The sequence below is a fragment of the Cupressus sempervirens genome, chromosome 6, assembly GCF_028749045.1.
Source record: "Cupressus sempervirens isolate cs-2001-9-10 chromosome 6, ASM2874904v1, whole genome shotgun sequence".
In the NCBI taxonomy this organism is placed as follows: domain Eukaryota; kingdom Viridiplantae; phylum Streptophyta; class Pinopsida; order Cupressales; family Cupressaceae; genus Cupressus; species Cupressus sempervirens.
In genome coordinates, this window is record NC_143123.1 from 263719834 (window position 1) to 263791922 (window position 72089).

General features: G+C 34.8%; 1 protein-coding gene across 2 annotated transcripts; it reads left to right on the top strand.

Annotated features, from left to right (window-relative positions):
• The first annotated feature begins 13618 nt into the window (after nucleotides 1–13618).
• On the top strand, nucleotides 13619–51287 carry LOC149552247 (P-loop containing nucleoside triphosphate hydrolases superfamily protein). Of its 2 annotated transcripts, XR_016352881.1 has the most exons (17): nucleotides 13619–15086; nucleotides 15176–15253; nucleotides 15366–15482; nucleotides 17745–17833; nucleotides 20220–20364; nucleotides 20471–20566; nucleotides 46763–46854; nucleotides 47006–47107; nucleotides 47229–47375; nucleotides 47457–47607; nucleotides 47824–47886; nucleotides 47997–48233; nucleotides 48881–48985; nucleotides 49123–49236; nucleotides 49328–50125; nucleotides 50217–50721; nucleotides 50879–51287. XR_016352881.1 is itself a non-coding variant. In XM_089787770.1 (16 exons), the coding sequence occupies exons 1-16, from the start codon at nucleotides 15036–15038 to the stop codon at nucleotides 50646–50648; spliced, it is 2817 nt and encodes a 938-aa protein (XP_089643896.1). In that variant the 5' UTR covers nucleotides 13619–15035; the 3' UTR covers nucleotides 50649–51287. The 2 variants fall into 2 exon arrangements, 1 of the variants encoding a protein (XP_089643896.1); XM_089787770.1 differs by having other exon boundaries at nucleotides 50217–51287.
• Nucleotides 51288–72089: the final 20802 nt, after the last annotated feature.

The following is a 72089-nucleotide window of genomic DNA, read 5'->3' on the forward strand; positions in this document are numbered from 1 at the left end:
AAAGTTCGGAAGTTGGTTTTGGACAGCCTTTTGGTTTTTACACCTTCCTGGTTCAAAAAAAATTTCTTAGGGGTTTAAAATATATCGTTTAAGTATAAGTTGACATATATTTAATTCCTTATACTTAAGATATATTTTAATATATGCGACAAATCATTTGAGATAGGTTTCAGACCTCTCAGAGATAAGTTATGGATTCTAGGAAATTTCAGGGCTTCAGAAATCCAGACTTAGCCAATTTTCAAGGCTTCAGAATTTCAGGCTTAGTCAAATTTTGGGATTCTGTATATTACCCCAGCTTGGTGTTTTGTTGATGAGTGGTCATTTCTTATGCCCTCATCTTGTTGTTGTCGTTGTTGGCTTTGTTTGTGTGTGTCAGTTTGGTAGTGGCGTTCGAAGATTCGTTGGTTGCTGGGATTGTGTTGAAGCCTTCCATTGCGATCGTTGTGATCCCTGTATGATGTTGTCATGTGCATTCATACTTGTTAAAAAAAAATATCTTGGCTTGATTTGAATCCTTGTTTCCAAGGATCTCCGGGCGAGGCATTACATTTACTATGTTGCTAGTTTGATTTGTCCACTTTACTTGGGTTTTGATGTTCTAAGAGTTTGTGTCTCATGGGTTTCTGACTGTGGTAGTGGTGATTTTGGAGTTTGGTTGAGTTGTAATTGTCAGTTTGATTATGGATTCCTCTTGGTCATACTGTAGAGGATATTGCAGGAGCTTGTGTTAATTGGCAGTAGTATAGTTCATGACTACATTTGGGATCCAGGTGGATTGATTGGTTTATTGTTCAGCCATTGCTTGAGGACAAGCAATATTTTGGAGGGGAGGACTTGTCATGTCCCCTTTTCAAATAATTAAAAATAATAATCTTTGCTAAGGCAGGCAGGCCCAAAAAGGCGAAGTTTCAACAAAAGGGGATAATCTTTGGAAGCAAATGGACTAATAAATAAAAATTATTATTAAAATATGTTTTATTAACCCCTCTTGGATGTGAGTTAGGGTTATGCCCTCTTTTAAGGGGTTTGGAGGCATTCTGGGCTCATTCTAGAACTTGATTTTTGCTCATTTCTTTGTTATTCTTCAGAGGCTGCCAAACCTGTGGAGAAGGAGACCCAAGAATGGGAGTTTGCAGGTTTCCAGGGAGACCCAAGAACGAGAGTTTGCAGGTTTCCAAGAAGGCTAAGGATGGGAGTTTGAAGCCATTCCATGTGCATGCCCATGCAGAGTTTGCCTTTGTGCTGAACAGTGCAGATTTGTGGATTTTCGAGTGTATATTTTGTAAGAGTTTGGTGTTTCCAGTTGAGTATTTCATATTAGTTTGGGTTGCTGTTTTATATCAGACTTTTAAATGTTAAAATAGAGCTAAAAATATGTATTTGGATATGATTATACTTCTGTGATAGATTATTAAGTTTTTGTGGTGATTTCGGGCTATTTTGTGCTATTTTCGGGAGCCCGATGAGCATTGTTTTTGTCCTCCGTTTGGGAGCTATTGTGTGCATGTTATAAAGATCTAGAAATTTCATTTTATAGGCTGTTATGCCGCTCAAATTTCTGTAAAAATTTCCACTTTCAGGTTTATTAATAATAGGTGAAGCTGTGAAGCTTTTGGCACTATTTTCGGCATACCCGATTTGGGGTTTATTGAGAAATTGGTAGATATTTGAAAGATTGGTTGTTTGATCTTGAAAATATGATTAGAGGTTGGAAATATCATACAAAACCAGTAAACGAACATTTCATAAACTTCTAATTCCAGGAATCGTTTGACAATTGTAAGGATTAGATCGATCTATATCTGTTACAAATACAAAAAATAATTGTCATATTTCAAAATAAATATTTAATTAAAAACTCAACTTGATTTGAAAAATACATTAAAAATAAATATAACTTAGTTCACCTTTCACCTCCCAAAAGTAACGCTTATTGTATTCAGTATCTCAAGTAGCAAAATGAACTTTGCACCATTCAACAATTTGATTTGCGCTCTCTATCCTATTCCCTGTATGTACATACAATATGCATGTATATATAAAATTTAAAATATATGCTATTAGAGTATTAAACATGTACATTTTAAAAATGCATATATTTACCTACAAGTTCATGTTGTCGAAGCGCACGTTTTATACATGCTCCTGCTCCATCATGCTCCCCTTTTCCGTGTCCACTTTCAAAGAAATTCCATAAAAACCTAACATTGGTTCTAGCATGTTGCATTGCTAACCAATTAAATGCTTTTGCAGATTTGAATTATCCTGTGAACATGAAACATGATAAGTATCTACAATTATCCATGTACATATATCAAATAGAAATAGACATGTCCAAATAAATATAAGTTAAAATAAAGTTAAATAAATGTGTAACTATTTTGTGTATACTAACCTGCACATCCATCAGACCAAATCCAGTGCTCTGAAACATTTATTCCACGATTTCTGAGATCTTCATAGAACATTGCAAAAACAATGAGAAACATAACTCCTGTCATGAACTCTATCATCACTAATATAGAAATGAACCTCTTTGATGATGATGCGTTCATTTTCATCCAATCTTTCTATCTGATCCACCTCAAATTGTGCATGTTTATAGGTCACTTGCACAAATATTGCAACTTGTTCAAAATGATAATATTGGCTTTGGAGCTCTATATGAGGTGCAAATGTATAATTCTTAGAAAAATCTACAATTGAAAGTATACAACCAGGTGGAAAACAATTTTTGGAATCACGAAACTATTTAGCTTGCCATCATGCACCATGACAATGTTGGATATGTGGATATATCAATGGACGAAACTTGGCCATGAACTCACCATAATGCAATTCACTCTCCTTCAATACAATTTTTCTGGATTCATCCCCTCTATTATTTTGGTATGTCTCATATTCATATCTCATCCATGAAACTGGTGTGGATTCATTAATATTCTCAACTTGCATAATTTCAAAAAATTTGTGTAAATTTGCACAATCTTCACACTGATTTTTGATGCATTGCACTTTGAATTCATCTTAATCTTCTAATTTATCACATAATATGGACCTCACAAATTGTGTTGTACTGCTAGGGATGACCAAATTAGGATCAAGTATTGCCATAAATTTTTTAAATGATTGCAAGTGTAGACCAAATTCAACATGATTTCTACAACAACAAGTTTCTTGCATCTTATTTATGCGTACAAAGGAAGGACGTAAACTCTCAAACATTCTCTGACATATTTTGACATTTGAAAATTCTTGTTTGAATGCTTCAAAAAGTTCACTTTGAGTTATATCTATGAAATGTTTTGGATGTTCAATTTTGGCCCCTATTTCTTGATCTTTAATTTGTATAGTATCATGCCTGTTGGAAGAAACACGAGAATGTGTGGTCCAAAATTTAATAACTTGTCTTTTTACTTCTTCAGAAATTCTGTCTTTTTGAGGAACTCTACAAATATTCACCCAGTTATTCTAAATGTTATCATCTAGCATATTTCTCCTCTTGATGTATCTCTGGACAGTTCTTCTAGATATATGTAGTACATCAGAAATTGCACATACCTATTTTCTATGTGTCAATTTTCTACTAGATATAGTAGTCATCAATGCTCTGCGTGCATTACTCAAATCACCTCCTCGAGTTGTATTGTCAATTTTGTTATAAGCATTTTGCAAATTTTCAACTATTGTTTTATTAATATTATGGGCATGGCTTTTCCTATTATCAACACCCAACAACTCTAAAACAGGTCTCATATCTTTTCTCCTAAATAACTTGACAAATAATTGTGCTTGTCCAAATATACTTTTATCCTTGAAATATTCATCCCACATGTTTTGACAATGCTTTCTGATAGTGTTATCATTTATCATATATTTAGATGGAATTTGGTTAAAAAGTAGTTCTTCATCCAAATCCATCAAATTTTTTATGCTTCCTAATTTGTCTCTATCAATAGAATTGCCAATTTCTTCCTCTTCATTACTTTCATTTTCTTCATGAATCTCATCATGTTCAGGAATTTCAGTAGGTTGGTTTTGAGCATGTTTTGTATGGCTTTTCATTTTGTCATCTCTTTTTCTATCATATTTCCTTGATCTTTTCCTTTTACTACCCATTGAATATTTCAATCTATAGAAAAAAAAATAAAAAAATTTAGATTTCACTAAATATCAGCTAATGGTTCAATATATAATACATAAAAATAAAAATAATTAGAAGAGAAAAAAAGCACCTTCAAAATATTCGATCCTTTGCAATATTGATTAAATTCGCAAAACAGTTGTTGAAAATTGCTTCAAAATTAATTATTTTTTGAAAATTTCTTCCAATTTTCGTTGTCCCTGTATATTTAATTTTTTTAAAAAGGAAAAACAATATTTTTTTATATCAAATAGTCACATTAACCACTAGCAGTTTATTCTACCGATAGGTGTTTCGGCCAGAACTGTTTCGGCTGTAACTATTCTAGCCGAAACAGTCTATGTGGCAACCTATGTGGCAGCCAACGAAGCAAAAATTAGAACTTCTGTAAAAATCTCACTTTGAAGGCCAATTTGACCTACTAAATTGAAGTATTTTTTAAAACTAAAAATATACTTTTGTAGTTCTCGGAGTCACGATTATGATTGTATAATTTTTTTAAAGTTTTGATTATGAATAATATGTTATACTTTGAAAATATTACAAGTAGGTATCTTAAGATTCAGGAAGATGTCTATTCAAAAATAAGAAAAAAATAGTAAATCATGTTAAAAAATTAAATTTTTTTTAATGGTGCACTAGAGGAGAGAGTCTTTTTCAAGAATATGTAATTTGTTTTAAAAAATATGTAGATTTGATGGAAAAAGTTTGACAGGAGAAAAAAACTGTCTATTTCTGATAACTTTGACTTTGACCAATTATAACTTCAAAAATATTAGCCAAATTTCAATTTTTCTTTTTCAGTGCACCAGGTATATATGTTAACTCTAACATATTCCAAAATCAAACCAAAATATGAACATTTGCATATATTTGTTTGATGGGAAAAAAACTCTATATTTTTAGTATTTTTAAAAAATTCAAAAATACACTTTAAAAATTCAAAAATAAATAAAATTTTCACTCAATTTTTTTGAACAAAATTATAGACATAAACTTCATCCAATTTTACACATTTCATTAGTTTACATCATCTTCAAATTCTAAGCACAAATGTCACTTTTATTTCGTTAAAGTTGAAGACTTGAAATTCTGATATCACTTCTCCTTTATAAAAGGTGACATAGGTTTGTGCTTTTACCTTGGCCCAACACTTTCTCCTTATGGCTAAAGAAATAAAAGGTTGCATAATATGCAAGGAGGATGTATGTATGCTCCCATGTTGATATTGTGGCGAATGATCATGTAGTGGGTGTTGATGTTGTGGCGAATGCTCATGTTATAAACAGTTGAGATGCATAATGCATTGGAATGTTGGTGTACATTTTTGTTGGATAATAGAAAGGTTGAAGGCTATGTAGATGGATGTAGCCTAGGTTTTGGGGTGAATTGCAATAAATCTGTGTTATCTGTGTTCATTTTGTATTCTTCTTTTATTTTTACATATAACTGTTTATTCTTATATTGTTTTGGATCTGTCGATCCCTAACACCCCCTTCTTATAAAAATGATGTAGGAATATGGTGGCATTGTAAGGAAAAGGAAAAATGGATACCTACTTCTAGTAATAATGAGATATCCTTAAACAAAAATATATGATTTTTTCCTTAGCAAAGAGTGATTACTCTTATTAGACAAGGAAATAAATAATCATGAAAGGATATCTACAAGTGGAAGGGACCCTTGAAAGGAGAACAAAGATAAAATCTTTAGGGTAAAGAGAGGAAGAGAATGATAGTACACCTTTCTGCCCCTTATTGCTAGGTGAAAAAGAGATTCTTGATGAAGGATAAGATACTTTAATCCCCAAAGTAAGGAACTTTTCTTAGGATTAACATATTTTTGAAAATAAGGAAGAGATTATGGCCAATGATACACACTTTGTACATAAAAGATAATCCTCAATCAAAATGAAACAATTATTTATAAGAAATTAATGTTACATGAGAAACAAATGGTAATATACTAAGTATATCTTTAAAAATAAAGGGAGGTAATATACTAAGTATATCCTTAAAAATAAAGGGATGTAATATACTAAGTATATCCTTAAAAATAAAGGGACAAAGAAGATTAATACATGAAAAATTTCCCCTAAAGTGTGAAGGAATGAACAAATATAATACATTGTACATCATAAGTGATAGATCTTTTATAATAGACGTGCACTTTCAATAAAAAATAAGTCTTGAAAAATCTCCTTAGAAAGAAAATATCCTAATATAAAAAACACATTTATGATAGAAAGAACATCATAATATAAGAGAAAAAAGTCAACAAATGGGGAACGAATTTCCAAAAAGAAACAATATTCATTCTCTAGATGGAAGATCATTTTATGATAGACATGCCCTTTGAGCTATGAAATAGATTATTAGTTCCTGCTGCATGGCAGGATACTATAGCATTCGGGTGCATGTTATGTGCAAATTAATATCTACCAATGGTAAAACAGTATTAAGTTCTAGTACACTATTTTCTAATGTTGTGTTTTTCCTCACAATTTTCTATAATATAAATATACAATATTGTCACTTTCTTATTGGCTTGTACTTTGAATAGTAGGGTTTTCACTTTTTTTGATGTAGGAACAAGTAAATATTTTAGTTGTCTTTAATATATATTCAATGCTATGTTGGTTTAATGGTGGACATAGTACAATAATTGTCGCTTTCTTTGCTATAGCTTGGACTTTTGATTTTCACAATGCTTACTTATGATAGGTGCAGTCACTTTTGTCCACTTCCATCATTTTTAATTAATAAAACAATACAATGCTTAAATGTTGGATTTATGATTGTTTTATTAACCAAAGCTCCATCACTTTACCTAGATTTTTTAATACTTCCTTTTTTTCAATCAAATCATTTGCAGGAATGGATGACATTTGATTTGTCTAGTATGTATAATATTTTTTTATTAATTTAAAAAATAAAAGATAAAAAAATTATAATTATTATACTATTTATTTGTTTTGAAAAATATATGTAAGTAGAATAGTAATTTTTATTTTTTAATCAGTAAATTTTGAAATTAATTATTTCAATTACAATGATTTAAAAATAATTTATTTAATTAGTGAAAACAATGCTACTATTTCAATTATAAAGAATCGGGGAAAATAAAAAATTGATTTAATTTATGTAATATTTTTTCAATTTGTAAAATAATTTATTAAATAAAAGATTATATTAATTAGAGAGAAAAAATTCGATTATATATAATTGAAGTTTTATAACAATGTTGTGGTTAAGATTATTTTGACAAACTTTTACTCTTCTATCAATGTGATTAGATTTCCACAATCCATCATAGTTATGTAAATCAGTTTCTAGATTAGATCGTGTGGAGATTTTTACCATCAACATTTTGAATCACACTACGTGATCCATCATCAGGATGAGAGAGCAAGAGATGTCAAACAAAGTCTAATAATATGCAAGACACTTTTTACTTTTTCACTTGTCTAATAATATGCATTATTTTAGGTTCATAAAAGGAGGAATGCTACTATTGAAATAATTATGAGAATATGACAAATATTGAAGGCTACAATATTCATCTGAAATGGATCTGGTCATTTGATTCTCTGAAAGATGTGTTGTTCTAATGTCTTCTATGTGCTTTTTTGCTTAATGCGGAAAATATTCTTTAACATTTTTAAAAACCCAATATCACTTACAAATTGCAATGGGCAAAAAATTATTGGGTTTCTATAAATTTTATTTTTTTCACTCTTTTTGCTATTTACAACCTCTATAGTAAATTAATAAGTATGTTGTTTAATAAAATTGCAAACTTAATATAAGTCAATTATTAACTTATGTTAGTTAAAGTTGACAACAAATGAACTAAACTTAAAGACATTTAATCAAATAATTTTTTTCAATCCTAACCATATGCACTAACAGATTTTTTTTATTATAAAAATAACATAACACATGTAGCAAGAAGTTAAAAACAATTTTGGCAGGAACTAGACGCTTTGCGTCCTTGTTGAAAAAAGATAAAAGTACCTTCCATGAAACAAAAAAATCTCATGGTAATAAATATGTATGACCATTAAATAGTACAAAATAATAAAGAGATAATGAAGAGAGAGATGGGCATATATCACAATATGAAAACTTAGTGGATAAAGCAATTATATAAAAATACATTTCCATACAAAAAAGATCCTATAAAGAAGTATATCAATCATATTAGAGAGAAATATGAAACAAGAGAATCCATGCATTGAAAGACATCATGGTATAAATTATGTAATAGACAAAGAGATAATGGGTCCTTTGAAAGAGAAGATAGATGCACGATATATAAACCTTGTTGCTCAAACAAGGAAACAAGGAAAATAAATCTATTATGTTACTTGGAATGTACATTATGCAAAGTAAAGAGATCCAAGATACTAAATTTACATAACATAGAGATGCATAATCAGAGAAATAGATGATAGGGTGTGTCTTTGATATCAAGAAAAAACTCTATTGTTAAAGAAAGAAGAGACCTATCTACGATATCTTGAAAAATTTGTCTAAATTCAATAAAATTAGCATGGAAGTATTTATTTATATGATGAAAAAGATATAGGAATTCACTACTAATAGTTGTTTGCTTATTTTGAAAATATCTACAAGGAGAAAAATTTGTCTAAATTCAATAAAATTAGCATGGAAGCATTTATTTATATGATGAAAAAGATATAGGAATTCACTACTAATAGGTGTTTGCTTATTTTGAAAATATCTACAAGGAAAAAAATTAGTCAATGAAATGAATTATGGGATTGGAGAAAAAATTGAAGAGCACACTTAGAAAAAGGGATAACCTCAATTCTTAACAAGATTGAAATGAAAGAGGTCCTATATTTGAATTTAGGTGTCCAATAAGTGTCATATGAGGCCCTTCTATAGGAAAAACTAAAGTGGGTGCTAAATAGTCTTTAAATTATGCACTAAAAATAGGTGCTTACAATCTATAATGATATGGTATCAATGAAAGCTTATGACATGAGCATCCCCTTATAGGAGTTTTATCAACAAGAGAATATGTAGGAGACTTGATAATTAGGTATCAACAAATGGAAAATCCTCTAGCCCCAAAAAATGTTCTAGACCAACACTAGTCAATATATTATTGTCCTTCTCCATTAACATCTTATTCATCCTTTCTGTAATTTCATTTTGTTGTGGAAAGGAAAATATTGTCTTTTGCTTATGATTGCTACAATCTTTACATAGTGTACTAAATCGTTAGAGAAAAATTTAGTCACCATTATTATTCCTAAAATATACCTAATTGATTAAAAAAAAATTAATTCACTTTCGACTATACAACACAACTATTGCTTTAAATTCTTTAAAATAACTAAAAACATGAAATTTACTCTTTATAAAAAAAATCATGTCCTTCTACTAAAGTCATCAATAAGAAAAATACAATATATGGATTTTCTAATGGAAGCAATAACTAGAGGACCAAACATATTAGAATGAATAAGATCTAAAACACCATAAGATCCATGGGAATTCGATTAAAATTTAATATGGCTTTGGTTTCCACAAATGCAATGCAAACATAAATTAAAATCAAGATTAGAATCATCCAAACCTTTAATGAGGTTTAAAAAAATTTTCAAGGCACTTAAACTCTTATTTCCAATGTGGTCAAGCATTTTATGCCATAACATATTTTCATGTGTGGTTAACTTCGATTTGAAATTAAAAAAAAACTTAGGTACCCATAATCTATGACCATCTGGTAAAGGTGAAACCATCATATTTTCCAATAAAGTAGTATAAATTTGATTTTCACAAAAGTGTTATTGCACTCAATAGTGCATGCATCTAACTTCTAAAATGTGCCAATTTTGATACCTTTGGCAATCACCATAATACCTCCCAACATTTTTTTATCCTGCATTAGAAAGACTACCTACCTTGCTGAATCTATTAATCCATTCACGTAGAACACATTTTTTTAAGGCAAGGGCAATGCAACACACAATTAATGCATCTTATTCTATCTTTAGGAAACCTAATTTTAACTTTACCATGACCAACAATACTTAAATGTGAATTATCATGTAACTACACCTTACCTCCATAAAAAAATTCATATTCAAAAAACAAATCTTTATTAGAGCTCATATGATAATATGCTCCCGCAATAATTAACCACACATTATCGCATGAATGAGTGGCCAAAGTTATAATTAACACATCACCATATTCCTTCTTAGACTTATAATCATAATCAAATTTTTTCTTTTTCTTTTTCTTTTCTTCTTTTCACTCTTTAAAATACATACAAGCTTACCACAATTCTAACAGATAACTTTGGGCTTTCTAGGAGATAAAGATCTCCCCGTGGATTTGGATTTATTATGCTTCTCATTTTTCTTGCCCTAATCCTTTGGTCTTCCATGAACAAAAAGGGCTTCATTGACATTGATAAATGCCTCCCCCCTCATCAATTATGAAAATAAACAATCTGCCATATTTTCAATCTTTAAATAACAAAATTATCATTGATGACTATAACAAGAGAATCCCATGAATTAGGTGAAGAGAAAATCAAGATTTGACATTTCTCCTCCTTGTCTTGATACCAATAATACCAATTGAGTCATTGACATATTAAATGCTTCCAAGTGGTTTGTAATTTGTCCACTCTCCCTCATTCTTGAGGAATATAGTTTCTTCCCCAAGAAAACCTTATTTACTAAATATTTAACTTGATACGCCTTGACAAACTTCTTCCATAGATTCTTTGTAGATGACTATTTCATGAAAATTGATGAAAACATAGTCTCCAAGGTACAATCAAATTAAACACTTATTGTTACGATCTATAACAATTTATTTAAAAACCTAATTTTGATCTATAGGGCTCTTGATGTTCTCATCAACAACATCCCACACAACTCAATCTTCTAATAGATCCTTAATCTATAGCTTCCACATTCCAAGATTATTTCAAAAAATATTTTCCACTGTAATTCTCCTTAAAGAACTTGTCATCTGTAAATTCTTGCAACAAGATCATGTAGTATCTTCTACATAAGCTCCCACTCAAATATAGATTAGTTTTTAAAAAAACCAACAACCCATAACTAAAAAAAAAGATGGCTAGTCTTTGATACTACTTACAAATAAAATTAAAATAAAAAAACAACTTCTTAAACTAACCACAAAGACACGACAATGCACAAACTTTTTTAAATCTTTTAAAAAGTTACAAAAAGTTACCAAAAATAAGCATAAATAACACCTCATACCACAAGAGAGTGATTAAATGATGAAAACCCTTTTGAGATAAAGGATTCACACTCCACAAGATATCCAATATATTATTCAAAGATGAATTACAATATACTTGGACTTGGAAAACTTATTTTAGGAGCATCACCAACCAAAAATCTTGAGGTAAACGAATGCCTCTAAGACTCTTACACCCAACCTCCTCTCACACAATTAATATGTAAGAGTCAAACAATATTACAAGACCATAAAATAAAAACCACTGATAAAGTGACAAACATCTTATCTCTAATTAGACATGCCCGATGATGTGTCATAACACACACTAACACATCTAACTCCCTTTAACAATGTATTCAACAAGCTTTTACATTTTCTATTTCAAAAGACCTTACTTCGAGAGGCCATAACTTTTGTATTTGGTGTTCGATTGATGAATGGTTTAAGTGTTGTTAAGCTTGCATAATGCTCTATTATTATATAATTGGATATGTTGCTTACATTTAGTTCATTGAGAGCCTCTAAAGTCTTCAATATTGAACTCATAAAATTTCTCTGACAACTTAAAAAATAAAAATCTTAATCTCTTCAAAGATAGATATGATCTTGCAATGAAAATTTATCGGTACACTTATCCAACCCATCCAAGGCTTTGTTCGAAAAATTTGTACTTAATTTAAATAGTAACTGCATTTTCATAACACATATGAGGTACACATTTTACTGACACGAATGAGGTAGACATTTAAATCTAAAATCAATCTTTAATATTAAACCCTACTCATAGATTTAGGATTACTAGATTAGGGTAAAATAATTAAATTTGCAATTCAACATTAAGCCTAGAAGGTTGCCTGTAAACATCAATTTATATCAACATTTTGAAAATTATTTGCAATACTTTATTAGTTGTGAGACTTTACTAAGTTATCAAACCATATCACTTAAAATATATAGTTGTATCTAATATTTAATAATAAATATTATAATCAATATTTGGCTTGAGATATTTCAAGATGAGCCCTTAAGGAGGCCAAGTGAATTGTGAATGATTTTTTTATTTTACCATAAAGGAATATTTCTTAGGCATGCTCTTAGGTTGAAATCTCAACTTCATTGTTCCATGAAGCAAAACCAATGCTCTAATTAGTTGTGAGCCTATTACCCCTTGTCCCCACTTAACCCTATTTTGTGCTTACAAACAAGAATAAAATTATAAGCAAAAAAAATAAGCAACAACAATAAGAAGAATTAGTAATTTTATAGGGACACTTTTTATGGGGACGCTCCATAAAATATTCCTTAAAATGTGGAACAACCAGTGCTAGCCAAACTAAACTTAGCATCCACTTAACTTGAATGCTCATGATCCTTTTTCCAACCTAAATTTTATAATTTTGTCCACTCTTTTTTATCATTGTTGATTGTTATTATTATTTAATATTTAATTTTGTGATTAATCCACATAAAACTTTATTTATAAGATTAATCTAATTTACAACTTAACAAAATTCAGAGAAGAAGAGACAAGTTAACCAAAACTTTGCAACTGACTAGTTTGGCTCCTGACTCGGGAGGGCGATTGCATGGGTCCCATAGACTACTTTAGTCTCGTGGACGTCATTAAAATCTATCATCATCATCATCATCATTATAAAACATAACCTTCCATTCCATCTATATTTTTACAAAATAATTTATACTTACTAACAATGTTTGTATGCAACTCTATTTAATTAATAAATCAAACAAAATTAAATGACTTTGACTTATTAAACATAAAAAATAAAAAACTAAAGAATTAGTGAAATTGCGCTTTAGACCCTTTAAGAACATAATACCCAAAATTTTTCAAAGGTTTTATTTGATTCTATATTACCTAGAATGAGTACAAAATGAGTGATTTCCCCTCTGCAGCACTGTGGATATGATTCTAATACGTGATCAATCATGTTGGCTGTCTTTTGATTAAATAAGAATAGAATTACTTATTATTATATAATAATAATAGTGAGGGAGCAGGTGACATTAATAATTACATTAATTAAACATTAGTGATGGTGGGGTCGCGAGGCAGAATTCAAAAATAATTTTAATCTGCTAATGTAATTTAAATAAATAAAATTTATTAAATATTTTCCTGACAGAGTAATGAAAATTTAAATGTGTCTTAACAAGAGTCATGACACAGGGAAGTAGCGGTGGAAATATGGTGCCTTTTGCCAATTAATGAAGCCCCTTTGTTCCATATGACCTCGCGCTACAGATGTTCTTCCCGTTGCTCTGAACTCGTGGTCTTGCTACTTAATTCTTGTGCTTGGAATGTAGGAACGTGGAACGTCTCTCAAGCGGAGTTCTGGATTCTGCATTAATGGACAGTTTATAAAGTGGAGCTCTGGATTCTGTATTAAAGGACGTATTATCCATTGAGCTTTTATTATTAGTTCTATAATGTCATCCGACACGTTTGGTGAGGAGTTGTGTTTGGAACTTAAAAACAATGAATTTGGCGCAGTTTCTTACTAAGATAAGGAGGTTTTGCTGTTTTTCGGGCATTCATGGTCTGATTGCTCTCGTGGACGTTATTAAGAGCATTCGTTGATGTAAAAGTATGAATGAATGAATGAGGGAAAACGAATTCAGTTGCTTTTGATGATTTTTGCGAACTTTCTGGGAAAATGTGCCCGCCCCATGGTGCCTGTGTAAGGTAGAAATGGTGCCTCCTCCGGTTTTGAGTTCAGTAAAGGGGTTTCATATTCGGTGCAAGTAAATTAGCGCGTCCGTACAATAAATATTTGGTGCCTTTTTAGTGTTGGTTTTTGTGGAGCGGTTGATTTGTGTTATTTGTGGATGGAGATTTGACGAATGCTGACATATTTAGCTTGGATAAAATAGGATTCAGGATCTTCCCTGCCGGAATCTGCCGTGCTTTGGTATAACGGATTAGTTGCTCATTTTGCCCGTTTTCCAAGAGAGCTCTCGTGTGTGGTTGGGGCTAAATGGAGTAGTTTTCTCAACCTTGGCTTGTGACGTGTGCCTTTGGAACACGAATCTGCTGTATTTTTAATTAGCTGAGCAGAGCACTGAGTTTGTGGTCTTGCAAGATTCCGACTCAAAGTCAATTTGAGGGCAGCGCATGTGTTTTTGCAATTTTGCTGTAACATTTGGGGAACGAATCGGTGCGAGAGCCGTGACTCAAGTAGAAAAGAAAAGAATGTAGGGAGAGCAGCAACTCACGCTTGCTAAGGTCGTGCAGGAGGCGCGGAAACTTGAGGCCCAGGCTAAAAATATATGAAGAAAGATTCCCTGGAACGGTAGCTTGGTAGGAATCTCTATCGACGACATCGAGTCTTGTGACTTGAAACCGGACGGAGAGTTTCTCGCGCCTAATTATGCTGGGCCTCCTTTTCCAACTACTAAGATGGCAGGTCCCTGATTGCAACGGTTGAAAAGAAACCACACATTTTATAAAGTTTAAAATTAACAAGCACGATCAAGGTCCTTTTCAGCTTGCTGATCTACTTCTCTCACGAGATGAAATGTCCTGATTCTAAAGTTTCCAGTGATGACAATGCCTAGATTGGCATGGAGGTGATGTAGGCGAGACTCATCCTCCTTTCTCTTGTATGATGCGTAGTATAAGAGCTCCCGAATCTACGCAAGCGACCACACTCCTGGTCAGCGGACCTTATTATGCTGCCATTTTTCAACTTTCAAAGGTTTTTATACCTGTTTTAGACATTTATTCTTTGATCGGTTGACACAGGTGGCCGTCAAATGTCGGCCTTTAACAGCAAGAGAACAGAGCAAATGCCGGGAAGTACTCAAAGTAGTCGATGAAAAGGTGAGGTTCACTCTTTGAAATGTGTCAAATAATAACTCCTCATAAATTAGATTAAAGGATTTATGTCGGTTACGTTAATCATTTGTGGTTTGATGTATTATGGGGATTACAGGTGGTGGTTGTATCAGACCCGGAATCATCTAAGGATTACCTTGATCGTGTTCAGAATAGAAGGAAGGAAAAGATATATGGCTTTGATTTTGCCTCCGGGCCACAATTGACAAATCGAGTATGTTGCTTAATCCTTTCAAACTTACTACAATACACCTGCTCCATCGTCCGTCCTTCCCTTACTCACGTTTAATTTAACATTCAGAATTTCTTCCTCACCATCTCAGCTTTCCGTGTTCGAAATTAGAGGGTATGCAGACTATAATGGTAGTAATAATCTTTCATTCGTTTATTTTGCATTGAAATTAGAGGGTATACAGACTATAATGGTAGTAATAATCTTTCATTCCTTTATTTTGCATTGAAAATTAGCTTGGTATTTAGTCACGTCATTCCATATCAAACAAATAAGGGAATGCAGATGTTAGAAACTTTCATTAACTCCCATAATGCATCGGGAGATTTCATTTGATTATTATTAAGGTTATGTCTGTAGATTCTAGAATCACGTGGGCTGGCTTATACTGAGTGACTTGCTAGTATGAGGTCAGTTGTTTGAACCCCGTTTGTCCTCCAGGCATTTTAAGTTTACTAAGGCAGGGGGAGTTATAGAAGCAACTCTTTGAAAATTGGAGTTACTGATTCTCCTGCGAACCAAAGAAACAAAAAAAAACAGATTCTAGAACTACGTGCCTTACAGATTCCAGACCGTGGTTGATTAGCTAGGGTTGTTCACTCACTCCTAAGCTTCTTTGTGAGGTCACACAAAGCGTCTCCTTTTCCTCAGCAAGGCTTAGCAGGGATGAAACAAACCACAAAGAGATATCTGTGTTGACCTAGTATTGGCCATCCTCCACTAAGAAATTATCGCCCAAAAGCCAAGTGACTACCCTCATAACAAGTCGGTTGTGCTCCTTGAGTACCACCTTGAGCCTTTAATCTGCAATAATCCTGACGAACATCAACTGTTGCTGTGAACTTAAAGGAGTATCCATATTTGTAGAGACCAAGTCACACCAGAGCTTAATTGTAATGCTTTGCCAGATTGTCTCGCCAAAAGAAACATGCAAGGTCACAGCCATTTGCTCACGACACCCACAGAGTAGAAAAGATGATTAATCTATCTGAAGAGAAATCAAATGAAAAGTATTGGCCTTATGGGAGTTAAATCTTGTGGCACCCCAAAAAGTACCCCACCACCCGATATCGTAAAGGCACCCAATTATGATCTCACATGCCGCCAGCCTGGGAACTCCACCAGGATTGAGAGGAAAGCCAACAAAGTGAATAAATGACTTGGCAACGTGAAAGAGTTATTTTTTTCACCTCAACAATGTAGGCAGGGAGCAACATTAACTGCAACATTGGTCAATGAGTTGGTGTCTTTTGTGCCTTCCATGAAGAAGTGGCAGACTTTATAATCCTAAGATTCCTTTAATAATTTGATGCACCTTACGAATAGCTTATTGAGCTTCCGATCACATTCACCCTACAGTTGGCGTTGATAGTGAGTACAGAGTTATCTTCAATTATAATTTCTTGAGTTCATGCCTCACACCTTTGTTCAAGCCATGCCAATGATTGAGCATCTTGGCTTTGTTTTTTGTGATTTTTGATGATACAATCAATCCTGGATTGGGTCGGATCACCCCTCGAGCATCAATTACAATTTTTCTGAGTCCAGCTGTCCCCTGGAGGGAACCAAACATTGTTTTCTCTATCCAATAAACCAGATTAAACTTTATGAGCCCCATTAATGGGGATTCCTAGTAGGTAACATTGTCTTTAGAGGAAGCATTCATATTTTTTTTTGGTGTGTGTGTGTGTGATCAGTTGTATAGAACTGTCAATAGTGGTTTAGTCCCTTTCCTCTTAGTGGGTTGCCACTTTTAATAAATAGTTCATTTCATGTTTCTCTCTCATAGTTGGGCCACTCTCACATTTTCATAATGACAATGGTAGCATAATAGCTTGGAATTTTTTTAGTATATGCTGTGAATCACCAATGCAATATACTCACTTTATATAGCTATGGGTTGCACCATCTCTATCTAATAAATTATGTGCCAAAAATATATCTTCTTGATCCTTTGATTATGGGTTTTAATTTGTTATTATGTAATGAGAAAGCAATAAATACAATTTACTACTTGTTTTCACACATACTATTTGACAATTCCCTGATGAGGTCTTCTTTCTCTTTGTTGTTGAAAGGATAATACTTTGATTTAGACCGTACAAATATAAAATGGAGTAATAAAATAAATGGATACTGTATTTCATATGTTAAATTGGCAATCTTGAATTTGCCAAATGTAGATAACTTATTAAAGTTCTTTTTTAATTTGCAACCATAATCTTTTCATGGTTTTATTTGCAGGATGTGTACAAAACCACAATTTTGCCTATGATTGGTGGGGTCATCCAAGGCCTCAATGCCACTATATTTGCTTATGGAGCAACAGGAAGGTATTTTCTAGACTTTTTGAGTTTATCTGCAATATGAGTTGAGACTTGAAACATCAGGACTTTGTCATGGCAATTGCATGTACAATGAGTAAATAACTGTGCATATTTAAAAAAATTTCACCTTAGAAATCACTGCCTTGTGTTTTTTATTTGTAGCAGTTGCAGTTTGTTTGCATCTATGTAGACATTCACAATAAAAGATCATAACCAAGATTGGGAATTTATTAAATGTCTGAGATTCTTTTGGATATTCTACTCATCAACTATAAATAAAACTGATCATGGAACAAAATGTGACATGGGCATTGTCGATGACTAATTTAAGTTGGGCCACGTAACTGCTACCCGAAATAAATTTAAAAATTTGGTATCAGCTGACTTATACATCTCCCATAATTTTTATGTGAGTACCTGGCAGGTTCACATGGTAGGTAGAGCTGTTAGTTTATTTAATATACCGACTTGAGGTTCTCGAAAAGTTACATCCCGAGATTGGTGGAAGTAATCTGAATATTCTCTCTATACTCTCTTTGAATTTCTTGGTTTGCTGCTTCACAAAGGAAAGATTAGATGGCAACCTCATAATAAATGAATTTCTTTATGAGCTTATGGATAAAAAGCAACCGCACAGATTTTTGGGCTGCCTCAACTATGCCCTACTCAACTATAGCCCTACCGGGGGATGGTGCAGAATGGTGAATGGAATTCAGGATTTGGCCCGAACTGTTCGGCAGATTCCCAGGTAAGGGTAAGTATGAGGGGTAGGCTACTTAAGGTACTGTATCCCTGAAGAATAAGGAAAAGGTGGGGTCAATTTTTGTGCCTTTCTCCAGTAATCTTGCAAGTGTCAGTCAAATACTACAAAGTCATCTCAAGAAAAATGGACCACAATAGAATGACAAATCTTTTCATCTTGTCCAAATACATAAAGAAGAATTGTGCACTACTGCCAGAACTTCTGACACCCTAGCGATTTTATACACTGATGCATTTCACGATAAATGATCTATGTTTCTACAGCATTGACACATGAATATTTAGATGGTATAAGTTAAATATACAGCTATGCATTAGGCACATTTTTCCATTCTGAAGAAAAAATTATGAAAAGGAGATTTTGGCTGTGAAATGCTAAGAGGAGGTATAGAAAAAGTCAAATCTTTCTCAAACCTGAACATTTTACAGTAAGAACTGATAGCCAGGCATGAGGAATCTCTTAAAGAAAAAACCAAATATACATTTTTAAATTTGGAGAATCCCTAGATGGCAAATAATGGAGCTTCTGCCTGTTCCTGAGTTGAGTTAATTGCTGAGTTTTTGCTAAGCTTGAGTTTTAAATCTATGGCTAATATATAAACTCAGGATTCTTATAAAAGAATTGGTGCATGCAATGCCTTGCAAATCAATGTATCCCACTACTAATATTGTGGGATCATACATACCCAGCACGTTTTCAATTTTTAAGTAGAGCATTTTACAGCACATCTTTACTTAAATACTTTTATGTTTGTGGAATTTTTATTTTAAAAACTTTGCAGTATTTTGCTGAGTCCTTTTCTCAATTCAATTAACTATTTATCTATTCTATGTAAGATGATTGGAAGTCAATCATGCTATATGCATCATTCGTAGAAATCAGCCTGAAATCATCCAATACTTACCCTAGTTTATGTTCAAATTACTTGGCAGTAGCAGCTAACTGCCAGTAAATAAATTGTTTAAAAAAAAGAGAGGAAGTATCTCTTGAACAGGGAAATGCCATTTCAAAACTTGAGAAACGGTAACTTTTTTTTGGCTATTTAGATGACTTTGTACTTTACTGTAGTAGAAGAATTGTATAACCTACTTTCTTGGTTAACTGCTTTATTTTCTGTATTATATGCAGTTTATTGCTTAGAAATAAAACCTCTTGCATCATATGTAGGAGCTTTGTTATCCCCTGTTAAAAGAATGTGATTTTCTCTTTAGAGCCCTATTTTAATTGTAAAGATTATAATCTTCTAATGTTTCTGGCAGAATGAGCAAGGGTTTATTCTCTACATGACATCTTTGATTCACCTTAAAATGCTTGTTTGTATGAAATTTGCATATTAAAAAAAATAGTATTTACTCAATAGTAGGATATGCATATTATGTACTTTCAAATAAACACAGGTCCTTATTTCCTCATAAACACATATTTATTTAGGATTCCCTCTTTGAATCAAGGATTACATAAATATTTAAGCCCAATAGATAAACATTTCAGCACTAGAGGTACATAATGTAATCAAAGTTTCCATGGAGAAATTAGCTCTGATTCCCAGGCCAATAAAACAATCATAACATTTGTAATTTTCTCCTTTTCACATCATAGCTTATGGATAGTACCACTTTCTTTTGTCAGTGGTAAAACATACACAATGGCTGGGACTCCAGAGGATCCAGGACTTATGGTACTCAGTTTACGAACTATATTTGATCTGATTTCAAAGGAAGAAAGTTCTCTTGATTTTGATGTCACTTGCTCCTACCTTGAAGTATATAATGAGGTACAGGATACATGAATGGGCATAAGTAAATAGAGTTTCTTCGAATTTATGCTGTTACTAGGGATGATTATGTTGATAAACTTATTATAATTTACTTCCTATGCAGGTCATATATGATTTACTTGACAAGTCATCAGGCCATCTAGAACTCAGGGAGGACCCTGACCAAGGGATAACAGTTGCTGGTCTCCGACGAATTAAGGTGTTTTTTAGTTTTATGAACTTCATAATTTTTTTTTTGATTCATGAAGTTTTGCTTTAGTTAATGCTCGGTGAAATTTATGTAATGGCTAAGAATATAAATCTTAGTTGATAGACAATGTCTTGATTTATTTTTTTGGATTTCGAGGATGGTGGGGGGTTGGATAACAAAATTATGTAAAAAATGAATATCAACATTTTACAATTTGATTAGAAAATAAAAATAAAATTAGCTTGACTTAAGAGCAAAGTATATAATACATGTTGAATGCATGATGACATTTCATTGATCCAGTAATTCATATGCTGATCATATGGTTTTTTGATCAGCAGGTAAAAATGTAATTGGGTGATAAGTTATAATTGCATGCTAAGTCACAAGGTTTGAATTCAAGTTCGACTTCGGTAAGTATAAAATTTGGATGTAGTTCGATAAGGACAAAAAATTGAAAAAAATTTGACAATAAATTCACCTTGAATAAATTTTATTTTTTAAATATTTAAATAATAAATTCAATAAATTATCGAATTAGTTTAACTATTTGTGAAAGAGAAGGTTTTTAATCAAAATCTATTATTAATAAATATAATACTTTTATTAAAATATAATATAAATAAAATAATATTTATCAACTTTTTTGATTGGTATAAATAACATAATATTTATAATTGACACCTAAGTAAATGTTCAATTAAAAAATATAATTATAAAAATAAATTATTAATTTTTAATAAAATGTGTTTTGAAATTTTCATCGAATATGAAAACAAAATGGGAAAAATCTAGAAAAAAATGGATGTCAAAAATGAGATCATTGACGTGCGGTTAAGAGGGATTGACAACCTTTGAAGCAGCTACCAGATGGATCAATTCAATCACCCGTCAATTCAACCACCCGTTCATTGATGCCAAATCCCGCACTTGACCAGGTCAATTTCATTTTCCATAAAAGAGGCAAATGCTGCAGGCACTCTCCAATGGCTCACGTCACTTGCGGATTGGCATCTTTCCTGTTCGCGTGTCGGCCTATCTTTGCATCAAGCCCAACCTATTTCCCGTCCACGTGCAGGGCCAACTTTTGTTTATAAGAAAAACCAGAGAAAAGCAGCTAACATAAACACAAATTTAAGAAAAATGAATACATTTCTTTGTTCACGATTTTTTCAGCGAATTTGAACAATTTGATTTTCACCACTGAATATTCGATAGATTTCGAACTTCATCTTTGAAGTTCGCCGAACCCTGTGACATAGATTGCATGTGATCGTATCACGTGCAAAGTTGTAACATGCAATCAAATTACAAGAGCATTGGGCTTTGTAATCTTGAATAAGTCAAAGACAGTTAAAGTTTTCTTTTCTTTCTCTACTCCTCTCTCCTATAAATAAAGGAGGGTGCACATTGTAATTTTCATCTTTGGAAATACAAGAAATCTCTGCCAGTTTGTATTTGCACTGTAAAACTTTGAGCTTAGATGTAAAATAGATTGCTTTCAACAAAAGAGGCAGGTTGTTTAGAGACTTTGTGCCCAATCCAAAATGTGATATGACGACATTTTCTTGAGTTGATTGTGAGTTTTGTACTATTGCTTAAAAGGAATGTGAAGATAATCTTGCAGACTTTTGAGCTGCTTATTGTGTTCAGAGTTATAATTTAGTTTCAGTTTGTCTTTGCGAACTTTGAGCTGCTTATCAAGTTTGAAGCTGTTGTAGGACATGCAGACAAGGAGGTAACTTGCAGAATTTGTGCTTTTGACTTTCTCAGTTTGTGCATATACAAGGTGGAATACATGCTAAATACTTTGAGCTATACACATGTTTCTTTCTTGTTCTTAAAATCTCATGAGAAGCCAGGGAAAGACTTTGAGCTTTAATGAGTTTCTTGGTTACGTAAAATGCTGGTACACTGAAGGTTATTCTTATCTCTAACCTTATGTTCATCAAAATTGCTGCTCCAACATATGCTTTGTAAGTGAAATACACTACTGCTTTAAGGTTGTATTGCAATAGTAACATCTACTCTGAAATAAGAGAATAGGATGAATGTTGCTCCCTGATTTAGGTCACTGTAAATAGGTAGTTAGGTGTTTTGTTGATTCCAGTAGCAATAAGAGGGGGGAGTCTTCTTTGTGAAATAGGAGAGACTGTGTCTCACATGCTGTAACTGGAACCGCTATTTTGCAATTGTTTCTTGAAAACTGTTGGTTGCAAACTATCCACAGTTTTGAAAGTTGTGGTCCTAGTGACTTACAAAAGTACCCCCCAAGAATGCAAATTCTGGATGTCCCATTTTCTTTAAAGATTACTGCCACCCTTGGTCTAGACCACCCAACAATGCAAATTCTGGATGTCCCATTTTCTTTAAAGATTACTGCCGCCCTTGGTCTAGACTTGGTCTTCTGTAGTGACGAAAGTATTGTCATTGATGTCAAAGGATGAACAAAACTATAAGCATCATCAATGTCAAAGGGACAAACATGTCATGAAGAGATGTGGATATAAAGTTGGTAAAAGGAATGAGTATAGAAAGAAAATGTGTTTAAATTAAAGATTCAAACATAGTGAACAAAGACTTAATGTTTAGATAGCTGAAATGATTAAATCAGATGGAAGAATATTTATCCATCATAATTCATAAGATACATCAATCGAGGAATTATACAAACAACGATATTCTTGTCCAAAACTGATGGAGTTACTAGAAGTGAATGATTAAAAGATATTCATATTGTTTATTTGGAGTAAAAGATACAATCTATACAAACATAAGTCTACACTAAATAGTAAAATGGTCCCAATCAAAGATATATATCAACAGTCAATGTTTGGTGACATGTAAATCATTCCAGTCAGCATATTTGAGAAGAGCTTGGGCAGCAGCGATAGTGAAGGCTTACATATAACACTAAACAGATGAGAGGTGCCACATCATAAAACAGAGATCTATTTAATGGAGCAACGTTTGTTTCCAAACAATGAATTACATCATTGCCAGAGAGGATGATCATGTGGCAACTTATATTTATGTCATCATAAGACAGGACTTCAAAAAAATGATGTATGTAGTAGACGAAAACATTCTAAGCAGTGGTTGCAAGATGAGGACTTCGGAAACCTTCTTGGTGATGACGGAGTTAATATTCGGAAATATACAGTCAACAATTGTATGAAGCCCATAAAAATGCAAAATATCAGTGACATTAAAAGTAAATGCAAACAGCGATAATAATGTGCAGTCAAAAGAAATTATTCAATAAATATTAAAATGCAATAGGAGTGGATGATTATAAAGAGAAAGCAGCGATAATGATTCTGGAAGACATTCGAATCTTATATTAAAGGATATGTTTGTATACAAAGATACCTCCTGGACAACAACACAAATATATATATATATACACACACACACACACACATGCAGAGATAAATGGTCATTGATTCATTTGAAATGCATGGTATAGAAGGTATAGTGGAGCAATGAAATTAATATTTTAAATGAATATTTGCCCAATAAAGGTCAGTGACAACAAGGATCTGAGTCGGCACATGAAGCACGATAAAGGGAAGATACAAGTGGCATCAGTTCAGTCAAGGCAAATTTATCATGAATTTCAATCTGAGTGAATAAATAGATTAAGACACTATTGAAACTATAAAAGCATGCCATCAGAGAGTTGAACAAGCTTGTGAGAGTACTGCCGAGTCAGCAATGAGGATTTGCAGCAACTACAAAACTGTGACATATAATATCGAGGATATACCTAGTTTGAATTATGAAGGAATGTATGAGTATTGTTCAGGAGATAATGAAGGACCCTCATGGTTCTGATCTCAGATTGAATACGTAATAGAATAATAAAAACATCTATCGTGGCATAAGGATGTGAGGCAGGAGATGACATGGTGATACGATTAAGTTTTCCACTATGTTGTAAGAAAACAAGGAAGACGGGGTGCACGAGTATATACGTCAAGCAAGAACAAAGACTTACACATTGATATAAACCATACAGTTACTATAAAGATTGCGATTGGCATGGAAAACAAAATCTGCAGACATTGTTTAGTAAGGTCCTTCAATATCAAAAGAATATAAATATATATGGTCCTGAAGGTCTCTATTGTGACCAATATAGTTTAAAAGGGATCTCACATTAATCTGAAGTTTATTATTCTAACTATCGAAGCCTAAAATATCAGAATATTTTAATTAATGAATTTGTGCGATCTGGATGTATTAAGGATATGCCGTTAGCAAAAGAGAATAAATGTCTTACCTTGAACCATCATATCTGTTTGTAATTAAAGATATAAAGATGGGGAAAGTATGTTATTTGCGAAAAAAGTCAGTTGTAAGCGTATATGAGATAAAAATATAAAATATAAAATGTATAAAGATGAGTATGAGTTCAGAATAAGTGAGAAAGAAAAAGCGGAACAGAAGAGTATGTGGAATAACTGAAATGAATAGAAAGAAGTAAAAATAAAAGAAGTGTATGCAGAGCAAAAAGGTGCTGAAGATAGAAAGAAGATTGAGTGGAAATGGGGTAATAAAAGGGAAGTCAGCAGTAAAATAAAATAAAGAAAGTGAAATATAAGGAAAGTATATATTCAGATAGTTAAATCTGATATATATTTATATATTGCAGAGAAAAAGTAAATAAAAGTATTTATATATTCAGATTGTTATCTGATATATAAGTTTATAAAGTTATACGGAAGAGTGAAGAGTAAAGTAAAGAAGTGGTTCACTAACTTTTAAGTAAGAGCTATTAAGATTTCCATTATCAGTTGTAAGAGCAATGTTATCCAGGTAGAAAAGTAGTTTGTTGTGCAGTGGGTTAGTGCTTACAAGCAGTGGGAGTTGGTGCTTCCAGTATGTTGGAGCCAGTGAAGTGTGGGAGTTGGAGCCTACAAACATTGTAAAAGATCAAGTTTATATATAAAGCATTTATTGTTGTGGTTTTCTCCCGCATTGGGTTTCCACGTAAATCTTTGTGTCATTATGTTCATGTGCATAATTGTTCATTTGAGTATTTGAAGTTACTGTTTGGATAAAAGTTTTAAATTGACAAAGTTGTTATTATACTGATTCACCCCCCCCCCCCCCCTCTCAGTATAATCACGTTCTCTTCATGTAGTTGTGTTTGTTTGTTTGTAGAGGGTATCTTAGCTTGGAGTCCATAAAATGTGTATTTCTTTCTTCCCTCCTTGAAGGTAATAATTTGATGGTTCACTTCTTGTTTGAATGGTCCAATGTGCTTCATCCATGGAAGTCCTAGTATTAGATCGGTATTCCCAAGTTCCAAAATATGTAATTGGGTTGTGTAAGTGTATTCTCCAAATTGCAATAAGAGGGTGAGTGTTATATTATTGTAAAACACAACTCATCTGTTTGCTAACCTAATCTTGATAGGTTTACATGAGAATGCAGGTATGTCATGCTTCATGATCCAAAACTTGTTGATAAAGTTGTCTGAGGATCTGCTGTTTAAATGTGCTTTCATGCTTTCTCCTCCTAACTACCCTTGAATTTAAAAGGTATTTGAGATGTATCCTTCTTGTTGGCTGGTGTTCCTTCTTTAGTAGGTTACCAGAGTGGATTGTCCTCTGAATCAGTGTGCATCTCCTTCGTCATCATTGGGTCTCACTTTGATGTAATGGATCTGATCTTTCCCCTTGCATTGGTTTCCTAGAACCTAGGGCTGTTTACAAGTAAAACATAATTTCGACCTTTTGAGTTCTTCGCAAGTTTCAAAATCTAACTCGGGAGGGAATTCGGCTTCTTTGTTGGGGGGATTGGAACTTGCTTTAGGAATTTGAGTTTCCTTAGGAAAAGGTTTGCTTTTAGTAGAACCAAAGTCTATATCTCTCGCTTTCTTGGCTTCAGCTAAAGAGAGAATTTAATGCCTTGATCCAACCTCTTAAGGGGTCTTGTAGCCCATCGATGAAAATGACTATTAATCTTCTTTTTGAGATATCAGATACTAGAACTCATATCCTTTGGAATTTAGTGATATAATTTGGTATGTTGTCTCAACGTTTGGCTAGGGTAAGCTCCTCGATATGTATTTCGGGCTCTTTATTGTCAAATCTTTCAATGAGTATCTTGGTGAAGTTTTGGTAGGAAGTGATTTGTGGGAGTGTCCTAAAGTGATCATGCTGTGGTGCTAACATTCATGTTCTATCTCGTCTATGTGTAATGCCCTATGCTTTATAGCTTCCTCCTCTTTCATAGTGTTTAGTTGTAGGTAGGTATCTAGTCTTTGCACCTAATCTCTTGGTGATAACTTCATAGATCCGTCGAAGAAGGGTATACTTAGTTTCCCAAGTTTCTTTTTTATTTCTGAAAATCCTTCGTTGTTACCTCTTTGGCGCATATACTTCATCCTTGATTGGAGAAATCTTTTAAAAGACATCTAGTTATGCATATCACCTACTTCCTAGTGTTGTTTAATTTGATCTTGAATTTGTGCAAAAGATAATTCATTTCCTATTGGTTCCACCAGTGGTTTGGGAGTGTCCTAAGGTGGTCATGTTGTGGTGCTTCCATATATGTGCTATCTAGACCCATGCTGGGAATTTGACTTCTTTGTTGGGGGGATTGGAACTTTCTTTAGGAATTTGAGTTTCCTTAGGAAAAGAGTTGCTTTTAGTAGACCAAAAGTCCATATCTCTCACTTTGTTGATGGCTTCAGGTAGAGAGAGAGTTTAATTCCTTGAGCCATGCTCTTAAGGGGTCTTGTAGCCCATCCATGAAAATGATTTTTAATCTTCATTTTGAGATATCAATTATGAGAACTGATACCGTTTGGAATTCGGTGATATAATCTTCTATTTTGCCTCAGTGTTTGGCTTGGGTAAGTGTAATCTGCCCTTTTTGGGGCATTAGGGATTCCTAAGTTAAATTCATAAAATATTGAATTTGGCTTATGAGACTTGAAGCAAATTTATAAAGTGAGTCAATTTAATATTATAGAAGGGGGTTAAAAGGTGACAATAAGGAAGAAGACGATAGGACAGGAGAAGGAAACTGAAAGGTCACCATTTTGAGCATAAAAAGAAGGATGAGGAGTTCATTTTCAGAATGCTTGGATTATTGTTTGTTTGGAGAATTCGAATTTCTCTTGAAGAAACATTGGGAGAGATTGCATCTTCCATTTGAGACCTGTGGATGCCAACCTTCTGGTCATTTTCTAGGTGGATTGGACGTACCCTTGATTCATTATTTGTGGTCTATTGACATAAGAATTCACATTTGGGATTACATGTTCTTTTGTGTGTTTCCAATAGTATTGTATTACTGTTTATAAGATTGGCTTTTCTATGCATGATATTGTATTACTGAATATTATGATACAATCAAGTTTTTGGGGTTTCTATATGATCAATTTGTTGTTTATTTGCTGGTCAAATCTGGAAATTTATTGCAAAACAATCTGCTTGCATTTTGAAAATTACTGAAATAGATAAATTGGTAAAAAATATCGGATTCAGATATTATAGTGGTATCAAAGCATCGAACATGCTAGCTTGTGGAATATATCTATGAAAAGGGTTTATCATTTCAGAGAAATTTATTAATGTTGTGCAATGTAGAAGCTTATGAGGAGCCAATTCATATTATTATTCAATACCAAGGGTTTTCCTCTATCAATAGCCACAAAGCATATGTTTTTGAAGAATTGATATCTACACGAGTGGTCGTGAATTCAATACCTTGGTTGAGGAAATTTATCAATTTTAATATCTGCTGAGAAGTTTGGTTTATGTTGAGCGAGTACTATAATGGAGCAGGCAATGTTATGATTAATTATGGACTATAGTCATTTCAAGATAAAATGTTTGGGAAGTGGGCGTTTTACATTCTAATAGTTTGGCATATGACTCACAGGCCAAATAATCTCATTTCTTGTTGGTAGAAGTCTATGAATATAGAATAAGAGTTGTGAGTTTCAAATTTTCTAGGCTTGACTATATTATTCAAATTTAGAAAGTTGTGGGTCTGGTGTAAAGTTTTTACTTAGATGGGCGATTGTAGAGAATTTGGGAGGTATCTAGCATTAATTTAATCCATGCTGATATATGATTAGTGCATCACACAGGAAATTAATAAAATTCTTCTCATATTAGTCTTGTTCAACAGTGGTTGAAATGAGATTTGTTTCTGCGGGCTTGTTTCATAATAAAGTAATTATTCTATTAGTAGTGGTGTTACATGCCATATCAAATTTATTTTGACAAATATTTCTATTGGGCTTTTGAATTACTATAGCTTGGAACAAAGGATTAATATTTTGCTCATTTTACCGGGATGGCATTATGGCATTAAAGGTGAAATATTTGAAAAAAACTATAGTTAGAGAGAATAATAAGTGGATGCTGCCCTATAATTTATTGCATAGTCATTCGCACGTTGAAGGAATTGGGAGGGAGAATCTATAGTTCAAGCCTGCTATTGGCAACACTGCAGGAACTTATAATTGCAGATTAAGCTAGTTTGAATGATAGTTGTTCACTTTGAAGTTTTGTGCGTGCACTCTACCTTCACAGTCAGTTTGAGTTTTATCTTCAAAACCTGAGTTCTGCATCAACAGAGTTTGTTTTATGGGGAGTGATGGAGCCCCTATTTTTTGCAAAAATATGGACCTCCATTTATAATGTTGGAGAATTGGAAAAAGACAATCATTGATGACAAAGGTCAAAAGACACTTGAGGCCTAGAACACGATGATAAGATATTGTTATCGATATAACAGATGTCTAGGGAGATTGTTTAACATTTCAAACTACGATTCAATCATCTCTAGTGGAGTTGTTTTGAAGCATTTTGGAAGGAGAATATTTCATTAGTAATTTGGATGAAGTTTCTGCAATTATAGTTTAAGCTGAGCCATTAAATTAAGAAGCACAAAGTTTTCATAGAGACTCAACTGTTAAGTTTGGTATTATAGAATGCTTAAGAAAATCTGAAGATACCTGTGAAAGTTACATTTGATAGTATATCAAATATATCCAAAAGAGCAAGTATAATGAAAAAAGTCTCACATCATATATAAGTACATGTATTGATTACTAGAGTGAAATATTCAATATTTGGCAGAGACAAAAGGAACATCAAAGATAAGTATCAATAGTCACTGTTTTACAATTTCAAGCAGCCAGGAAGACCATAATGTTGAAAGATCACCAATATCGATAGTGAATGGAAAGGCAATGTTGGAAGAGATTTATCGGCTCTAGAAGGTCAAATTCATCGAATAAAATCATTGGTAAAACTTGCATATCACTGTTTATGAAACAGAGCATGTGTTGTCATTGGGGAAGGTTCAGATATTACATAGCGTATACATTGCATCCTTGGAATGGAAAGAGAGTGAGTCTTCAAATGTCGTTCTGGATGCATCAAGAGAGGATGTAATACAAAATGACAATATACATAAAAGCCTATATTTGGAGATGTGTTGAGGGACTTATGGTAATAATGATATCGGGAGACTCAGAAATATTAAAGATACCATCGCGAGTCTAGTATATGCGAGGACTTGAACATACTGGAAAGCATTACAAAGCTTGACATTTTCGACCTTAGATTAAATAGTTATTGCACAATTGGAACAACAATAACAATAGAGGAGCCAATAGTATGCATTCCTTCAAAAGCAAATACAATCTTGTGATGCACTACACACTATAGAACGAAATTCCTGTGCCCTTGGAGAACATAGCAATCATGAGGATTTCGGTGCCTATTTTCTTGCAAAGCTGTTGGAAACATTCGCTACCATTAATTATTGTTTGATAACTCGTATCTAATGATATTTTGTTTTTGTCGCAGGTCTATGTGATGTGCGATGGGGAGGAGCATTACAAGTGTGAGCAATAGAGAATTTGACCTTCAAATTGCTTGGAATCCATGAGATGGGAGTGCACATGTTCTATGGCTGATTGATTGTTGTGCAGAGACATAGATGTGAGCGCTATTTATTGCACGGGTGATTCACCGCTTAAGTGACCCATCTCATATGCTTGGTCATACAATTGTATCATCTGTAGGAAGTTATATTTTGATTATGAAATTATATATTCATAATTCATTTTCATTAGTAAGTAGTTGAGATTAGGTGTTGCGAAGGGATGTATCCATTCCTTATGCACCTTTTAATAGTTTATAGATATATGATACAAATCAAGTGTGAAGACACAACTTATACACAATACAATTTCCACAAGTTTTTACATACCCAAGTTGTATGTGGACTTTGATGTATTATATTATTTCATTGGCAAATGAATGGATTTTTGAACTAAGCTTGTGAATTCTGGATTATTGAAAAAATATATTTATATGCGATTCTGGAGTCGAATTACATTGAATGGATCATTTGCAAGGAGTGTCTCTAGTGCAATTTTATTTCTGGCATGATCAGTAAGAAACATTTATTTTATTTTTGCATGAAGCTTTAGAGTTAAAATATTATATAGTTTCGTCCTTTATAATTATTATTTTTAATTTTATAAATATTTTATATGATAGATAAGTGGACAAGGTCAATTATAGCATTTTGAAATTGAACATCATAGATATTGAGAAATATTTAATTGTTTCTGAATCTATGTTTGGTTTTTCTCTGAACCACATGAGTTAAAATACATTCCAGACCATTTTAAAGTTGCGTCCATATATTTGATCTCACATCTTGATTACTAAATTGTATATAATTAATGTGTGTAGAATTTAATAAAGTTGTATGTTTTAAACTTATAATACTGACTCTATTGCCCTTTGACACTGGTCCTTATATTTTTCATAATTCGCAATCCATATGCTGGCAATTGTTTCATATCTTTCCATTAAGGAATTAATATATTCATTTGTTGCATTAATCTATACTTATTCTTATTTTGAAAACATTATCATATTTATTTATTAATTTATAATTTTCAAGTTTAAAGTTTTCTATAATTCTTGCCGTTACGAAGACTTTCAATACATTTCACATTCTAATTGATCTTCTATAAGCATCCTGGGCTTAAGTGTTTTGCTTAGGATTAGGTGCACCCGCCTTGGTTTTGCAGAGCCAAAAGCTCAGAGGATCTAGATTGAATTGATCGATCCTATCAAGTTGGCCTTAACCGGTTGGATATCCTAGCATCGAGCAGGCAAGGCTCATAGGATTCCAATCTGCGATTTTGGGAACCAACAGGGAGCACATGCAATTTGGACATTCATCCAATCATATTTGCAAAGCTTGGTATTGCGCATCATCTCTTGGGAAACCCGAGACTTCTTCGCTAACATCTCCATTATCAACACTGTTAGTTGTGTGCTATAATTAGTAGAACGATGCTTTTGAAGTCCTTGGGAGGACAATAGTGACAATATTGCTCGTGGTTACCAAGAGCACATATAAAGAATTTTGCCGTTAAATGTGAGCTGTTATTTGAGGAGTTTTTGTGATGATGGATTTTGGCAGACAGGACTAAGGAAAAATTAAAATGGCTTCCTATATATGTAAATGTTAAACTGAATGTTTGGGCCAAGCGTATATTTTGAAAAGTTTGTAATTTTCGTATAGTTTGCATTGACAGGTGGAAGAAACGACAGAATGAATTTCTATAGAAAACCGATTCACTCAAAGAATTGCAACACATGAATTTGAGACAACACTCTCCCTTTGATCTTCTTGTTGGAATAGCTTGGAATGCGAACAATTAAGGTAGCACATGGTTGGAGGTAAATGGACGAGCTACAAAGTTTGCAAGGTTGGGGAATTTATTGTGTTTGAAAATGATTTGACATTGTTATGATAGAGTATAGTGGGAGACGACTGAGGTAGATGTATCATTATCAGGTTCAAGGAAGAACGAGAAGTTTCTATAGAGCCTGACTCTTTCATCAGAAGATTTGAATATATCCCTGTTGATCCTCTTGCCATTACTATTTTGAGAGAATTAAGGAAAAAAAAAGAAGCCTTTGCTGTGTGGCGTTGTGATGGAGTACAGAGTCTAAAAGGTAATGTTGTAGGAAGTCTTGTCAAGTTGAGGTCAAGATTAATGACACCTTTCTGCATCAAAACATCTTTGTTAAGGCCCATTTTGAGGCTGGAATGTGTTGAGAGTGCCGAGTTAGAACAAGTTCGTGCATATTAAGTTGCAGACATCAAGGGTGGATTCCTGTGTGATTTGAAGTTGTTGTTCCTTAACCTTTGGTTGGTTGAAGAATATATCAATAGTGTTGAAGTCTAAACATCATCATTCTTGCACAACACAACTGGATTCTGAGAATGTGTTTTGTTGGAGATTGAAAGGAGTAACGAGAAATCTAGAGATAATAATCATTGCGCATGTTTGGGAGCCAATGGTTGCTGCACAGTAATACAATATGTGAAACGAAAATGGGCCATATCTATGTTAGTTGGGAATAAGCAGTGAGGAAATTGTGGAAAAGAGAAATGCTAGACACATCGACTTAATTGTTTGAATTGATTTTTATCATTATTTGAGAGTAAAAGATTTTCTGTTATGGGAAGTTGTGTAGAAATCTTCTTTTCACTTTTTCAAATTAAATTCTTTGAATACCAACAAGAGGAAAGGTGGCAAAGATTGAGAAATTTTGCCCAAGAACACCAATAGAATTGCACCACATGTAATGAATATCAACAGGAAAGATAGCTAGGCGGAATTGCCATAATCACTTAAAAATGCTCATCTAGACTATGAGTCCCCTTTCTAGCAATTTTGCATAATTTGTCTATCACTTATTTTTGATCAAATCCTCGATTTACTATTTATTTGATTATAACCTATGGTTTGACCACCTTATCCTAAGTCTTTTATTTTATTAGAAGAACTTGTCCCCTTTTAATTAAATAAAAATCCCCAAAGTCCCTTTATCCTAGGTGTGCACATGCAAAGGCATTTTCTTATATTAAAAATAAAAAGACAAAGCATTTTTGTCTACATTTGAATGCACTCTTTTCTATGTGAGAGGAATCTTTATTTTCAAAAATAACTTTAATTCTTCTCCATACATCTTTTGCCTCTTAAACATCACTGTTGATCCTGCTTATGTGAGATTCTTGTGCACAAAGTCAACATCAGTCTCATTCTCTAACCTTGATTTTGCCTCTTAATCTCTATCGTCCATTTCTATTTAAAAGGAGGCTCTTTGCCCACTCTCATTATCTCACAATCTCATGCTATCGTTATGCTGCATATTTCATTCTAGAGCACTTAGAGCACTATCTTGCACTTGCATTTGCTTACTTGCATTCTTAGTTTAGATTTCCTTTTATGCAATAGCTTAGCTCACCTAGTCTAATTAGGGGTTTTGCAACCCTTTGTTAGCTTAGATCCTACATCTCATTTAGCTTTACTTGCATTTGCATTGCATACTTGATTCTTGGATATTGGCACTCTTGCCTCTACTCCTTTGAATCTCTCGTTCTATCGTGCACCTTGCAAGGGTTGCCTAACTAGGTTCATTTGAGAGCCACCATACTACATTGCACTCTTGCACGCCATAGATAGAGAGCTCTTGGCCACCTTTTGAGATGCTTTTCATCATGGGTATTCTTGAGAATAATGGTCTATAGAAGTGTGTTCACCTTTTTATGCACACAACTGACACCACAAGACACAATGAGGATACATATAGTTTTGGAAGTGAATCAAGAGAGATAGAGCAGTTTCACAACACCCATAGCACTAATAAAGAGAGAAGCTTAGTAGGAGAAGTAGCGATAAGTTTGAGATCACGGTACAAAGAATAAGAGGATTAGTTATCTCTAATGAGGTAACCATAGGGAAAACAAAGTTGGAGACCGTAGGTAGGAGGGATTACCTGTTCCACCAGAATATATTAGAAGGCGATAGAGGAGGACAAATCTTGCAACCCAATAATGCCTCTGCAGGTGGGTTTGGTAGATAAGGAGGGAACCTCCAAGGAGTAAACTACCAGGATAAGAATACGAGAGGGAGGATGACGAGTACACCAAACAAACAAAAACTTCCAAAATTTGTGGGTGAAGGAGACCCAATTTTATAAAACATGTATAACTATTTGGGAGCTCGTAGGGCAAGAAGATGAGGATTATTGGCTAAAAGCCTTTCCAACCATGTTGCGAGGCATAGCAATTGATTGGTACGTTGAACTACCAGCCACACAAAAAACAACTTGGACATTTAAAGAAAGCTTTTGAGGTGGAATTTAAACTCCTAAGGGATGATGAAGTGGTGGCAAAAATATATAACACACGCTAAGGGAAGAACGAGAGTGTCCCAGTCTATCGCAAGAAATTGAAAGAGCTGATAGGGAAGTTGGAGAACAAGCTGATGTATGAATTAAAGAAAAGGTGGTTCATAGAAGAGCTAAATCACTCCATTTGAAGGAAGATAAAGGTGGTACCTCCATACACATATAAGGTTGCATGTAATCGAGCCATGGACATGGAGAGTGAAGATAAAACCGTAAGGAATAAAAAAATTAAGTGATGGAAGTAGTGATGAAAATAGTGAAGGAAAATCAAAGATAAGTCAAGCACTCCATAAAGACATGATGCAGATGATGAAGGAAATGAAAGGAGAAAAAGAAACTAAAGGTAGAGAGTTATAGTGTACGAAATGCCAGAATGAAGGGCATACAAAGAATAACTGTCCAAAAAATGCATTCTGCGATATTTGTCAGGTTGCGGGACACGCTCTCAAAGAGCGACCGTACAACTTAAAGGTAAGAAGTGCGAAGTATTTTTGACCGCAAAACATGCTACGCCACCCACTACACCACCAAGAAATATGAACTTTGATGCCTCCCCAGGAGGCTATTGGATTAATAGATGTAGAGGCAACAACAACAATAAGAACACGCCACGAAGCTACTATTAGAAATAGGGAAGACTGAGAGGGGGGGTGAATCAGTATTCTACAAACTTTTGTTGCCAATTGGATATTATTAATTACTTTTTTTACCATGCATAAAAAAGTAACCAAGTAATGCTGAATAGAAATAATAACCATGCATAAAGAGAACTCATAATACCATATTTTGTTAACTAGGGAAACCCTGGCCAAGGGAAAACCCTCGTAGGGATGATACCCACTAGATAATATACTAATATATATGTTCCTTGTTAGAGGATGGACCCTGTTAGGAGTCAATGAGCAAATTCAGTATAGAGAGTCCCTGTTAGGAGACTTTGAATCCCTGTTAGGAGTTGTAGTACAATAGATGCAAGATGAGCCCACTGCCCAAACGTGCACTTCCAATTACAAGAAGAGCTCACTGCCCAAACAAGTACTTAGTCTTCCGGTATATAGGTGTTGTAACTTCTTTTTTGACTGATCTCTGACCTCATTTCGATCTAGGATTACAAAATTAGGTTCACAAAAACTTCGCACATATCGTTTTGCAGAAAGTTCTCATATCACTTATGACAATTACAATTGCACACTAATACACACATGAATTCACAAGATGTCCTTTGCATAAATAACATGCCTTTTAAGAAGTTGCTGCTAGGTCGGCTAAGACCATAATACACTTTTCCAACTAAAGAGTAAACATCTAGGATGTTGGCCCTAATTGGTCAAGTAATTATTTTGTAAACAAAATAATTCCTTTACCTTTAATTCCACTGTTTTGTTTCACTGGTAAAATGTGAATATCTCTTTTCCGTACTGTCCATACTGATGTCCAAGGTTGTACACATCATCATCAATATGTATACTATCACAATCTAACTTCGCTAGTCATAATATGACGTCAGTAACAAGTTACATACAAAACAATACACTGCTGTAAACCAATTTCATACTTAGACAATTTTCTAGGTACCAAAAGCTAAGTATCTTTATTTCCAAGGTTTACTACAAGCATGTACATCATGTGTTGCCATAAATGACAACAATTACATATCTTCATTAGCCAATTGTCAACAGCCACATCTAGTACGATGCAAAGGGCCACATGATGATACAATGCAAAAGATGTAATGAGTGGGGACACTTTGCGTGTGAATGGAAAATCAGCAAAGTGGTGGGAACAAGTTATGCCAATGGTGTGGACAAGGGAATCATGAGGATGCCGACTGTCCAAAGGGAAAGGCAGTAAACATGTTGCAAGTAACAAAGCTTGAAGAAGAAACAATGGTTGTAACAAGAATGCAAGCGAAGAAGGCTTTGTACCCAGACATCGAAACTGAAAAAGAAAGATAAAGAGGAGTAGATGAAATTGGAGAAGAACACAAACGTGAGAAGGAAACAAGTACTCCGACATGCTCAACGTGTAAAAATAATATAATAAAACAGATGTTGCAAGCTACCATTCCGGGTAAGGCTGACCTACTTACTAGATACGTTACCTCAATTGAGGGTAGCAATTTCAAGGACAAGAAAATGCCACTAGTTGTGGAGGAAAAAAGCCACAAGAGAAGATGACAATCAAAAAGCCCTTCGAAAGGAACAACCAAAGTCGAAATCGACACTATTCACAATGGGAATAGGGAGGATTCTCACCATTGTGGAAATAGAAATCATGGGACACAAAATTACCAATACCATTGTGGATGGCAGTTCGGGAGTCAATGTACTCCTTGAGGAGACATGGTGAGCCCAGAGAAAATTCACACTGTGGCCTCCCACATTTCACTTGGTAGGAGTAGACCAACACAACATAAAACCACTTGACATGCTTATGAGCCAAAAAGCAATTGTGGGGACAACAATTCTTTTTGGACTTTGTGGTCATCTCTCTGGAGAGAAGGTACGTCATCTTACTTGGCAAGGAATGGTTAGTTTTAGCCAAAGCCAACCATAACTGAAAAAATAACACCTTGTCAATTGAAAGTGCAGGAAAAAAAATATACTATTGGCTTGCAGAACTAGATAGTGAACCAAGAATTGGTATTTGATTCAAAATCTTAAGGGGATGGATGTGGTGGAAATGGGGAGTTGGAGCTCAATGAGGATGACATCTTGAGACTTGGTAGCTGGTCAGAGGACGAGATGAGCTCCTTCAAGGGATTATTTCATTAGTAGATGGAGGAATACGAAGTGTTCCAACCAAGCTGCAATATGCTTGAAGTTGTCAAGATGGAAGAAAATGAGGATATGTACCCCAAGGAGTACAAGGAATGCAAGGAAGGAACATGAGGAAGTAAAACATATGGAGCCAAATATGACGGAATTTAGCTTGGGTGATTAGAAGAAACCAAAACTAATAGTAGTAAGGGATGATTGGGACTTAGTCCTTAAGGGAGCCGCACTCAAAATATTCCTAGAATACAAAGATGTGTTTGCATTGACGTACAAGGATCTAAAAGGGGTTCCACTGGAACTATGTGTACATAAGATCCCACTAATGCTAGATGCCAAACCCGTATGGAAAAGGCTGTACCACATGAACAAAAGCTATGCAACCAAAGTGCAAGAGGAGATTGCAAAAATGCTAGAGGTAGGTATTATTTTCAAAGTACAAACTAGCGAATGAGTGTCTCCAATTATCATATCACCAAATAAGCACAATCAAAGACTCCTTTCCAATATCGTTAACAGACATTATATTGGAGGAGGTAGTAGGACATGAGATTTACTTGTTCATGGACAAGTTCTTAGGCTATAACAAAATCAGTATAGTTGAGGAAGATAAAGTGAAAACCACCTTTGTAGTAGAGGATGGAGTCTACACATATAACAAGATGCTCTTTGGACTATGCAATGTCTTGCCACATTCCAGAGGATCATACTTCGCATATTCGATAGGATGGCAAGAGGCAATTTCGAGGCATATTTAGATGATTGGTCAATGTTCAGCGGAAAGGAGACCCACCTCCCAATATTTTGAGAATGCATGGAGGAATGTCAGAGAGCATGCTTGGCACTGAATCCCAAAATATGTGGATTCATGGTGCCTCAAGGAAAATTGTTGGGACACATTATGTGCAAAGAAGGGCTGAAACCTAAGCCACATAAAATCATAGTGATCGTGGATATTGAAGAACCAAAAGACGTGACAGTAGTGAAGTTGTTCCTTGGCCATTTGGGCTACTACTAGCAATTTATAAAGGTATTTGTAGAGATCTCATTGCCATTGGAGAAACTCACCAGAAACAGGGAAGCATTTGTATTGGGGACATAAAAAACTAATGCATTGAAGGAGCTAAAGAAAAACTCGTACGAGCACCAATCCTCGTCTATCCTGACTGGAGCAAGGAATTCCACATGCATGTGGACGCATCCAAATTTGCTATTGGAGTGACCTTGGCTCAGGCAGGAACCGAAGGACTAAATCAACCAACCTACTTTTCTAGTAGGCTGCTCTCAAAAGTAGAAAGGAATAACAATATGACTGAAAGAGAGGGGCCAAGCATGGTGTACTTAGTTAAGAAATTCCGGCACTACCTCCTTGCCACACCATTCAACTTTTATGTGGACCACCAGGCACTATTGTACCTGGTCAACAAACCCATTATACAAGGGAGGGTGAGTAGGTGGCTCGTACTCAAGATTACATTCAATATTGTAGTGCAACCAAGTAAGAGTCACATCATGACAGGTTATTTGTCAAGAATAAAGTCAGGGGAACTAGCAAGTGGAGTAAATTAAGTTTTTCTAGACACCCACCTTTTCCGGATTGCTGTACTTTTGACTTGGTATGAGCAAATTGGGAGATACTTGTTGACGACATCATTTCCCCCAAACATGGCAGCTAGTGGGAGGAGGAAGCTAGCCTTGAAGAGCAAAACATTCCAGCTCATCCAAGGACTACTCTATAAAATGAGGCTTGACTAGGTGCTTCGTAGATGTGTAATGGAAGAGATCCCTAGCATATTGTGTGTAAAATACTAAAATTTCAGAAACTATCTAATTCTTAATTAAGGAAAATATATCACAATTCTTAACCAAATGAAAGGAGATACCATTAATTCAGTTATTCAACTCTTTCACATGAAATGGAAATACAAACTAACTATAACCACAAATAATTTGGAATTAACAACCATCTAACTACCAGATTCATATGACATTTAGTTATCAACTACTACATTTGCAAAGTCAATTCTGAAATATTATAATGGAAATATGTATAACAAATAAAGTACGAGTAAAACATAAAAAGGTTACCAGAATAAAGGCAGTCGATGTCATTGAGTTGTACAAGCCTTGGCATCTAGAAGAGAGGAGAAGCATTGCCACGGCCTTAACCTCCCAACCGCGGACCCTTAGTAGCCCCACACAATCTCCAATGAGAAAGGCCCTCCCTACCTTGGGAGTTGCTTTGGGACACCCTTATACAACCATTGAGCATCTTGGTGTTAGAGTATCAAGTAGTCAATTGTCGAGACTGAGGACACATTCCAAGCAGCCTATTTTTCAATTGCTAGCAACCTGACCTATGGTGATCATGGTGGCAAACATGCCATTAACTACCTTGGCCAAGGATTTCGGATGGGCAACTTATGTGCCCAATCACCTACTGCTCAACTTGACAAGAAGGAAAAAAATACAAAGGATTCCCACAAGGTATCTTTATATCTGATTTAGATGTTAAAACTGATTATATTCTTTCTTTCATTGTAGGAATTCTTCCCACTCTTTTCTCCCCTTGGCTCGACCATAAAGGTCCTCATAGTCGGGAGGTTCATATTATATTTTTTGGATTCATGATCACTCATTCCTTTTGCTATGCATCATGTCGTATTCGGCCTATGGCATCATAAGTTATTATGCTTTTCTTTCTGTTTGATATCATTTATGAGGAGACATTGATTTCCGAGATATATTGATTATATCCCAATATGGTACTCATTCAATCAGAACATATACGTATGCAAAACAACATTCATTCTAGGCAGAGCATGTCGGAGAATCAATAGGATTTCTATTTAAAATGTTCATATCCGACTCTGATCTTTTATCTAAAAAGAGAGGCTGAAGCTGATATGAAATTGACATGTTCAGGAAAGAAATATATATACAATGTAAAACACAAAACATGACCTGGTCAATCTGTGCGTTTTGATGTAAATGACAATTGTAGTAATGCCAACACTCGAGATTCTAATGGTGCCCAATGTGCGCCACATTCTTAATTCACAAGCTTCGACCCAGTAAAAATATAGCCACTGTCTACGACTTGAGTATGAGTACAAGCAAAGAATACAATGATGTGATAACGAGAGGAATTCTGGAATGCTAAGAACAAAGAGCAAAAATGTGTGGGTGTGCCCCCACGGCAAGAGTAGAGAACATAAATAAGAAACAAGAAATCGACCAAGATGAGCAATGGTCACTCGCGGTGTGCTTGATTACGCCAAGATTGAGGTGGCAAGACTTCTAAATTCAAAAATATCAAAAGAAATATTATAGTCCGATGCCATAAGGTAGCGGATACTGTACAGGTGGTCACTCTAAGCAATTAAATAAATGACCAAAGTCAAGGTTAAGAAAATATGTAAAGTAAATGTGGCAACATACGCTCTACCCATGCCTTTGTAAATTAATATTATTCCTATATATTCATGCTTGCCTAAGTAATTATATATATATATATATATATATATATATATATATATATATATATATATATATATATACATACACATACACATACATATATATGTATATGTTAATGATGAATTTCGTATACACACACACACACATATACATAAATGTGTATACATACATGTTTCATACCCACCCAAGTATGAGTATAGATGTGATATTACTATACTCAGACATGATAGCTCACAAGATACACAAAGATCATTACACAATAGAGGTAGCATTTCTTATTTAACCCTTTATAGTGTTTTGCTTATTTGGATAACTCATGGTAATCCTTGTACTTTTCTTGCTTGTCAAGTCATTCTAGTCCTTGGTCTAGGTGGTTAGGTTCATACCTATTGGTTTGACAGTGGATTTGGGGTGTCCCCTTCCTAACTCTCACTTTGGCAACACTTCCCCTTGTCGTCATGCTCCTGCAAAATGGAAATGGTTCCAAGTAATAACATATTTCCAATAATTTGAAATAATAAAAATATCACATAATCATTCTAAATTGCTAAGATATTCATTTTCCAAATTCATCATAATGACTAAGTAACATGCTACATGACATCAACTAATAATGGAGTTTCCATTTCACAAGAATCAAAATATCCCGTCATCTTTATCAATAAATCAATTTCACATGAACCACTATTCTCAACAGATTTACCTAACAACTAACTTCACATGATTTTTTCTAATGGCTAGAATATTATTTAATGTAGCAAACTTTTGGGATGTAACATTGCATGAGTCTCAGGAAGGACTGATAGGAGAGCATATGGGACCAAATGTCACTACCAAGAAGGTACTCTTGGTTGGATGAGGGTTGCCAATGCTCTATACAGACACAAAACAATGGGGAACGAGCTGTGAAATATGTCAAAGAACGGGGAAAGAAAGGAGATTTCATGCCTTTATTTCCCACACAACCTCAAGAACTATCCAAAAGGTGGGTACTAGATTTTGTGGGACCCCTAAGGGTGAGTACAGCTAGGAATTGTTGATTTTGTTGTGGTTGCCACAAAATACGTCACGAAATGGGTCGAGGCAAGGGTGCTCCAAGACAACAAAACTATGAGTACAATTAGATTCTTGTACGAGGAGATTGTCACGAGATTTGGGATATCAATCTCCATTACGAGTGATAGAGGTGTGCATTTCGTAAACCAGGTAGTATGAAACATGACATAGGAATTTTGAATATTTCATAACCTATCCAACTTGTACTACCCACATGCGAATGGACAAGCTGAATCGACCAATAAATTTATAGTATCCGTTCTATATAAGACTTGTGGGGTGGAGAACAACGACTCGGAAGAAAGGCTACTTGCAATACTTTGGGCCCACCAAACTTCATATAAGGCAACTATGGGACATACACCATTTCAGATGGTGTCTGGACAAGCAGTTGTATCGGTCGAGTTCATGCTACCAAGCCGTAGGGTGGTTGTAGAGAATAGATGGGGCGAGGAGGACAACTTGAAAGAATGACTTAATAATCTCATCAAACTAGACGAGAGGTGAATGACAACCCAGTGGGCAAAAAAAGTGCACAATGCTGGAGGAAGTCCTAGCACAACAAACATCTTGGATAGTGCATCTCCAACGAGGGAAGTTGGTTCTGAAGTATAACAATCATAACGAAATTAAACCAGGGAAGTTCAAAATTCAGTGGCTTGGACCATGTAAAACCAGGGAAATTGGTAGCAACGAGGCAATCAAATTGGCAATGCTCGATGATAGACCAATTAAAGAAGCAGTAAACGGATCCAAACTAAAAACTTATCAAGAAAGAAATATAGAATCAATATGTTGGGATATGCTACCAGAGGAGATTAGATGCTCTATCGGGACAAAGAAAAAGAAGAAGACCTCATCATCACAGGGGAACCTTACAGAGTGGACAAGGACTGGAATAAACCCATTATTGACCCAGAAGAAAAGATGATCAAGAAAAGGGTGGAGGGAGTAGCAATCTCAAGGATTCATAAGTATCTCACAAATGCCTTGTTTGCTCCCCCAACTCTATAGATAAAGATCAATAGATACTAGAAACTAAAAGCACCATATGAGGGAAGGATTTGTGGCCTATGATATTGGTGAGGAGGAAAAGGCAGAACAAGGAGAGCATCCACCATAAGATAACCTAATGAAGGCGGATACAAAAGAAATTGACTTGGAAGAATATGGGACAACTCTAGGAACCCCCCTCAAGATGGTAGTTAAAACAAATGGCTTATTTATTTGCAAGGGAGATGGCTACACCAATGAAGTAGTTGAGAAGTGAGAGAAGGATGGAGAAAAAATACCATGTAAAAGAAGAGTAAATGCACTATAGCAAGTAATCCCCAACCTGATGGAGGGACCAATAGTTGAAGGGGAGAAGGTCACCTGGTATTAGAAGTATGGTGGGAGGTATGTTGATGGCAACTACGAAGGTGTGGGGCTAACTACCCTAGTGGAAAATATTTTTTACTTGGACTACTTGGGAAGTTGTTATCAAAACAAATGCTATCAGACGTTCCCAGGCTCGTGCATAGTGCAATACGCTTCAGAAATAAGGGTTAGGAACCAAAAAAGAGGGAGGAAACAGAAACATGAACACAAGGAAGGACTCATAAAGAAATTAAGGAGGCACAAGTTGGAACAACAAGACATAAAAAGGTACGATTCCTAAGAAGGAAGATACAAAGCTTCTTGAAAAAAGGAATAAAGGAAGGGACAAGAAAAATAAGGAAGGGAAAAATCGCCAAGATAAAAGGGAGTGGGGATCCTAACACTCCATATGAAGCAAAGCAAAACATAAGTCCAAGAGAGGCACCATACGGTAAACAAGAGTAACTAGGAAAGTATGAGCCGTATGAGGAAGGAGATATCCATAGGGAAGACGGGTCCATACAAACCCGTAGGGTAGGAGTGGCCAAGCTAGCCGTATGTGCACTCGCAACCAAATTGGTTGTATGCATATGTGAAGCTAGCCTAGCCGTACATGTGCACGGAGCCAACATAGTCGCACGCATACGCCAGAGAATGGTGCTTTTCGTCCGCCAAACACATATACAAATACAAGGGGCATTTTGTCATGTACGCAATTGGGAATAAAAGGACAGGGGACCATACATTGTAGGGACAAAGACTACACATTCCATATGAAGCAGAGAAAAACAGAAGTCCAGGAGAGACACCGTATGGTATATAGGAAAGTACGAGTCATACGAGGAAGGAGATATCCATAGCGAAGAAAGGCTCGTACGAATTCGTAGGGCTTATGTACACTCGTAACTAGATCGGTCGTACGCGTATGTGAAGCCAACTTGGCCATACGCGTACACAGAGCCAACAAAGTTGCACATGTATGCCAGAAAAGGGTGCTTTCTGTACACCCAAACACACGTACGAATACAAGGGGGATTCCATCATGTATGCGATTGGCAATAAAAGGACAGGAGACCATACATCATACGGACATGATCGTACAACGGGTGGGCCCACAAAAAGTACGTGCACAAGAGGAACAAATGCATATAGGCCCCTTCATAGCTGCATTCTATGCATTAAAAAATTGGTACGAAGGCATAGTAAAGGGATCATATAACACAATAAAGGGAATTTTTAAAAGCCCTAAAAGGGATTCTTTTGAGGAGAATTATAAAAATGTAGGAGGGGGAAGAAAGAAGACAATATTAAAAGACAAAATGGCTATTGCAAGCAAAACCAAGAGGAGCAAGGGTAGTACAAAAGAGATCTCTACAGAAAGCATTACTTTCAAAGGGCTTCAACAAACAAAATGTAGGAATTGGTGGCAAGGGACAGATGACTAGTATCCATTGAAGGCTGCCCTAAGAAAAGCTGAGGTAGACATCTTTGTACTCTTGCCAATTTTCGATTTAAAAGAGTTTGAACTAGTATTGAGAACTCTAGTACATGGATATGACAAAAGAAGCCACAGGTCCACCATTAAATATTTGCAGCAGGATGTGATAGTTTCATATGCACCCAAGGAGTTCACCAAGGTATTGGGAGTTCTGAACAGGGGACATCAGGCAGCCAATCCCCCAAAAATGACTATGGAAGAAAAGAGATCGTTAGTGGAATTGGTATGCAAAGAGAACCTGAAAGAACAATGGTGGCAGAATGAGATGTGAGGCTTCTTAGACAACAATTGGCACGATTACAGGTGTCCACCACTCCAGGGACGTCATCTCACTGTTATTCATAAGTGTATTGTTGATACTGTCGCCTAGAAGATGACTTCTTTTCTTAGGGAGGATAATATAGATGGTAATTACGTAAAATAAAATACTTTAACTAGTTGTTAGGAAAAGTCATGTACCAAGGATGGGGATGGTCGATTCTCGTAACCAACCTGAGCGCTATATATGTAGGGATCTTAGAGAGTGGGCAAGGTGATGGTAATCCTGAATGTCGTTGGTATTGGTAATGTAAACTCTTTGGAACAATCAATATAGATATATTTTTCCATTTGTGTGTACTGTTCCATTTAGTAGTCTGAATGCTATGAGAGTAATGTAAACAAGATTTGGTACATAACTTCCATACTTGGCAGTAAACTATGCCATTTTGGCAGAAACAGTTATGTAATCGTTGTGTCCTTGCATCATAATAGTGATATTATCTTGAATTTGTTGAGAAAAGCTTATGAGTAATTCTTTCTATTATAAGAAAAACTTTAAATCTGATTTTATACAAACTTTGTGCTGTAGTTTTCAAGTTGAGTTACGTAGAAGTGAATACATAGTCTTTGAGCTGTGATTCTTTGTGCTATTAGAAATTAGAAAGGAAGTTCAATGTTTTAAAATCATTCTGCTAAATTATATCATTTTAGAATAGTGTATGAGCCTTTGAGCTTATGTACATCCTTTAGTTAATGGTTTAACAGTATGCTTAAGGATAATCTCTCAGTTAAGATATTGGCATTATTGCTCCAACTAGTGCTTAAAAGTGGAGTTGTCCAAAGTCTCAATTTTGTGAACTGCATATTTATGAAAGTGGAAATCCTTCCCCAAAAAGAGTGGAAGTGATACATGCAACACCCAATCTTTGAATTTCTTGTTCAGTTTTAGTTGATTCAGCACCAACAAGAAGGGTGCCTCGCCTTACTTGAGAGGAGAGATTATATCTCACATGTTGTGTCTAAATACTTCATTTTATAAGTAGTGTGTCTACAACCGTTTACAAGATATTCAGCCAACACTTGTGTTTTTACTGGGTAGAAAAGGACGACATGTCCACAATGTTTATGTGGATTTCCTTCTTTGAGGAATTCATATTCCTGTTGTCACTTGTACTTGCAATTGTTCTGATGTAGCAGTGCTCAAGGGTACAATTTAATGGAGCACGGGCAGAGAGTGAAGTGAAAATTTGAGAATGCATATGGCTTATCCATAACTGTTTACCCTCCCAGCATCCTTACAGCAAGTTTGCTAGGAATAATGCACCTGTAATAAATTTTCAATCTAATTTTATCCATTTGAAATGAATAGCTGCAATTTTTTTTTCATGAACAGATCTTGTGGTATATCTTGGTACAAAGTCAATATAATAATATTTTTCTTTTCACAAAATGTCTGATGATTTAATTATTATTAAGCTTCATGCTCGAGTGTGTTTCTTTCCATGAAAAGGTCAATTCAGCAGACAAAATCTTTGAGCTACTAAATGTGGGCAATAATCGACGGAAAACAGAGAGCACAGAGGCAAATGCCACATCATCACGGTTAGTTGCATTCTGATGTATTTTTATGTTGTTGTAATATAATATTTCTTAAGCATTGCTGTTTACAACTTGTAGCAAACATCTTATTTAAGTGAGCCATTGTTCGTAATAAGGATTAGGCAATGTCTCAATCCTGGAATTTCAATGTCAGGTCACATGCTGTTTTAGAAATTACTGTCAAAAGGCATCAAAAGAATCAATATCGATCACAAGTTTTGCGTGGCAAACTTTCTTTAGTTGACCTTGCTGGCAGGTGAATTCTTTAGGATCTTAATATTGAGTATTTTGACCCTGATGGAACATATGTATTTTGCCTATATTTTTTTTTGTATTCTTGGTAGTTTCTAAAACTTTTACTCATTTGAATTGTACAGTGAAAGAGCTTCAGAAACAAACAATGCTGGACAGAAGCTCAGGGATGGAGCAAATATTAATCGTTCTCTCCTTGCTTTGGCAACCTGCATTAATGCTTTAGGAAAGCAGCAGAAAAAGGGTCTTGCATATGTTCCTTACCGCAATAGGTATGTGGTTCAAAAGCTCAAAACTTTTATTGAAGTACAGTTCACAGCAGTGTTGAAACTAACAGCCAAGCTTAATTGCAGCAAGCTTACAAGAATTTTGAAGGATGGTCTCAGTGGTAACTCTCGTACTATTATGATTGCTACTGTATCCCCTGCCGATGATCAGTATCACCACACCATCAACACCTTGAAGTATGCTGATAGAGCTAAAGAGATTAAGACACATATACAGGTCACTCATTTGTATATTGGTCATTTTCTGCATCTTTAGTCTAGAGTCTAAAGTCAATCAGCAGTTTGCTAATTGGTTACAGTATAATGCATCCTCTTTTAGGAGTTTTTGAACTGGTTCTGAATTTATTATGTTGTCATCGTTATAGTGAATGAATTTATACTTAAGCACACCACTGGAAAGGTAGATGTAAATCTGAAGCTCTTCCTTCTGCAGAAAAACATTGGCACTGTTGATAGTCATGTTGCAGATTACCAGCGCATGATTGACAATCTTCAGGTATGGCAACCTATCACAAAAAAGCTAATGCTGAAAGCCGAAGTACATCTGCTGAATGTCTCAACTAGAAGGTTACCTTTTGGTTGCTTATCACTGGTTGGAAAATGCAGGTTGAAGTGTGTCAACTAAGGAAGGAACTAGCAGAAAAGGAATCTCAATTGAGTATCAGACCGGCTGAAAAAACAGTTGATGACGAGTTATCTTGGTTGGATGAATTAAGCCGCAATACCAATGAGAATGTTGAAGAGCGTATAAATCTTCAGAAAGCTTTATTTGAACTGGAGGACATTAACTTACGTAATCGGATTGAACTTCAACATCTTGATGATATTATTGCAAAACAACAGGTATTTGAGATAGAACTTCTATTGGGTCTTCCACCCTTGAATTGTGAGGGTTTGTCCATGGGTTCTGATGCCCTACAGTGGGGGATACCATGCAGTGACAATCTCTTACCCCTCCTGTGGTGCTACTATGGCTTTGACACTTTCTCCTGCACATATCTCCTGTAAGGCATCCTCCTAGTTACTCCATTGTCTACGAGCATCACTTGCAGGCCTACCATATTGTTAATGTTGCCCCTTCTCATATCTCCTCTTATAGGACATCCTCCTTATGCTTTGTTATCATCACTTGCAGGCCTACTGCATTTTCTCAATCTTGCAACTCCTATCTCCTTCTGTAGGGTATCCTTCTCTTTACTGCTCCACTATCTCATCCTCTAGTGTCACCGGCAAGCCTACTGCATACACTCTCAACTGAAGTGGCTCTACTGCTTCGCGTACCTTTCTCGTACTGTGATGCTCTTCTGGGAAACTTAACCTTGGTCTCCAACATGGAAACAAGGCCTTCCTACCCATTAATGACAACCCCACAGGCTTGAACTGTAAAATTTCAATAGCAGACATGAACAAATATATAAACTTGGAATGATTCTTAATGTTGATTATTTATTTTATTAAATGATAACTGCAAACCAACACTGTTAATACAGGATATCGAAAAAGAAGGAAGAATTCTACAGGCCTTACGTGCTAGGAGACAGGTTATTCTTGACAACATCCGGGATAATGATGAAGCAGGAGCCAACTATCATAAGGTATATATTAAATTATTTGTAATTGTCTTTGCACAAACTTTCAACTGTATTGCATTTTTAACAAGGAAGCAGAATTCATGCATCATTTTTGTGTAGATATAGATGTTTCATTCTTCCCTCTTTTACTGGTATTGTAGGAAATTGAGATAAATGAGGCACACCGCAGCAAGCTTCAAAAGTCGATTGATGAGGCTATTGATAACAATGGAAACAAAACGTACCTGCGCATTCTTAGACAGTATAGGCTACTGGTAATAAAAACCTAAATCTATATATCTCATATTTGTTTTCGATTTGAGTAATATCTGGACTTTAAAATGATATTTTCTAAACATAATGCAGGGCATGACAAACACAGAGCTTCAATTTCAAATAGCAGTGCGTGATCAAATAATACATAACCAAAGAGAAGCACAAAGTAATTTATGGGCTTTGCTTGGAAGTTCTGGTTTGAATCACAAACAGATACAGGAACTTGCTACCAAGCAAGGGATAACAATAGAAGACTGGATTATCCCCCCTGGAAGTCCTGTGCTAAGGAAAATATCACCAGCTCCAATTTGCAGAAGATATCCACAATGCTTACCTCCACCAGAAAATCTTATACACAGTACAGATTGTAATAAGACTTACGTAACATCTCCGAAAAATTGGAATTGTGACTTATTGAAGCTACAAAGTTCCATCAATCCTAGGAATTCTCAGATCTATAGTGGTCCTTTAATAAGAGGAGCTGACCCTGGATCTGTTGAATATGGAAGTTCTGATGTTAGGGTCATGAATCACTCTGAGAGTCCATTGCCTAGGAATTCAAAAGCTCCTCATACAGAAGCTGCAAATGGAATTTGCACAATGAGGCAGGAGCACCACAGCTCTTTTGAGATGGTTTCTCATCTACATACTCCCTCAGCATTATTGGCAAGGAGATCAGGGGATCACATGGAACAGAGAAGCCAACAATGCTCTGCAGAACCTTGTTATCAGGATTGCTGTTCTCATAATACAGTTTGTGTGGATCCCATGCATGACAAGACTGAAACTCATGGCTTAAATTGTCACTGGAATGGAAGCTATGATGGGTTAGGCTATCATACACCATCAGAAACTCAACCTCTCACAGAAGGCATGCAGCTCCAAAGGGTAATTCATATCTTACTTTCGAGTTATTTTGCTTAAAGAAGTTACTCTTAAGCATCATCTCACTTCAATTTTTGCATGTATTTTTGTATAGGCACCATGGAATGTGAACCATCAAATGCAAAATCTTCATGTTGTGGGTGATGGAAGAGAAGCATTTGCCAATCCTGTTGCACATGATAGCAGCAGTGTTAATGGAATCCATGATGCGAAGGTAGAAAGAGTTTTGTTTCCACAATCTTCCAATCAAGTTGGAACATACTTCATTCCAAATGATAGCTCAAGTGGCGACTCTCCTATGTTGAATTCTCATCATATAATTTACAACAGTCAGAGCACTTACTACCAAAACTTTCCAGTTTTCTCCTCGTTGCAATCCCCTTCTTCAGAGAACAAAAAAATGGAAGGCAGTAACATTGATTCTGCACGTGGAGTATCGCAAGTGTGGTCTGATCACAGATTCAACTATTCTTCAAATAGGTCATGTCAATTATGGCCCGAGCAAAGGGATGGTTGGAATCAATAAATTTGCTTGCGGGATATCATGTCTCATAAATTTACATTTCCCCAGACAACATAATATGCAGGCCCATTTGAAGGTGCATAATTTTTGTGGGCATTGGTTTTGCTTTATAAAATTTGAGGGCGTTTCCAAGTTGTTGGCACTACAGCCCATATCTTTAGTAAGATGTTACTCAAGTTTGGCTTCCTGTTTACTGACATATTGTAATGAACTGTGATCACATTTTTACTCAGGCTTTTTCAAGCTAAGGAATCTTTTGCAATGCAAGAGTGATGTTATGAGCTTAAAATGTAATTTTAAAGGTGTTTGAGGGAAGGAAATTTAAATCAGTTCAAAAGCTTGGTGATATCAGAGCTACTCCACGTAATGCAGACTATTCAACGCTCTCTATCCAGGCAGACATATATGCCACCGTATGCAATAACAACATTTTCAAAATGCAAGTGGTACTTACGGAAGCATAAAGATGACCCCGTGCCGGTAATATAATGCAGTTGTACGTTGTTTCTTAAAAGCATGCTACGATGAGCTGTGACTATTAACTCCACGTAATTTAATTGTCACACCATCTAGTTTTACTTAATCCACAATGTTTATTGGCGATTACTGATTAATGAAATATTTAGTAGAGGACGCGTTAAATCCGACCTACATAAATGGATGAAAGACACCCACCCGGGTTTCACAATAAGAAGCGTTCCAAGATTAACCACAGAGAATTGAAATTGGAATTTCATATTTCTAATTACATTGCATGCCCACAACGACTATTATCCTAATTTTTGAATGTTATGGGAACTTAATAAGAAGTTGCGAGGAGTAACTAATGCTTGTAGGAAATTTTGTGCTGAGCAAATTTTGGAGGGCAACAAATGGGATTCAAGGAGATCGATAATAGTTCTGGTGTTAAATGACAAATCAATAGAAAATAATGTTAATGGAAGATTTGGTTCTTACAATGACAAAGTAAATAGTAGTGTGTTGCAGTGCGCTTTAAAGTTAATGGAAGATTTGCTTGCAACATTGAGTATATATATATATAATTTATTTATATTTATTTTATTATATATCAATAAAATGAGTATCTAAAAATATTTCATCATAAGAAATTTATTAATATTTCATCATAAGAAATTTATTATGAAAAATTAATAGGGAATTTTTTAAATTTTTTTTTAAAAAGGTAGAAATTAAACTAATATAGAAATTAAACTAAAATAATTTTAAAAATTAAAAACTAAATCAATTTTAGAAAAAAAGATCAAAATTGAACTTAAAAAAAGAAGATTAACTTCTTGTTTTTGAAATCATATGCTAATTTCTAATAACAATGAGAAAACAAAGGAAAATGATAGAACTAGAAGTGTGTAGTTGGAATTTTTTTTCTTAGATGAGGGTTGACAATTTATCGACAAGAAATAGTGATTTACAAAGTCACTTTTCCTCAAAGTTGTATGTTTTGGATAGTTGTATATAAGTTGACAATATCATGTGGAACATTAAATTGCGCTTGGAAATGGATCTCTTGGGGGATTTTGTCTATTAACCAAACTCTAATTTAGATGTTACAAATAAGACATTAAAAAATTGAACATTGGTAATATCTTTTGAGTGATGCCAAAGATGATATGAAATCCCTAAATCTTCATGAACACAATACTACATCAATGAAGCCTTTTGCTGCCTTGTCTTGTTGGGTTTAAACTTCCCTAGAGATGATGATTTACAAGGTACATAGGATCAGATATTGGTTAGCTATAATTTAATTTTTTATATATTTTAGTTATATCATTATACTAGTTGTGCACATACAATTTATATAGGGATGAATGACATTGTGCATGGTTGACTCTCTTGTCCTTTTTTCACATCTACGTATTTGACTCTAATTTCATTCCTTTCCCATACATTTGATCATTATCCCATTCCTTCGATACATATTATCCTTGTATGCATTTCATTGTTTAAACCTATCATTATATGTATACAAGCATTTACACATGCAAATTCATTATCCATCTTGATCTTAGCACCTTTGTTTTTGGTTGAAGGCATTCCCATTGCATGTAGGATGGATGTTGCACCATGTGGAGTTAGCCCCAAAATTTAAAAGCTAAAAATTCAAATCTTTAGAGGCATTCCCATTTTCTCTAGTCTCTCGATACACATCTGTTAGGACCATCATAACAATTGCAACATCCAAAGCGTGGAAGATACATCAAATGGATGTCAAAACAATATTCCTAAATGGTGAAATTGAAGAAGTATATATTGAGCAACCAAAAGGATTTATGACTCATGAAAAGAACTCTCATGTATGTAAACTAAAGAAAGCACTATATGATCTTAAACAAGCACCATGACATGGTACGAAAGAATAGACAACTATCTCTCAAAATCAGGGTATTCCAGAAATGAAGCTGATCCTATTATATACTTCAAAATAAATAGAGATGATATGATTATTTTTGTATTTTTTTACTAATAACAAGAGAATAAAATTTGCTACTTACTACAGGAAAATTATCGGGTGATTGATATACTTGGTAAACACTTGCCTTGATATCTGTTATGCAACTAATACCTTAAGTCAATTCATGTGTGAAGTGAAGAAGATACACCTTATGGAAGCTAATAACATCTTATGATACTTACAAGGTTTAGTTGGTATGGGACTCAAATATGATAAAGTTGAAATCAATCTTCATGGATATTCAAATTCTGATTGGGTAGGAAACTCTACTGATTGTAAGAGTACCACGTGTTGTTTCAGTCTTGGATGAGCTATGATTTCTTGGTTTAGTAGAAAACAATCTTCAATTGCCTTAAGCTCAATTGAAGCAATGTATAGCCTCATCTATGGGAGCCAAAGAAGCAGTATGGTTGATGAAATTACTAGTTGGATTGTTCAAGAAACCTTTGAAGCCCACAATCATTCACTGTGATAGTCAAAGCTACATCAAGTTTTCAACAAATCTAGTTTTCCATAATCAATCTAAGCATATTGAAATACCTTAGCATTACATTAGAGATATGGTAGATCACGATGTTATCAATCTATATTATATAAGTATAAATAAGCAGACAACATATGTCTTTACCAAACCTCTTGCCAAGCTCAAATTGGAACATTTCAGAGGAAAACTTGGTATGATTAAATTGTAATTATGAAGATTGAACTTAAGTTCCAATTTTTTTTTTAAATATGTATGTTTATTCTTCTAATTCATAGTTACATCAGATATGTAATGAAAGGTGACGATCTTTCATTGACATATATATATATATATATATTCAGAAGGTAGTCATTATAAGGTGATGATCTCACAAATGATAGATTATATTGTTGTTCTAGATACCCAAAAGTCATTGATAACAAATGTATTATGATTAGACTACATTTAGTTCTTGTCACAGAGTTCTGGAGATCATAATACTTATCATGATAGTGTTCATGACATTGTGATTAAAGTTATTTGACAAGTCACTATTTCAAAGTGTTAAAGTCAGATAATCTATTGTATATCTAGAGTACCTAAGAAATTTTGATATCTCACATCTCCCTCGCTAAGAGGGAGTGTTAAAGTGTAGCTTTAGTAGAAGTGAAGTATACAATATCCTTAGTTTATGAATTTGAGACTCTCATATACATACATACATACACACATACACACATACACACATACACACATAGTTATTATTGTGTGATTCCAAATTTATTCATATGTTTATTTGTTTATCTTAGAAGTTTGATTTTATATAATAATAATAATAACATTTATTGAAACTTTTTCTTAATTGTCAATCTTGTTTTAATCCTCTATTTAAAGGTAGTATTAACTAAAGTCATGATCCATGTAGGAACATAATCCTACACCATGATATATATACTGAACACTGGGCAAATAAATCAATAACCAAGGTAATCTATCTTCTCCTTTAGCGACTGGCGAAAGAAGCAATAACAATATTGATAATTGTCATTGGTACATACAACAAGAACATTTAATTTATATTTATTAGAATATTTAATTGAAGTTGGTGAATATTTATAAGTTACTATTAGAAAGAAATAATCAATATATTGTCTCAAAGTATTATAATACTAAATCTGAATTATTGATAAGTATCTCTATTCTAACGATCTTTATCAAAGATCCTATTTACATTTACAAATTCCACCTCAAGAAGTATATGAAGATTGGACTATTAACCTATCCTACTATTAGTTCACTACCAACACCAAGGACATAAAAAATGTTATCGTTGAGAACTAGCTAGCTAAACTATAGAAAGGTGGTTCACGTATTCCTCGACCCCTGACATGTGAACACACGATTCTCAAGATCCAAGACATTATAATTTTACTCAATAGATAAAAGGAAACTAGCATGTCTCCATCAACCCTTTGGTTCAAAGGTTCAAGGTTTAAGGGTTTGTCATTCCCGTATACCTAAGCATGATATGGTCTGTGATATTTGGTGGACTATGCTACTCTATTCAAAGTTGAACCTTGAATAGTCTATCATGTTGGTTCAAGTTCAAAGTTCCATGCAAAGGGGATGTTGTCAGTTTTGAGTTGGTTTATGAGCATCGTGCCTCAATATATTCACGATAGGCCTGTTGTGGTTTCACAATGCATGCCCCATTTTGGACTCAAAATGGAGACCCCCTTTTTTTCAAGTGTGAGATCCTTTTCAAGTCACCCAATCAAGTGCCTCGATGGATCAAGATCTCCCTCTGAGTTTGAGCCATTCTAGGGTGTCTAGTCAATTGAGGCCATGCAATGCTAGTGGGTTAGAAAAGGCAAATTTTTGCTTAAAAAACAAAAAATGTGCATGTGCACACCCACACAGCATGTGCAACATGCACACTCAGCTTATACCCTAGAGGCACACATGCTCACCTTCAGAGGTGCACACCCTAGCTCTCCTCTACTTATAAATACAACCCCCCTTCTTATCTCTCACTTATTTGCTCAGAGACTTCAGAAACTGCACCATCGCACCCATCCATACTCTACATCTCCACAACATCACACATACACACCTCTAAACCCTTTGAAAGTAAAGAAAAGGTGCACACATGCACATGTGTACACCCTACAAGTGTGTGCATGTGCACTTCATCTAAATGTGCACATTATGCACTTCATCTAAATGTGCACATTATGCACTTAAAAATGAAAGAGTCCCCTTCTACACATCATAGTGCGCTTATTGTGCACATGCGCATTTTTGCTATGTATGCAACATGCACATATTAGATTATACATTTTCATAGAGCCCCACTATGTGTGCATTGTGCTCTTTATGCACTTGTGTAGGTGCACACATGCACATTTTAGATACTTATAGTTTTTTTTGGTAAGTTTCATTAGTCTTCCACTAGTTGTGTCACGTTTGTCAGGTCATCTTAATTTTTCCTCATTAATGTTGCTCGACTTATTTCTCTTTTGTGTAGATAAATGGCTTCATCTTCATCTTCTATGGCCACAAAGATTGCATCCAAACCAACTGCCTTCAAATATCAATGAGTGCCAAAGAAATCCAAATTCAAAGATAAATACTTAGAAATACGAGATACCAAGTTAGGACACATCGAATGGAATGCCGTCCTATTACTATGCAAGAAGCCCAAGGAAAGATCAGCTATGGTATCTACATTAATCAAAAGCGAACTAGTAAACATGGCTTCTTATCCAATATTTGTCCAATCATTAGAGTTGACAATGACCCTAGCATGCCACTATGTACCGAAAGAAAAAGTGGTTAAAAATGCGATAGGGGAAATTGTCTTGGACATCAAGCCTTCAAATATTGAGAAGGCCTTCCATCTGCCTCAGGTAGATCAATATTTATAAATCACTTGTGGCATGGCATATGTGTGGTATAGAGAGAATGAGTCAGAGGTGAAAGAGCTGGTACAAGGAAAGTACCTTATTGATAGATCACCATTAAACCATAGAGGTGGAAAGGTTGACATGACTTGAGGATATACGATAGATGACATTGGCTACTCTATAGTCCTTTTAAGTAGATCCATGGGCCTTCTTGAAGTTTTTCACCTAGGATGATACATTTCATAGAGACCATTAGAACGAGGAAGATGACGATTGATTGGGCTATGATCCTTAGCGACAAATTGGATGATAAACTCATTTTAGTGAAGAATGACCCAGTTTCTACATAACCTCTTATGCTGTGTACCTTCTAGTAGTGAGATCAACAGATTACCCTAGGTTGGTTAGGAAAGGAAGTATGCATGATGAAAACACCTGACCATACATAGTCTATCCTCAAATTGTGAAGAAAAATCCTCCTTTTAAGAGCCTTGAATATAGGTTGGTCAATGATGGATTCATTTTTGCTAGCATTTAGTTTATAGAAGGAGACTATGCTAAAATAATGTCACTAGAAGCGACAACTCAGATATAACAAATAGGAGGTTTCTTCATCTAGTTCAATACATTTTCCTATATCCAAGTAGATGGTACTCTTCTGTGCCCAAAGAACCTCCCTTGATATCCATCAGATAGTCTGCTACTATTAGAGATAGCAAGACAATTGTCCTCAACTTATGATAGGGTGCAAAAATAGCATAAGAAGATATGCATCTGGCCAATCACCATTGGGGCTTTTGAGGTCAAGAAAAGGCAAGACATAGGTACTTTTAACTCGAAGTGGGATGAGTATCCCTTGGAGAATTATCAATAACCTCACCTATACTTCAACAACAATGAGATGATACAACATTTGGTAGGGAAGACATTTGTACCTAATATGGAAATTGAAGATCATTGGATGAACTTCGTAGATGACTATGATGTCTAGATTAGGGACTATTGTAGAATGAGTCTATAGATTGTGGAAAAAATTTCTTAACCCGAAAGTATCCCTCAAAGCATGAAACAAGGATGCCCCAAAGGTAATGGATCCATTGTATAATAGGGACAAGATACATGAGTGACCTATCAAAGAGGAGAATGATGATATTCATCATAGGGCCTGACATGTTATAGAGTTAACAAGGGAGTGAGTTAGGAATCCTTTTCTCTTGTATCCATCTCCCTAAGATCTGACTCTACAAGCCAATGCAAGATCAAAGAAGGGTAAAGGAATAAAAGTTACAGTTCCCACATACCCCAAAGTCACCCGTGCAGCTAGAGATAGTGCACCGACATGAATGGGAGGTGGAGTATTTAAAAAATGAAACAATGAAGAAAAATAAGAGAAAAAGGGTCACTTGAGAGAGAGACCAACAAGAACAAGTCCAATTAGAGTTGACCACATAGGAAGAAGCTCAAACTGAGAAAGAAGAGGCTCAACCTATACAAGAAGAAGCTTCAACACAAGAAGACCTCGCAACTCCAACAAAGGCTACCCGTTAGTAACTAAGAGAGCTTAAACCAAGATGAAAGACATAGGCAATAAGAGGATGAAATTAAAGAAGAAAAACACTTTGTCACCTCAAGTTTTGGAAACCATTCCCAAGGTTCAAGATGAAGAAGAGAGGAAGTAGATTGAATATGTCCCACTCAATAAAAGAACCCACTTAGGAAGATTTGTAGAAGTAGAAAGGAGGATTTTGACTTAGACATCGCCTTCTATACCATAAGAGCCCATCCATATAGAAGCCTTAGAGGAATAAAAAGAAAGATTAATAACAGAGATGGAGGGAGAAGGAACTGATGTCTTTGACATTTTAGATTTCAACTTCATGCCAATAGATATGGAGATGGTAGGGGAAGGGATATAGGATATCCTCCAAAATGAGTCATTAGGAGAATATTGGGAATAATTTCCTCCTTTACCTAAAGGTCCTCTTGGTATAACTTCCCCGCCATCAGAAGACCTTCCATTTGTACCTCCTCCATTAGAGCAAGAATTAGTTTCTCTACATCCTTTCATAGTATAACCCGAAAGCCAAACCATAGATGAAGGAGAGTATGTCTAGTTACATACATATGAAGTATCCCAAGAAGGATAGATTGTTGAGGAAGGGGAACAAGTTCTTCCTATAAAAGAGGCTAGGTCATCAAACCAAGTATAAACATAAGCTCAATCCATAATGCTCCCTTGATAAGAGAAAAATCTAGTACAAGGTGATAAAGGGAAAGGGCCAGCATTAGAACCTATGTCATTTACACAATACATGTCTTATATGAGAACTAATTTGGCATGGTTAAAGAGAGAGGTCTTAACTTGACAAAGGTGACATATGGAGTCCATTGAAGAGGAGGTAATGACATAATTGATAAAAATAGTTAGGATGCTAGAACTGCCTAAAGACGATGCTAAAACATTGGCTTTTATCATGGAGAACCAAAATGAAGATCTTTTGGCATATATTGCCATTTTTCTTCCCCATGCTGATACCAAAGAGGTGTCTCCAAAAGATTACTAGATGAAAGAGATAGTGCTTGGTAGACCGACAATTTATAGTGCCAAAGTTTTGATTACCATGGTCCTTAAGCAAGTATTTTCACGCCTAGATAAAGGTGAGCTAGAAATTTTGGTTTTGAGGAAGCAAAATGAATTACTATGAGGATACTTGAACAAAGTAGTGGGTCCAGTAGACCCTAATCATCTAGAGATTTCTCTAGGGGAAACTTTAGAGAGGAAAGAGACAAGGAAAGTCACGGAGGAAACTGATTCATTTTTGGATGCCTTTAAAAGGTGGAATCACAATTTTGAGAATAGAGGGGTACAAATAATAGAGGGTAATTTGAAAATTCTACACAATATTCAAAATAATGTTGACAAATTGGTTATAGTAATAAACCAATATTTTGTGCTAATGGATGAAGTGCGTACCTGGGCCAACGATTTGGAAGCATTGAAAACTATTAAAGGGAAAAGGTATAAGTTGTTAATGAAAGTATATATGATAGAAGAGTTAGATAAAATAGATGATTGGATAGAAAAGGTGTCAACAAGAAATAAGGTTATGGAAGGCTTATATGAAGATATTCAAGAAACAAAGAATAGAGCTCGTGGGTAGTTTTTAGAAGCTGATACATATTATAATGCCGCTAGCCTAGAGATTTTTTAGGGATGAGTCAAGGAATCAACTTTCTTCAATAGAAAAAATCATGCAACAATTCAGAGTATTATTCAAGGCAACTTCATCCGAAGAAGATGTTAGACAAAATTCCAAGATAGAAGAAGCATTACTAAAGTTAGATTCTAGATTGGAAGATTTTGCGGATACTAGGCTAGAAATCAGTAATTATCGCTAGGTGGTGCATAATAAATATGAGTCTTTGGATTTACCAAAAGCTTAGGAGATCAAAAATTTTATCCAAAATTTTAGAAGCAAACACCCAAACATCATTTTGGTCTAGAGGGAAGAAAACCTAGATGCTGGAAATTGAGTTTTGCACTTAACAAAATCTTGGTAATTTTGATCTTGTTAGAAGGTGCATTTTTTTAGAGGTGCACTTTTCAGAAGGTGCATTTTTCCAAAAGTGTTCTTTTCACAAGGTGTGCCTAATCAAGAGGTGCACTAGCAATTTTGAAGATGAAGTAGTATGCCAACAACTAATTGTTAGTTGCTATTTTTGAGCATTCCATGCATTTGAAATGCATTTGATGACAATTCATCCCCCTAAACCATGTAGAGAAGGCCAAGCTTGCATTTTTAGAAGTTTTAGTGACTCACAGATCATCTCATAACTTCTCTCTTCTTATCTTCTTCTTCTTTTATTGTTTTAAGTCATGTGATCGCTCATGCACCCATTAACTAATATAGACAAGGGTGGAGACTTGGTTAGCACCATTTAGAGAGTCATTCTATATGCAATTAGCTTTATTTTATTAGGTTTTAGGATAATAATTTTATTAGAAGAGCTCTCACTCCTAACACAAAAGGAGGAGACAATTTCTTTTAAATACATGGATGTAAAATGTACTTCGGTCTAATATTTGATGCAATAACAAATGTTATCGGTTCTCTCATTCTGAGTGTAGTAAATCTTGTTAGAGTGTGTTATGTTTGGTGAATTCATGTTCATGAACGATAATGGAGGTAATCGTTTTATTGCATTGTTATAATTGTGTGATCTCTTAATTTTGGTGTTTTTCCTTATGTTAACAATTTCTACTATTGTGATGAATTGGAGAATGGATCACTATTCTCCTTGCACAACATTTTGTCTCGTGTGTGCACACTTTTTGTGGCTGCATGATTTGATGAATTTTGAAACAACTTTCAATTTTTATTAAAGTTCCCATCGACGATTCCATCAGTGGAATTCAAGAAGTGCTACTCCTAATTTAATTGATTTCCTACTAGATCCTTTGGATAATTTAATTCGTAGATGTGTTGTTACTTTGGCTTATGTTCGTTAGGAACTTCCCTTTTAGTAATTAGTTTCTAATCTCTTGTCACTCTATCTTTTTCATTTTCTTTTCAAACACTTGTTTAAAATAGGAATTCATGTAATTGAATTGATTAGAAATTGCATTCATCATATAACATAAAATACAAAAATATATTGGTTTTGTGGTTACGCTTCAACAAAGTTGTGCAGAATTGGTAGATACCAACCAAAGCCTCCTTTTGAACATTCACATTTATCTTCAATTGAGCTACCCAGTAGGTTGAAAACTAGCCATTTGAAACCTTGGAGTTGGTCATTGATGATCTTTTCAAGAGAATTTTTTCCGTTAGCATCATGGAAAATGACCACTCAACAATGTCAAACTTGAACTTTGAACCAATTATCAATGATTAAAGATTTCAAAGTTCATAAGCTTGAAAGATGGTTGCCAGAAACATGGCGTATAGACACTCCTAACTTTTCCAAAAATGGAGAAAAAACATGCATTAATGGTCATTGGTAGGAATGGTGGTAGAGTAAGATTTGGTATTTGCAAGGATAAAGGTACTCATTAATGAGTAAAGCACACCTTGTCACATTGGTACTTTTCTAATCATTCCACAACATATTCTCTAGGTTTGAGCTTTCATAAAATCCCTTTCTAGTTATTCTTCCAAGATTGTTTGATGTAAGAGATTTGTTTCTTCTAGAGATAAATGGAGATAGAAATTTAGTGTTCCCTGTAGGGAGTTTTCATTCATTGTACGTGGTGAGTCTCTCTTATTCCTCTAAAAATTCTATATTTCTTTCCTTTAGTAGTGAATAAAACTCATTCAATTTCTTTTCTTTCCTCTTTTTATTGCATACAAATTTAAAGACATGTCGTTATTCTATGGCTGCATCCTACCCCAAATTACCTAAATAAAAGAACTTGTCACCCTTAACCGTTTTCTTGCCAGAATTAGGAGATACCACCCTTGTAAATGAGGAGATTAAGAGAGTAGTGTCAAGGTTTGTGAAAGCTAAACCTAGTTCAATCGCCAAAAACGTATCCTTGAGTGGACTAGTGTAGGCTGGAAATTTCTCCGAGGCAATCCTTTGTCTAGAACTAGTTTTGGAATGTAGAGACACGTCTGATGCTACAGAAAGGTGTACTAGGACATAATGTAGAGGTTTTAGTTTATGTAAATCAAGTTGTAGTAATGGGTTCCGTAAGAATTCCACCTCAAGAAGTGTATGAATATTGGACTGTCAACGTATCCTACTCTCATCTCACTACCAACACCAAGGAATTCAACAATGTTATGGCTAACAACTGGCTAGCTAAACCAGAGAAAGGTGGTTCACGTCTGCCTCAAACCTTGACATGTGAACACATGATTCTTGAGATCTGAGATATTATTATTTTCATTAAAAGGATAAAAGGAAATCAGCATACCTTTCTCTACAAGAATTGGATGTTATTTTTCATTCAAACTATCCTAGATGAGGTAAGTATAAACTATCCTAGATGAGGTAAGTATATTGATTGGGTAGAAATAATAGAAGATAACCTACATGAAGAGCTTTCCCAAGTGTTAGGAACCAACATATTTTATATGTCCTCCTACTTGTTCTACATCTTGGCATGTTATAGGGAGTGTGAAGGTCTACCTCATAAGGACTGGGGTAGTAATATGGAAATGTATGACTATTACCCCTTGATGTAGAAGAAAGAAGAATCCTGAAGATTTCAGGAGGTCAAGACACTTTCTTAGTAAAATTAATTTTTAATTTATAGGGAAAAAAGGAAATTAGAAGAAGTAGCTCAACTCATTACAATCCATGGTATCTTCTTCATCTAGTTCCCTAAATTTATATATCTCAGAGTCATATTTTACAAGGGTGAAGCCCTAAAGCTACCCAAATATTGCTCGGGTTGCTATGTGTTAATTGAAGTTTGCGCACAAGTGGCGAAGGTAGACAAAAACTTCAAGGCAAGGAAAGGTTCTGACTTTACTTTGCCAATTAAACTTGACAACTACCACAATAAGAGCATCCATGATGCTTTCAATCTAGAAGCTGAACCGAAAACTATGAAATTGACACCTTATATATTGCTCAACCAAAGTTTGATAGCAAGGGTTTTGCATAAGACCAGTTTGAACTTTACCCCTCCTTCACTCATGCGCCACAAATAGAATTTTTTTTTGTGGTCTGCAAATATGATTATGAAGTGAGGAAGAGATGATGGTCAAGGTTTACTTTGAAGCATATCCAAGAATTTAAATTGTAAATGGATGTCACCGGTGTTGAAGAAGACAAAAATGAAGAGGTGGTTGATCCATCATTTATTGAAAAAATTGGAGACCTTCCCATACCTAAATTGGATTGGACCAAGACAGAATAAGATGACTTGTAAGATAGAACCCTTCTTCTTGTTAATAGGACTGAGAAATGGATTATTGAGAAGAATAACTTGAGATTGGGGCCAACTGAATAGAGTCCTCAAAAAGTCTACTAGTTCTAATTTAACCCCGCCTCTTTTTCATACTAATCAAACTCTCACATGTCGCCTTGAAGGTAATATAGAATATGAACCTAAAGCTAAAACTCATATTCAAAGATCAATTCAAGTTCAACCTCCACCCAAGATCACTCCCTCACACAACTAGAGGAAGAAGGCCCAACAAACATTTATTGTTGGCCTAGACAAGGAACAAAGTGAAAGAAAACCTATAGTGGAGTTCACCGCTAAAAGCCCAATCAAAGTCATAGACCAAAATACTCAAAAAGTGGTTGATGGGGTTAACACTTTGAATTCATTGATTGTTGGAAACCCCCCTAGCTTTTCAAACTCCACCATCTAAAGGTATCTCCTTTTCACCCAATTGGTTTGATTTGTCTTTTAGTAAGAAGAGGAGCATAGCTCTACTGACTATGCCAATGGGAGACATGGTAAGTAAATGCCCAGGCAAAAAACCTAAAAGCTAGAAGCCCAAGGTGGAAACTAAGTTGGAATTGGATGAGAAAATAGGGCATTGGATTGTTAACACATATAGGCATGTAGAGGATAAGAGTTGTGATGATATAATGACACAGGATTATATTGTCAAAATAATTGACATTAGAACCATACAAAGAGATGTAGACTTGAATATCTTCCAAGATATCAATTCAAGGATTGGCAATAGAATTTGGAAGGATTGGATAGATAAATGAGATTTTAAGAAGTCCTTATGGTTGATGGCATAGTACATTCATACTTTATAGAACCCAAATGCCAAAGCTCTTCCCGATGCCACTTCTTTAGTTGATGTTATTTCTCTAGCAAATCAAAGATTTTTGGATTAGATGAAAAGGGACAGGTTAGTAGCTTATGTTTTCAATGTCTAGGTTGTTTTGGCTTCTCATGTGGTCAATTATATCTCCAACTTCACTAAGAGAAAAAAGAGAGAAGATACATTCATAGCTAAGCTCAAATCATAGCTAAATGCCCGGGAAGTAGAGAAGGCAAAATGAGATGAGTTCATCATCCACATTAGCGAGGTTCAAGCTTACGAGGTGGACAAATTTTTGGCTGAAAATCATGATGCTAGAATAGATGCCGACTTCCTATTTGTATCTAGGATGAATTTGGAGTGGCAAATTCCAGTAATTAAATAGAGTCTAGAAGAATTATTTGAACTTATAAAGGAGTTAGAATGTCTTATTCAAATTATGAGAAATGACATTGAGTGCATTGATGTCAAAATCATGGAGAATGAAGATCAACCAAATAAGGAACTAAAGGAAGAGGTGTCTTCTTTTCAAGATAAGATGAAAATCATGAAGGGATTAAGGAACTCTTAGTCAAAGACTTCACCACCATAGTTTCAGAAAACTCTGTGATGGTAATCTGTAGAGATCACTCAGAAGCCCAAGAGAGGAAGATGGAGCATGTTCACAAGATAATGACCATGTGGAGGTTAAGAATGGAGTAGCTAGGTATACCTCAACAAAAGGAGCTGATTAATTTCATGACGACTCATAAACAATGGAAAGATGCAGATGGAGACCTACCCATAAGCCAACAACATGCTAGAAACTCTGGTAAGACAATTAGCAATTAGGTAGAGATTAGGGGCCATAAGCCAATACAATCTTTCCTTTTGTTAGTTACATGTTCTAGCTATTTTGATAGAACTTTGGTAGTTTAGTAACTCTGTGGGGAGCTAGTTTTAAAACTAATTTTGAAGCCTTGCACAACTATATATGTTAGTTTTAATACTTTTGAGAGGGTTGGTCCTTTGAATATGGAAAATTGGTTTTGATTATATTTTTGATCTATGATACTTTATATTTGATGGAATAATATATAGAATCTGAATGGTTTATATATGAATCTTGCCTATTAAATCATATACGATTTATTAAAGCATATTGTTTTTCCTACACAAAAAAATGTCGATAATGGTGTAATCACAACAATGAGACTTTCTCAACAAGTTGTAACCAACCGTAGACAATAAGAAAGAAGAAGAATATGTAGAAGAAACAAGAGGGGTCGGATATGATTTGTAGCTTCCACTTGTCCACTTTATTCTTCATCTCCTTGAAGCGAAAGCCTCTCTCCTCTCTCCTCAACTAAAAACCCAATCCAATCTTCATCATTACTGCAACAAACTTTGAGAAAATATTTCCAAAATGATGAAAACCCTCTTTGGAAGAGAATCAAATCTGCCTCTAAAACTATTGCCAAAAGTTCCTCCAAATGAATGCAATAGCAAAATAATAATGCTAATACTTTCCTTGAGCTTTCCATCAGTATATGATACTCCTATGTTTGATGAATATTTGAGGTAGATACCATTCTTTAAAAAATACAGGTTCGAGAAAAATGCAGGCTACTTCCACATGAAATTTTTTCATTTTTACTATAGAGTTAAAAACTTTTATAATAAGAGCACTCTATTAAAATTCAAGTGACTCATTTATGTCTTCCTGTGGGCCCTACTTTGTCCTTTTCTTCATTAAAAAAAAAAACTCATTTTCTCTATATGAGTGCTCAACCACTACATCCTTAGGTGCTATGCGTCATTTACTTGTTCATTAGCATTTCCACCTTCTCTCCCCATGGGTGCCACCTCAGCACGTCCATATGAGCATCAACCGAGTCTCTCCATAACACGTGGCATGTTTTCATGTTTTTGGTTAGCTTTGACATCTTCTCACGAAAACCTGTGATTAGTCCACATGTCACCTTTGCTTCATCACTCTTGTCGACTCTTGTTGCCACATGGCCCCTGATCATGCCACCTCATCACATCCATCTATTTGTCCACATGTCACCTTTGCTTCATCACCCCTGTTGGCCAGCTTTAAACATCACACACTAACCAAGAAATTAAGCTTGGAAAAGTAAGTCAAACTTTGACTATTTAACACTTTTACTCTAGGAATGAAGCATTAGTGTGTGATGTTTAAGCCGTTCAACCCCTATCGGGTCTTGTTGCTACATGGTTCATTGGGCATTTCTCATATTTAAAATGGTTTGAATCAGCGACCTTATACGATCTGCGAGGATTTCCCTTCTGCCCATTTCCCCAGTTAGCATGTGACCTGTGCAACACCATTTATTCATCACTCTGAAGACAACGACCAACATGACTATTTATCAGGCTCCTATGCCCATTCAAAATGCAAGATAAATTAAAAAACCTTTGATCGATTCTGACTGGAAGAGATATTCATGCATATTTTTCTTTGATTTGTTGAGTCATTGTGCATAACCACTCTGTCTCCTTTTACAATCATCAAATTAAGCTACTGAAGCACAATATTGGCCTGGAAAATATAATTTCTCCCTATTCAGTTTTGTTCAGTGTCTATCCACATTGGCATACCTTATATTTTGTAGAGGCTACGTGGGCATATAAATTGAGTTGGCTATCGTAGCAAATATAGAAGCTCTTTCATTTGGTTACAACCCCATCCCACCAATGAAGAGCTCGAAACACATTATTCATTTAAAGGATTCCAAACATCAGTTAGGAGTCAATATATTCATCGTTGATCTGTGTTTTAAAAGGTATGATCTTGATTTTGCAAACAAGACACCCCTTGTTATTCTCATTTCCTAAGGCCCCTATTAGAAATCTACCATCGTACCAAATTCATGCTGAAGGGCATCCATTAAAGATTGGTAACACATGCATATAGCAAGCTGGATAGTCTATCATGGTATTTGATGCAATCAATGTGTTTTTCTTGTTCCTTGTGAGAAGATTGGGAATCGCTTCACGAATGGAGGCTCTCACTTTGATCACAATTCATGCATCAATCATCCTCAAAATGCAAACATCTCTGAAGATGCAACATTACCCTTCAAAAAATACCAATGCTCCTTTGTAATTTCGTAGACAAAAATTGAATTTGTTCACTATTTTATCTTATTCCTTGTGAACTCCAACTTTGTCATTCCATCTACTATTGACTAGATCTACAGCGCTCATATGCTTAAATAATTATTTTTCTAAGTCATTTGCCATCACATTTGGTGCATGTTTATGCTTGGTAAAAGTTGCCCTTGTGTTCTTATTCAAAAAGAAACACGTCCACCTTGATGAACAAACTAGGGACCCCCATATACTTACCATCAAATCAGCACTTGGGTAAACCCCTTTATGAAAAGTCCAAAATAACTAAAACTCTCACCCCTTTTGAATATTCAAAATCCATTAAAAAATAGACCTATCACTTCATTTATGTTCACTTACATTTTTATCTATCTGTGGATTATTTCAAGTGTAATGTTATTCTTGTCAAAGATACAAATAGTGAAAACTTTAAAAATCATCTTAAACAAACATGTCATTACGGAGGCAAGTCGAGTCCCTGGAGGACCTGACTAAATTGTTTTTCCAATTGAAAGAACTTGACCTATGAGAAATGGTTTGAATAACCTGCCATGTTGATTGAAATCAAGTGTAATTGTTGGTTGATTATCTAAGACTCACTTTTCTCTCTTTTTGATAAGCGCCATATTTTTACTAGTAGGCCCTAATATCAGCCTTCAAAACTAACCAAATCAAACAATTAGGCCCTTGGCATTTGACACATCTTTTCATTGGCGTATAGTACTCTACCAATCTATAAAATATCATCTCATGACAATATTCAAGTCAAAAGATATTGACCTTTGAAGTTGCCCTTTGCAAATTGTGATGCAGTAGTCAAACACATTAGAAACATGAAGTTGCATTCTGATTTGTCTTCAAAAACTAGTCGAATGGTCACTTGGGACTTCACAACTTGGGGTGTTGGTAGACTTTTACATGGAGAGTATTCTGCTACAATTTTGGCTCATGAAAAATAACAGGGCACATTTGGTAAGTCATTAAAGATGGCTATTGAAATTTGTAGAATTGGACACTTAAATAAATAGTAATTTTTTCAAATAGAATGGACTTATGAAAATGCAAAAATGGGTTCGTCAAGATTTTGAAATTGGCACACTTAGGAGTATTTTCATAGTAGAATCAAGGGTTATAATTGGTTTAGCTTCATCTATCACCAATTTAAAGATATAACCTAACAAACATGTCTTCAATCAATCTGCAAATCTAAATACCAGTAAAACCTTAAAAAATGTATTTGGAATCACATTTGAAAACTACTGAAACAAATTTTTCATAAGCTCGAATTTGGAACATAACATTTTTCTGACCCTTAACACACAGTAGTGAAGGAATCTTTATATTTTGGTCAATTTGGTCAAAATTACACTCAATCAAATAGGGCTTCCCAGATTTCTAGGTAAAGTGCAACATCAAAACAACAATAAACAACTAATTTTGGGGAGATTTAAAACCTATCGAAACATGTTGTAATGACTTGAAAAATGAAACATAGGCTCTTTGATATGTGTAATAAAAATTCCCAAAGTGGCAAGTCATGACACTTAACCGGGTGCAAGATATTCAATTGCAAAGTAGGCTTCCGAACATTGTTTGACACGAGAAAATATTCAAATCTAACAAGTGCTCAAAACAACACCTCACAAAATGATTCAAAACTTTAGACTAATGACATGAGGTGCATGAATATACTACATGAAAGATAATAAACACTTGAAACACATCATAGGTCTCAAAATAACAACTTGACACATAGGCATGAAAAACATTTATAGGGGACTAATTTTATAATTTTTTCCAATATGGTGCTCAGAACTCTTGCGGGTTTTTGAGTCTCAATAGTGGCTTTGTCTATGGATGCATGCCCCTTGCAGGCATGGTGAGAATTCAACATCTCTTGGTTGAAAATACCACACCAAAAAGTTTTTTCAACAACACTCTATTAAAAGTAATAAATCTACTTCTAATTGTAGAGGTGATGGCCCCAAACCACAAAAACTTCAATGAAGCTCCTTACCTCTATCAAAAACTTGATTTTCATTCCCATCTTCTTGAGGTAGGCTGAAAGTGTTATTTACATCAGTATTATCAAAATCGTCAGCAACCACAATGAGCTCATTAAGAAAAACAAATTAGTCTCTTCACTTTCATAGTGCATATACAAATAATTCTCAAACATATTTCTCACTATGAAAATAAGGATCAACATGCTCATGGACATTATACCTGAACTCTAAATCTTCCTCAACATATGATTCATGCATGTTGTCAAGCTGGAACATGATGGACTCATACTCTACTTGATGAAGAGAGTCATACATACTATGGACTTGTAACTCTTCATGTGCAAATGATTGTTTTGAGTGTATAAAATATGATTTATCATCATTATGAACACCATTAATCTCCAAATCAGATTTGGCATACGCTGGAGCTTCTTCACCATCCTCAAACAATGGGTTAGTTACCAAAGGAAAATAACTACTATGAAAGTGCTCACGAAAGAAAGGTTGATTAGTGTCATTATCATCATAAAATACTTAATTTTAATATACCTTAAATGAATCAAACTTACTATCATGAGGCTTATCAACACAAGAGGAAAACTCAAAATCTGAAGCATAATCATCAGCACTAACCTCCCAATCATATAAGCAATCAAAATTTATTACACATGAATACTCCTTACTATCACATACTTCAACTAAGTCTGATGAAAAGTCAATTGATTCTTCACCTATCTCGACATTACTAACCATAGAAGAAACTCCAATATATGCTAAATTAGAACCAAAAGATATAAGACTTTCCAAAGTAATTAACATTATTCGAATCTAGTTTAACATAATTTACGACAACAACTTATAGACACATATGAAATGTATCTTCATCATTTGAAACTTCATATTCATGTGGATTTTCCTCATCACAAACAAAGTTCTTCAATGAAGAAATAAGAGATCTAGGATATGCATCATACCTACAATGCCGGCATCATATTCATTTTCAAAATATGCACATGCTGGCAAATAAGATTCTAGGTGTTAATTGGATGCATACCTTTCAAACTCATGCTCTAGAAATGCTGAAATTTCATCACTACTCAATAAAACTTCAATGCAAGCACAACTTGATAGGAGTGAAATATCTACAACAGTAAACTCATTAGTAGTATAATCTGAAAATCAGAGGCACTACCACAACATGTCTCTTCCTCTAAATCTGAAACTTTAACGCTTGATATATCATCACACTCATATCCATAACAAGAAGAAACATTCTTAGTGCTATTAGATTGCTCTTCCTTTACATACACATTCACATAAGGAGAAAAACAATCACTTTCTTATCTTCTAGGTGCTTATTGCTTTCATTCATTTCATCAAATTATGACATCTCTTCTTCACAATCATAAGATACACCATCACGAGTAGATTATTCATATTCACAAAGACTTTGAGCACTCTCACTATCACCAACACAAGAATCAGTATGACTAACATCTTCAAGCATGAGTACGTCAATCTTTTGCATTGATTAATGAATATATAAATTCTTTTATAGTCTCATTTTAGCTGACCAATTCATTAAATCAGTCCTACATGTATGTAAAACTAAACCAGCCCATGATACTTCTTGAAGCCTTAAAGAAACATGAGATTCCATGATTTCTAATTTAAATTAATTAAAAAATTGAATATCATCTTGACCCTAAACATTTCCCACTCTCATTCTCATGAAGGCAATGACCCAGTTATGACCTTCTCTTTTCAATATGGTAACTGTTTCAGAATTACTTTCATAGTTTGATAAATCACTTTTAGATCTGATATCTAAATCTGTTTTACTCTTACACCTCTTACTCCTAATGCTAAAATCACTTAATAGAGGCACTCTCTGTACCAAAGAGAAGAAACATAAAACTCACTACTTGTTGCAAACTTAGTGAATCCGCATTCAAATCTTACAAAATTTCAATCCCCACAAGATTTGCCCGCATCTAACAAATCTAATATGAAATTAAAACAATAGTTCTTCTCTGTCAAAACTCTTCATACTTCAACCATAGACTTTAGAAAGCTAAAAATTAGAAGTATGGTAACTAACTTTGATGTGTTGTATATTCCTATGGCTTCTAAGATGAGAGACATTCTACCCTTGGGAGCCTTGCAACCACTTCTCCTTCAAGAAAATGAAGCTCACTCATAGATTTGAAACAAGAGGGTTGTTCCAAAATGTATGTGTCAAATCCTTCAAAACTTTGCAACATGGAATGCTATTGTAACTTTCAACATTGGTTAGAGACAAGAGCCACCACCCAATTATGAAATTGGAACTAAATTTTCAACATGATATTTGTACAAGACTACAAGACTCACTTGCATATGTAACACAAAGCAAAATGGCACAAACTTCTCTCAAAGATTTAAAAGCTTTACACCCAAATGAAAATCCCAAATAACTTCTCTATGCACTTCAATGAATAATCTACTGGATTTCATCAAACCTAAAAATCATGACTTAAAACTACATGAATCATACCACATATTTCTCAACTTTTAAGTAAGATTTTCATCAATTTCCCCAATGGAGTCACCAATTTGTTGGCTTTTGATTTAACATTGTTTAAATAATTAGGAAGCTGAGACAAAATACATCTAAGAGTAGGTGATTCCTATGATGGATGCATTTAAATAGAACTTGGGCCAACTATAAGGTAACCATCTTTCTACTCTTCAACAT

Coding starts and splice junctions, on each gene's coding strand:
- LOC149552247 (XM_089787770.1), top strand. CDS start 15,036: ATGATGCGTAGTATAAGAGCTCCCGAATCTACGCAAGCGACCACACTC. Junction 20,365..20,470: donor ACCTTGAAGTATATAATGAG/GTACAGGATACA, acceptor CTTCCTATGCAG/GTCATATATGATTTACTTGA. Junction 47,376..47,456: donor TATGTTCCTTACCGCAATAG/GTATGTGGTTCA, acceptor GCTTAATTGCAG/CAAGCTTACAAGAATTTTGA.